At 45.1% G+C, this 72089-nt stretch overlaps 1 protein-coding gene across 1 annotated transcript; it reads right to left on the bottom strand.

The window, feature by feature from the left end:
• Nucleotides 1–23676: 23676 nt before the first annotated feature.
• Nucleotides 23677–61324, bottom strand: LOC126267672 (disintegrin and metalloproteinase domain-containing protein 10-like). Its single transcript, XM_049972972.1, has 5 exons — nucleotides 61173–61324; nucleotides 48690–48886; nucleotides 37829–38224; nucleotides 28691–28884; nucleotides 23677–23949 (listed from the first exon to the last, which is right to left on the bottom strand). The coding sequence occupies exons 1-5, from the start codon at nucleotides 61322–61324 to the stop codon at nucleotides 23677–23679; spliced, it is 1212 nt and encodes a 403-aa protein (XP_049828929.1).
• Nucleotides 61325–72089: the final 10765 nt, after the last annotated feature.

The raw sequence follows: 72089 nt of genomic DNA, 5'->3' as shown, positions 1-72089 counted from the left end.
GGAGAAGAAATAAAAACTTTCAGGTTCGCCGCCGACATTGTAATTCTGTCAGAGCCAGCAAAGGACTTGGAAGAGCAGTAGAACCGAATGGACAGTGTCTTGAAAGGAGGATGTAAGATGAACATCAAAAAAAGCAAAGCGATGATAATGGAATGTAGTCGAATTAAACTGGGTGATGCTGAGGGAATTAGATAAGGAAGTGAGACACTTAAAGTAGTAAAGGAGTTTTGCTATTTGAGGAGCAAAATAACTGATGATGGCCGAAGTAGAGAGGATATAAAATGTGGACTGGTAATGGCAAGGAAAGCGTTTCTGAAGAAGAGAAATTTGTTAACATCGAGTACAGGTTTAAGTGTCAGGAAGTCTTTTCTGAAAGTATTTGTATGGAGTGTAGCCATGTATGGAAGTGAAACATGGACGATAAATATTTTAGACAAGAAGAGAACAGAAGCTTTCGAAATGTGGTGCTACAGAAGAATGCTGGAGATTACATGGGTATATCACATAACTAATGAGGAGGTATTGAACAGAATTGGAGAGAAGAGAAATTTGTGGCACAACTTGACTGGAAGAAGGGATCGGCTGGTAGGGCATATTCTCGGGCATCAAGGGATCACCAATTTAGTATTGGAGGGCAGCGTAGAGGGTAAAAATCGCAGAGGGAGACCAAGAGATGAATACACTAAGCAGATTCAGAAGGATGTAGGTTGCAGTAGGTACTGGGAGATGAAGAAACTTGCACAGGATAGAGTAGCACGGAGAGCTGCATCAAACCAGTCTCTGGACTGAAGATCACAACGACAACAACAACAACATGAGTTGATGGCAGGGTTCAAGTGTGGCGCAGCCCCATGAAGCCATGGACCCAAGTTGTCACAAGGCACTGCACAAGCTGCTGGTGGCTCCATAATGTTGTTGTCTGTGTTACGTGGACTGGACTGGGTTCTCTGGTCCAACTGAACCGATCACTCACTGGAAATTGCTATGTTTGGCTGCTTGGAGACCACTTGCAGCCATGCAGGGACACCATGTTCCCAAACAACGATGGAATTTTTATGGATGCTATGCGCCATGTCACCGGTCCACAATTATTCATAAATGGTTTTAAGGACATTCCGGACAGTTTGAGCCAATAATTTGGGCACCCACATCGCCTTCAGTGAATCCCATCGAACATTTACGGGACATAATGAAGAGGTCACTTCGTGCACAAAATGCTGCACCGTCAATACTTCCACAATTATGGGCGGCTATAGACGCAGTATGGATTAATATTTTTACAGAGGACTTCCAACGACTTGTTGAGTCCATGCCACATCGAGTTGCTGCACTACACTGGGCAAAAAGAGGTCCGACACGATATTAGAAGGAATACCGTAACTTTCGGCACCTCACTATAGTTGGCACCTGCGTATTGACATCGCAGTGAACAGATTCCCAAAGCAGAATGCTGTCGTTATGCGTTCCTGTACAGCTGCGCCTTCAACGAATTGCATGAACGTGCTCTTTCACCCGTACTGCCGTTTGCTCGATCACAAACATAGCCAGTGCTGAACGCCTGTGAGTTAAAAACTTGGAGACATGCTTATCCAGTGATGCGTGTGTATATTTTCTGTATGTCTTGTAGTTTTCACGCAGTCATCCTCTGAAACCCTGGAAGTACCTATGAACAACCCTGTACAACAGCGGGTTCATACACCAATTCAAAATCGACGATGCATTTAAAAATCAGTGCAAACTTCACATCAAACAAACATAATTTTCCAGAGTGAATCTTATACTATGCAGTGGAGTGTGTGCTGATATCCAACTTTCTGCTCCATGAAATACGAGCACGAGACCGGGATTCAAATCTGGAACTCATCCTTTCCTAGTTCAGCACTATGTATTAATCACTCATGTCTGAAACACAATAACACTACAAAATACAACTACTATTGGAATAAACTGGACTCAAGTAAGACTATATAATATATACAGCATCATCTGTACATAAGACATGATCATGTCTACATGCAGTTCTTGTGCCGGATTGCCATTTTTCTACGTTTCTTTGAAATAAACGAGTCAAAAACCATTTCAATGAAATTAAATATGATGTAACACAAGCATGGGAAACCTTTGGTGACCTGCTGGCCGGAATCACGTACACCTCATCACGTGACTTAATGGCAGCGTTGCTAGCGCGTAAAGTCAAACTATAACGCCCGTGATGTTAATATTTACGGCCCGATATGAATGGCACCGTTTCCCAGACACGCCACATCAACAAATTATGCCTCAAAACACGCGTTTTTGAGAGAATATTAATTTTATGTTCACTTCATCGCCAAATGTTTACTTTTCTTTATGTCTCGTGAATGTAGTTTCTTTAGTTACGACATTTTTCAGTAGTCGCTTTAAAACCTTCAGCTGTAAAATTTCTCATTGCCTTAAGTGAAGAAACTATGTTCACGACATGTAAATAAATGTAAACATTTGAAGAAGCGTTGCCATGCATCGTTAAATGTCATCATGAAAAAGTAATCATCTATAATAGCAACCGGTTCCAGCTAACTCATTGTAAATTACCTTTAGTTTTGGCAGTTGCACTATTTTAATACGTCCACAATGGATAAGAATTATTTACTAATATTAATACGAGAAGGAATAGAATAGCAAAATAAGTCAATGAGGGTGGCCTGAGTGGCCGAGCGGTTCTAGGCGTACAGTCTGCAATCGCGCGACCTCTACGGCCGCGGTTCGATTCCTGCCTCGGGCATGGATGTGTGTGATGTCCTTAGGTTAGTTAGGTTTAAGTAGTTCAAAGTTCAATGGACTGATGACCTCAGAAGTTAAGTCCCGTAGTGTTCAGAGCCATTTGAACCCTTTGAGCCAAGGCAATGAAATAGCCAAGCCCAGTCGACAAGCAATTAAGAATAATTTTGCGCCTTTTGACCACAGGCAGGTCATAAGAATGAAATTTACGCTGTTGATATTGACAAACACTACTAGAAGGCATTTTTTAAAAAAAATTATGCAAAAATACCTTTGATGACTGATCGCATAGGCTTGCGCTGTTTCAGTAACACAAAAGAAACCAGCGGAAAAATGCTCCTATCGGGGCACAAAAATGCGAATTTGTTCCTGGATATTTAAAAGAACCTCCTATCCGCATCCTCAGCTGAGGATGACGTGGCAATCGGATGGTCCCGATGGGCCACTTGTGGCCTGAAGACGGAGTGCTTATTATTTAAAAGAATCTGGCGAAAAAGTGAGGTAGCAGCTGTCTACATTCCTCAGCATGTTTAAAAATTTCCCTTAAATTTTGGCATGCGAACATATTCGTGCTTTTTTTAACATGCTACTCACGTCAAAGTCCCATAAGTTCCTTTAACTGTAGCTTACTCACACATGCTAGTACATCACTGCAAGTCGCTCATGCCCATCCACTCCCAGTTGCCTTTTCTCACTCAATCACTGTCGTTATCTCTCTGTTGTGTCCGTCTGTTATCGTTTCCTGTGTCACAGGCACAGTTCTCTTCATTCTGTCCTACTATTACAGTCTCCTCTCAGTGTCAATGTCTCCCTCTTGCTCTCTCTTATTGCTAATACTTTGAACCAGAATTGTAGGTAAGATGATCCTTCTGTTTGGTATCTGCTTATATCTCATACCTTCCTTCCTGCTGTTCCACCTCATTGTCATTGTCATGTAGTCTGTCTCTCATTATCACTGGCTCTCACCCGCTTCCACATTCTGTTTCTCTGTATTCCTCCCTCCTCCACCCCCCCTCCCCCCCTTGGCATTGGCTTCTTCATTCTCTTCCTAGCACTGTTCTGTCACTGTCAACTATGTTCCACTGTATCCCTTTCTTTCTCTCACATTGCCATTGTCTCCTATGCTCTTTCTAGAAAATAACTACAATGTACTATCTTCCAGCATTTATTATTTTTCCGTCTCGTTGCCACTGCTACTGTCTTCTTGTCTCTCAGAATAAAAATGGGCGATTATATTTGTATGCAAAAATATTTGGTAGCATTTTTAAAGGTGCTGAGGAAGGTAGAATGAGGTAGGTGTACCCCATTTTTCAGTCAGAGTCAAAAACAGGAGCACATTCGCCTTCATTGTGATCCCAAGGGAGCATTCTTCTGCTGGTTCCATTCTTTTTCCTGTTAAAGCAGGACATATTACGAATATGAAAAGAACTTTTTGGGTTAGCAACTTGAGACTGCTTTTTTTTTTTTTTTGCTCGTTACATTCCCTGTTTGAGGGCATGCTGGCGTCCCTTTTCAGCCATTGGGTTATTTTTATTTGATACAATTTATTTTTCCTGCATGTGCATTGTTATAATTGGTTGACAATTTTGTTACTGCAGGTTTTTAGCAAGGTGAAAACAAGTATATTAACATAATAAAATTTAAGTTTACAAAGATGAAAAATGAAAATAACATAAACAATTATATTAACATAATAAAATTTAAGTCTACAAAAAATGGAAATAACATAAACGGGTATATTAATATCATAAAATTAAAGTTTACAAGAGTATGAAGTGCACAATGTATATAGCAATGAAAGAGAAGAGATATAGAGAATACAAAATAATTGGGGTATAAAAAGACATATAGAATACACATTTATGTTAACATTATAGGAATTTATTGGATGATTGAGTTAAATATATGTTTACGTGTGGTTGATAATGTGGTGTGAGAAGTTGATATTATTTTGTTGTGTATTACAGATTCCGAGCGTAGCTGGCTCTTCAATTTTATTTTTTGTTTTTTTTGTTAATTGTCTAATTTGAACTATATATAATAAATAGGTATATGTAATACATTGTTTATCCTGTTTTTTCCTGAGAGGGGGGTGATCGGTGTTTGGTGTTGTTTAGATTGTTTGTGTTTCCTGTGGTGGTTTGTTGTGTGTGTGTGTGTGTGTGTGTGTGTGTGTGTGAATGTGCTTGTGGTTATCTGTTAATCCTTCGTCAAGGTGAGTTGGTGTTGTTGTGTCTGCAGTTAAGGGTAGTAGGATTGGGATGAGGTCAGGGAATGTTTTGGCTGTGTTTTGGGCTATTGTGCGTGATGAGAGGAATGTATTTGTACTTCGGTTTTCTGTTTTCTCTTGCATTAATAGTGAGAATGTCCTCCATGTCCGGTCTGTTGTGGAGAATGTGATTTCCATGTCTCGCCCTGAGTTTGGCCATTCTGGTCTGGAGTGGTTCTATGCCAGAACTTGTATATAATTCATCGCTGGGGGTTGTAGGCGGTAGCTTGGTGATGCTGCATATTAGCCTCGAGATGAGATGGCTGGGTTTGCTCCCATGTTAGTTTTGGAGAGCCAGCGTTCTTTCAACGCTCTGTCTCACGAAATGATCCTATGGGTTCGAATATGGCTTGTGTGCAGTAATGGCTTGGGGATTTTCCCCCCGGGTGGATGGTGTTAGTGATGATTATGTTGATAGAGGTGGAGATGAGTATCCTGTTTCATGAGGATGAGAAGATGGTTACCGCCTGTAGTGGCGATGGAGTGTGTTGATTGGAGCTCTGAGTTGAGGGTGAGGGTTCCGTCCCAGTGTATTGATGAGCTGGTACGGTGATGAATGAGATGATTCGTAGAATGTTTGTGATTTTTGCTTGATTATGTGATAGAAAGAGGGTTGCCCTAGCATTGCCCTCATTTACTCATTGCTGGTCAGTCTTGGTACATCTGCAATAATTCTTAGGGTTTTATTTTGGACGACCTCCAATTGGGCTAGATTAGTGTCTGCTGCCATGCTCCACACTTCAGAGCCGTAGAGGATGACAGGCAGGACTATTGTTTTCCAGATTCTGAGCTTTGCTGATATGGACAATCCCATTCCCTTTAATAATGGGTATAGTTGGTAGAGCCGGGCGGAGCCTTTGTTCCTAGCCTCTCTTATGTGATGCTTGAATGTAAGGTTTTTGTCCAATCTTGGTCCTAAGTATGTGATTTCATTTTTCCATGGAAGTATTTGTTCATTGTAAGTGATGTTTATTATGGGTTTCTTGATTTTATGAGAAAATAGGATTGTTTGACATTTGTCGGCATTTATTTTTATTTTCCAGATGTTGCACCAGTTTGTAACTTTGTTGAGATGTCGTTGTAGGTTGTAGGCTAGGTAATTAATGTTTCTGCCACTGAGATAGAGTGCTGTATCATCAGCGTATAAGGCTATATTGCCACCCGGCTCTTTCGGGATGTCATTTGTATACAGAAGATATAGGAGGGGGCCAAGCACAGATCCCTGTGGGACACCTGCTTCTATATGTTTCATGCCACTTTTTGCCTTTTCTATGTATGAGTAAAATTTCCGGTCAGAGAGGAAAGACTGAATGTTTTCAGCAGGTGGAGAGGGCAGTTGAGTTTGGAAATCTTATATAGCAAGCCGTCATGCCAAACACGATCAAAAGCCTTTTCAATATCCAAGAAAATAGCTGCAGTGCTGTTACCCTGGCTCTTCTCCGTGCAGACGTGCTCCACCAGGCGAATGGCTTGCTGTACAGTACTATGTCCAGCACGAAAACCAAATTGTTCAGGGATGATGATGTTGTTTATGGATAGAAATTGGAGTAGGGAGTTTTGTATAAGAATTTCGAGAAGTTTGGAGAGATGACATAATAGGGAGATAGGGCGGTGGTTTTGTGGAAATAACTGATCTTTATTGGGCTTTGGAATGGAAATAACTTTTGCAACCTTCCAGGCTGAAGGGAAATATTGTGTGGAGAGGCAACTGTTTAGGATGGCTGTAAGGTGAGAGATAGCAGGTTGAGGAAGGTTTCTAAGAAAGGGGGGGTTGATGTTATCGGGACCAGGGGCTTTTGCATTGCCGATTCGCCTGATGAGAACAGAGACTGCACGTTCAGTGGTCGGCACAAAGTTGGTGACAGGTCTGGCACGAAGTGTTCGATGTAGGTGACGCTCAACTCTGCGCTCCAGGGTTTCAGCTTCTTCCTCGTCTTCATCGATTATATTCTCTTGGAACTGCAGCTCGAGCGTGTTTGCCATGGCGGTTGCTTTATCATGTGGGGTATAAACTAAACCGTTTTGCCCATGAAGTGGTCTGCTGGCTTTTTGGGGTTGCCGTCTGGATGTGATGATTCCCCAGAATTTTTCGGGATTTTGCTCTGCTGTTTGCAGGCTTTGCTCCCACCTAGCACTTCGTAGCAGTTTAAGTCTGGTCTGGATTTCCCTGGCCATCCTAAACATGCGTCTCCTGTCTTGGGGGTCACGAAAAGTTGGCCATCTCTTGCGCGTTCTGTTCTTGTCCGCAATTAGTTGCGCAAGGTCTGGGGGCAGGTTGCTCCGTCCGCTGTTGTGCGTTATTTTGATGGTTGATGCTTCCCCGCATGCCGTGATGATTTGGGTTAACTCTGTTATAGCCTGGTCGATTTCTTCTGGGGTGTGCATGTCAGGAGCCTGGTCAGGTATGTGTAGAGTGACCAGTTCCTTGTACCTCGCCCAATTTGTGTTGTAAGCTGTAATTATTCTGTTACTTGGAATGTCTTGGTCACCCTGAAATCTTAGAATAACAGGGCTATGGTCTGAATTTAGGCTGTTGATTACCTCTGCCGTTGTGTTGAGGTTAACGTTTTTTAAGAGGAATATGTCCAATTTGTCAGGCAGGCACCTGGAGTCATAGGGAAAATGAGTAGGCTCATCAGTTGAGACAACCCTTACTGCTGGATGGTTATCAAGGTATCTTAGTAGCTTGTTGCCACTTGTGTTTGTAGTACGGCATCCCCATGCCCTGTGCTTGGCATTCAGGTCCCCTCCTATTATGGTTCTGTGGTTTATGTCCAAGAGATCGTCCAGGTCACTGGGAAACAGTCTGGCTTGGGGTGGGTGGTATGCCGCCACCAGAAGTGTGGGGTGGTGTGGACCTGGTCCAGTATTTATGTCTGCGGCATTCCCTCTCCACCGGCGGATGCAGGCGTTCCCTCTGCAGTCCGTGCCTGCTCGCTGTGACCTGCTGGGGATCGTTTTCTATATCCATGCCTTCAGGTTCATGGAGTGCTACAGCTGTCCCCATTGCTCCTTTAACAATTCCAGAGCAGGATCCCAGGCTCTGCTTGGCCAGTACCCCATGTCCAGCTTCATGAAATTAGCAGTTACTTTTATCTCTATCGATTCCCTTATAGCACTGTCCTAAAATCTGGGTATCTGTGCTAGAATCTAGGTTTCATCAAAATTCATGGCCTGATCTAGTTCTAGACAATGTTCATCAGTGGCTGATTTCATCACCTGTCTTAATCGGGTATGCCTTTGATGTTCACTGCACCTGATATACACTGTTCTTGTCGTCTGGCCAATGTAGGACATGACACATTGACAAGGTATATTGTAAATGCCTGGTTTCCGTAGCCCCAGATCGTCTCTAACATTTCCCACCACTTCCTCCATCTTGCTGGATGGGCAGAACACACACTTGATGTTGTGTTTACGGAGGATCCTACTGATTCTGGCAGAAATAGAACCAGCACAGGGCAGGTACACCACCTCCTTTGCTTCATCTTGCTCTTTTTCTGAAACCTGTGATGTAGTGACTGGTTGGAGTGCCATCTCAATTTGTTTGATAGTATATCCATTTTTGCAGAACACTTATTTAAGATGCTCTATTCCCATTGGTAGGCGCTCTTGGTCTGACAGGAAACGTGCTCTATGGACCAATACCTTAAGATCCCCATTCTTCTGTACAGGGTGGTGACAGTTGCTGGCCTTCAGATATAAATAAGTGTGTGTGGGTTTCCGATAGAATTGATCCATCTCCTTTCCTTTTAACTAGTAAATCCAAAAACGGCAGCTAGGCATTCTTCTCTAGTTCTATAGTGGACTTGATATTTGGGTGGCAGGAGGTAAGATTTTCAAGGATCTCACTGAGCCAGTCCCTCCCATAAGGCCAGATCACGAAGGTGTTGTCCACATACCTGAAGAATCATGTGGGTTTATATCTGGCTGTCTCTAATACGCCCTTCTGAGATCTCTCCATAAACATGTTGGCAACCACAGGAGACAGTAGGCTGCCCGTAGCTACAATTTCAGTTTGCTCGTAATATTGGTTCCCATACAGGAAATGTGTGGGTGTCAGTGTATGCCTGAACAGATCCAACAGAACACCGTCAAATTTTTCTGCAATCAATTCTAGTGAGTCTTTCAGTGGGACCCTAGTGAACAGTGATACCACATCAAAACTAACGATGATTCCGAATCTGTCATGTGTAGTTGTTGAATTCTGAGTTAGAAACTGTAAAAAATGAGTCTTACTGTGATTTAACATCAAATTATTTTCCACAAGCCATGGCTTAATTCATGAACTACATTGTTTGATATGTTTCAATATTACACACAAGATCCTTCACTACCAAGTTGGTGTCATCAGCAAACAGAAATATTTTTGAATCACCTGTAATACTAGAAGGCATATCATTTATATAAATAAGAAACAGCGGTGGCCCCAGCACCGACCCTTGGGGAATGCCCCACTTAACAGTGCCCCATTGGGACTGAACATCACTACCACTCTCAATATTGCGGAGAATTGCCTTCTGCTTTCTGTTCTTAAAGTAAGAGGCGAACCAATTGTAAGCTACTCCACTTACTCCATAATGGTCCAACTTCTGCAGTAATATTTTGTGGTGAACACAGTCAAAAGCCTTCATTAAATGAAAGAAAACACCTAGCGTTCACAACATTTTATTTAATCCGTCCAAAACCTCACAGAGAAAAGAGAATATAGCATTTTCAGTTGTTAAACCATTTCTAAAACCAAACTGAACATTTGACAGCAAATTATGTGAATTTAAATGCTCCAGAAACCTTGTATATACAACCTTCTCAATAACTTTAGCAAACACCAATGGCATAGAAATAGGTCTATAATTGTCAATATTATCCCTATCTCCCTTTTTATAAAGTGGCTTCATTACTGAGAACTTTAATCGGTCAGGAAACTGACCACTCCTAAAGGAAAAGTTACAGATATGACTAAGTACTGGGCTAACATACATAGAACAATACTTCAGTATTCTACTAGATACCCTGTCATATCCATGAGAGTTCTTGGTCTTTAGTGATTTAATTATTAACTCAATCTCCCTCTTGTCAGTATCATGGAGGAGCGTTTCAGGTAACAGTCTCGGAACACTTTTTTCTAACAGCGCTATATGATTCCCTGTTGGGACTAGGTTTCTATTTAGTTCACCTGCTATATTCAGAAAGTGATTATTAAATACTGTACATATATGCAACTTATCAGTAACACAGACATTCTCACTACACACTGATTCTATACCCTTGACCTGTCTCTGCAGACCAGCCACTTCCTTTACAACTGACCATATGGTTTTAATTTTATCCTGAGTCTTGGCTATTCTATCTGCATACCCCATACTTTTTGCCTTCCTAATAACATTTTTAAGCACCTTACAATACTGTTTGTAATGGGCTGCTGCATTTAGATTCTGACTGTTTCTTACATATTGATATAATTGCCACTTTGTTCTACAAGATATTCTTATCCCTCTAGTCAGCCACCCAGGCTGTCTGTTTGTGCTACTACCCTGTTGTTCTAACGGAAAGCAACTTTCAAAGAGCACGAGAAAAGTCTTGAGAAAAGCATTATATTTATCGTCTGCTCTATCAGCGCTATAAACATCTTGCCACTCTTGTTCCTTGATAAGGTTTACAAAGGTCTCTACAGCAACTGGATCAGCTTTCCTAAACAGCTGATGACTATATTTAACACGTGTTGCAGCACAAAAATCTTTTAGAGTTAAAATTTGTGCATCATGATCTGAAAGGCCATTCACCTTTTTGTTAACAGAATGCCCTTCTAGTAATGAGGAATGAACAAAAATGTTGTCTATGGTTGTTCTACTGTTCCCATATATAACTAACTTTTTGTATTTCCTATAAAGTGAACCAAGAACCTCCTCTAGCTTTAGGAAAAATGTTGTGAAATCACAGTCTGGGGATCTATAAATAACAACAGTTAGAAGTTTAGCTCCATTAAATTTAACCACACCTGCACAACATTCAAACACCTTTTCAGTGCAGTACTTTGAAACATCAATTGACTCAAATGGGATTCCGTTTTTCACATACATGGCTACTCCCCCACACCGCAAAGAGCTCCTCGAAAAGCTGCCAGCCAACCTGTATCCTGGTAAAGGAAGCCTCTGAATTATCTTCTTATTTAAGAATTGTTCAGATACACCAATAATTTCAGAGTCAACATCTATAAGCAATTCACTAACTTTATCTCTAATACCTTGTATATTTTGATGAAATATACTAATTCCCTCATTACTCGGATACCTAAGCTTTGTCAAAAGTGGTTCCTTTGTTAGAGAGACTTCCCTTAAGCAGGAATACCTATCAACTGACTTCAATCAAAAAAGGTGCCGCTCTAACACCCGCTACTGCATGAATTTTCCCATGAGTGATCCCACCAACCCCACCTATGCTGTCACCTATAAGCTTTGCTGACCTTCCCTTCCCATACCTGTTGAGGTGCAGGTCATGTCTAGTGAAACCCATACTGCTGGTAGACTCCACCGACACCACTGAAATGTGACCCATGCTTTCTCTCATCAGAGCACCCCCAAGTCTCATGTTATTACGCCTGACGGCTGTATTAAGATGAGGCCGATCGTGACGCTGAAACAGCTCCACAAAATGCACATTCGTGTTGCCAGTGTAAGTGGCTATCTTTTCCAAGTCACCACCTATGTCCCCATCCCTATCAATACTATTACCAGCCCCACCCACAGTCACTACCTGATCCTCTTTAGTAAAATCCCTACATAACCTCCCTATGTTAACAATCACCTGAGCCAATTCTGCATTAGGCTTCACAATGCTGGTGACCTGGTACTCACTCCCCAGCACTTCCTGCAACTGCTGTCCTACACCTCTGCCATGAGAACTACCTAACAACAGAACCTTCTTCTTCCTCTTCGACTTTGCAACTGTTCTAGCCACCGTAGCTACTGAGGTCTGCTGCATACTTCCTGCATCTACAGCTACTAGAGATTCCTCTCTACTAGACTCTGACAGTTGGTCATATCTATTGCAAACACCAATAGTAAAACTATCTGAAAATCTTCTTCTCCTAACAGATCTCTTGCCAACAGTGAGCTCCCATTCCCCAAACCCCTTCTCCCTCCTCATCCTATCTAGCTCCTCCTGTGCGTTTTCCAACTTCACCTGAAGGGCACAGATCTTACACTCCTGCTCCTCTATCATCTTACTCTTGCTACATAACCTGCAGTTCCAGGAGAGGGACTGATGACCATCGATGTTAAGTCCCATAGTGCTCAGAGCCATTTTGAATCCAGGAGAGGACTATCTTTTCCAGGTCACCATCTATGTCATACTCCCCATCCCTATCAATACTATTACCAGCCCCACCCACAATCACTACCTGATCCCTTTAGTAAAGTCCCTACAATAATGTAACATACATGTATGTAGTCAAAGCCGTGGGGAAAAGGCTAGTATATTATAAATGATGCTGGGGTTTCACAATCATGCAACCATTTCATTTTCATAACTTGTGATATTTTTTATCTTACTATGTGTGTAATGTCTCTGTACTTCTTAGATCGAAGCTGTTTGACCATAACCTGTGGTTTCCAGTCTGCTTTATCAACTTCTTTCGTGAGGGCCACACATGTGGAATGATATACCTGGGGGAAGGTAGAGATAAATAGAACAGGAGATGGAATAAGAGAGGGGCAGTTGGGAATCGATTGGGAGGGAGGGTGCAGCAGGAGATGGGTAGGGTGAGTGTCAGAAGGAGGGGATGAACGGAAAGGAAGATTAGATTAGATTAGATTAGATTAATACTTGTTCCATAGATCATGAATACGACACTTCGTAATGATGTGGAACGTGTCAGGTTAATAAAAGATGTCTGTACAAGAAATTACATTACACAAAATATTGCATGACACTAATGATTAAGTTTTTTTTTTTTTTTTTTTTTACTTTATATCTAAAAATTCAGCCAATGAGTAGAAGGAGTTGTCATCTAGAAATTCTTTTAATTTATTTTTAAATGTTAGTTGGCTATCTGTCAGGCTTTTGATGCTGTTTGGTAGGTGCCCAAAGACTTTTGTGGCAGCATAATTTACCCCTTTCTGTGCCAAAGTCAGATTTAACCCTGCATAGTGAAGATCATCCTTTCTCCTGGTGTTATAGGTATGCACACTGCTATTACTTTTGAATTGGGTTGGATTATTATCAACAAATTTCATAAGGGAATATATATACTGTGAGGTTACTGTGAGGATCCCTAGATCCTTAAATAGATGTCTGCAGGATGACCGTGGGTGGGCTCCAGCAATTATTCTGATTACACGTTTTTGTGCAATGAATACTTTTCTACTCAACGATGAATTACCCCAGAATATGATGCCATACGAAAGCAGTGAATGAAAGTAGGCATAGTAAGCTAATTTACTGAGATTCTTATCACCAAAATTTGCAATAACCCTAATAGCATACGTAGCTGAACTCAGACGTTTCAGCAGACCATCAATGTGTTGCTTCCAGTTTAACCTCTCATCAATGGACACACCTAAAAATTTTGAAAATTCTACCTTAGCTACAGACTTCTGTTCAAATTCTATATTTATTACTGGAGTTTTGCCATTTACTGTACGGAACTGTATATACTGTGTTTTATCAAAATTTAAAGAGAGTCCGTTTGCTGAGAACCACTTAATAATTTTGTGAAAAACATCATTTACAATTACATCACTTAGTTCTTGGTTTTTGGATGTTATTACTATACTTGTATCATCAGCAAAAAGAACTAACTTTGCATCTGTGGAGCAGATGGACACAGAGAGAAGGAGTGCAAGAGATGGACAGAGGGAGGATAAGACAAGATGGAGAGGCAGGGGGAGCATGAGATGTTCAGAAAGAGGGGAGGGAAGAGGAAATGGGCTGAGGTATTGGAGAAAGATATGGACAGATATGGAGGCGAGGAGGTGATAGGCAGAGATGGTGGAGGAGGTGATGGACCAAGTGATGTGCACATTACATGTAACATACATGTATGTAGTCAAAGCCATGGGGAAAAGGCTAGTATATTATAAATGATGCTGGGGTTTCACAATCATGCAACCATTTCATTTTCATAACTTGTGATATTTTTTATCTTACTATGTGTGTAATGTCTCTGTACTTCTTAGATCGAAGCTGTTTGACCATAACCTGTGGTTTCCAGTCTGCTTTATCAACTTCTTTCGTGAGGGCCACACATGTGGAATGATATACCTGGGGGAAGGTAGAGATAAATAGAACAGGAGATGGAATAAGAGAGGGGCAGTTGGGAATCGATTGGGAGGGAGGGTGCAGCAGGAGATGGGTAGGGTGAGTGTCAGAAAGAGGGGATGAACGGAAAGGAAGAGAGTGGAGCAGATGGACACAGAGAGAAGGAGTGCAAGAGATGGACAGAGGGAGGATAAGACAAGATGGAGAGGCAGGGGGAGCATGAGATGTTCAGAAAGAGGGGAGGGAAGAGGAAATGGGCTGAGGTATTGGAGAAAGATATGGACAGATATGGAGGCGAGGAGGTGATAGGCAGAGATGGTGGAGGAGGTGATGGACCAAGTGATGTGCACATTACATGTAACATACATGTATGTAGTCAAAGCCGTGGGGAAAAGGCTAGTATATTATAAATGATGATGGGGTTTCACAATCATGTACCCATTTCATTTTCATAACTTGTGATATTTTTTATCTTATTATGTGTGTAATGTCTCTGTACTTCTTAGATCTAAGCTCTTTGATCATAACCTGTGGTTTCCAATGTAAACACGTTGGATGTTTTAAGTGCATGTGCTTCTGAAGTTGTTGATGTTGTTGTGGTCTTCAGTCCAGAGACTGGTTCGATGCAGCTCTCCATGCTACTCTATCCTGTGCAAGCTTCTTCATCTCCCAGTACCTACTGCAACCTACATCCTTCTGAATCTGCTTAGTGTATTAATTTCTTGGTCTCCATCTACGATTTTTACCCTCCACGTGGCCCTCCAATACAAAATTGGCGATCCCTCGATGTCTCAGAACATGTCCTACCAACCGATCCCTTCTTCTAGTCAAGTTGTGCCACAAACTCCTGTTCTCCCCAATTCTAGTCAATACCTCCTCATTAGTTATGTGATCTACCCATCTAATCTTCAGCATTCTTCTGTAGCACCACATTTCGAAAGCTTCTATTCTCTTCTTGTTTAAACTATTTATCATCCACGTTTCACTTCCATACATGGCTACACTCCATACAAATACTTTCAGAAACGACTTCCTGACATTTAAATCTATACTCGATGTTAACAAATTTTTCTTCTTCAGAAACGCTTTCCTTGCCATTGCCAGTCTACATTTTATATCCTCTCTACTTCGACCATCATCAGTTATTTTGTTCCCCAAATAGAAAAACTCCTTTACTACTTTAAGTGTCTCATTTCCTAATCTAATTCCCTCAGCATCACACGACTTAATTCGACTACAATCCATTATCCTCGTTTTGCTTTTGTTGATATTTATCTTATACTCTCCTTTCAAGACACTGTCCATTCTGTTCAACTTCTCTTCCAAGTCCTTTGCTGTCTCTGACAGAATTACAATGTCATCGGCGAACCTCAAAGTTTTTATTTCTTCTCCATGGATTTTAATACCTACTGCGAACTTTTGCTTTGTTTCCTTTATTGCTTGATCAATATACAGATTGAATAACATCGAGGATAGGCTACAACCCTGTCTCATTCCCTTCCCAACCACTGCTTCCCTTTCATACCCCTCGACTCTTATACTGTTGAATGTTTTTGGTGGTCATGACATGATTTGTTTTTTATTTAAACGTTTAACTCCAGAATTGAGTATGGAAATTAGGAAATGAATGCAAACCACATGAAGATGGGCAAAAGCCTGAAACTGGTCATGTGCTACAAAAAATTATCTTCTACTGTGACTGGTAACTGTTATTATTCTGTACCCTATAACTGACCTGTCAGGTGGTTCAGCTGCATCCATTATGGATAATATTGAAGAACAAATTTTCAAAGTAGTTAATGTATTAGTAAGCAATTACTTTGTGTTATGGGGTACTTGCCAATAAGGGAACAGTCTATCACTTGGGATATGATAGATTAGACAGAAGACACTCAACGTGTCATAATACAATGGATAATATGTAGAAAAAAGGAATAAGATATGTGAGATCTTGTAGAGGTTTGATGTTACAACAATCTAATATGCTACTCGACTAGGATGTGTTAGACTCCTGACACCTAAGACACAAATGCAGTGAGATATACGTAAGACTCTGATGTGTGTTCAGAGGTCACACATGTGTCAAATGCTTGAGGGCTCATTATTACTGAAATTGCAACTGAATATGGTAAATGTTATGGATGCAAGAAAATGAAGGGATAGCTGGTCTGTTAAGATGGAATCAAGGAGGATATTACTTTCTGGTGTCTGCTTAACCTTAGGTTACTCCTAGACTAAGCTATGAAAGGATATCAGGGAACAGACTTGGATGTGTTTATTATTAAGGCGTCAGTACACTGTGCTGTTTCAAAAACTGGCTGTGTGTAACTGCTGATTCTCTTTGTTTTAACTGTGGCCTATAGACTTTTCTTTCTTGGGAAAAAAGTACAGGGTGGCGCACGAAATGTGTTACCAATTGTTTCTTTCACAATTTACGACGCACATTAGATATCCCGCTGGGATCTCTACAGCAGTACCAGCAGAGCTTGGAAAAACAAATGAGTTACGAAATGACGTGTAATTCACTATACTGCCACTAGGAGACTAGTAAGCAGCAATGGCTACAATGGAAGACTGACGACACAGCAACGATCGGCAATTGTGTTACTTTCTCGTGAAACGAAAAGCCTTGTTGTGACTCAGAGGTGTTTTCGACGACAGTTTAACACACGATGGATCCCTTGCAGGAAGATCGTCCACAGGTTGTACGATAAATTTGTACAGGAAGGAACAGTATTGGAAGCGAAGCGACCTCGGCCTAAGCCTGTTTGTGCACACGGAGAATATTGAAGTGGTACGAGTTGCTGTACAGAGAAGTCCCGGAAAATGGTGTAGAAAGGCAGCAATGCAACTGGGAATATCAAAACGCTCCGTTAATCGCATTCTTAAAAGTGACTTCCATATGTACCTATACAAGATGACCTGTGCACAGAAGCTCACTGAAGAACACAAGCAGCAGAGACTTCTGTTTGCTCAGTGGACGGAGGATAGGGATTACGGGCAGCATGGGGTTCACGCCTGAGCCTCAGGATGTGCGCTAGCAGCCCATGTCGGGTGTTTCGAGCGTCAACTTCGCGTCTCAATATCTCGGAATGTAATGGGAATATTGCGATGCAATCAATACCATTGCGTATATGCTTTGTCATGCTATGGATTGCTCAAGAAAAAATATGGGAGGTCCATTTAAAAAAAACATAAGTTTGTGTTAAAAAACACATATGCTTTCGTTTTAGAATGTTTCCAAATATGTACATTCATGGGCCCCAGCCCTACATTGATACCGGTGAAAGTCGTTTTCCAATAGCTGTTATTGTTCCAGAGATATTTTGGGTGGACAAGATAGCTGGGAGACCCTGTACATATATATACACAGGGTGTTACAAAAAGGTACAGCCAAACTTTCATGAAACATTCTTCATACACAAAAAAAAAAAGATGTTATGCGGACATGTGTCCGGAAACGCGTAATTTCATTGTTAGAGCTCATTTTAGTTTCGTCAGTATGTTCTTCCACCTAAGCTCAATGGAGCACGTTACCATGATTTCATACAGGATACTCTACCTGTGCTGCTAGAACATGTGCCTTTACAATAAGACACAATATGTGGTTTATGCACGATGGAGCTCCCGCACATTTCAGTCGAAGTGTTCATACGCTTCTCAACAACAGATTCGGTGACCGATAGACTGGTAGAGGCGGACCAATTCCATGCCCTCCACGCTGTCCTGACCTAAACCCTCTTGACTTTCATTTATGGCGACATTTGAAAGCTCTTTTCTACGCAACCCCGGTACCAAATGTAGAGACTCTTCGTGCTCGTATTGTGGACTGCTGTGATACAATACGCCATTCTCCAGGGCTGCATCAGCACAACAGGGATTCCATGCGACGGAGGGTGGATGCACGTATCCTCGCTAACGGAAGACATTTTTGCACATATCTCATCCTCCACACTCTCTCTGCCTTTCATCTTCTCCTCCCCCTCTCTCGTCCATTTCTTCCACCTCTCTTTCTACCTCTTCCCTCTCCCTTCTCTCTGCCTACCTACTCCTCCCCCTTCCTCTGGCCATTCCCTCCTCTCCTCTCTCTGTGCATTGTATCCTCCCCCTCTGTCCATTCCTTCTTCAATCCTTTTCCACCTTTCCACTACTGCTCTCCATCTTCCAAATGCCTCCTACACCTTCCAATCCTCCTCACCACTACACTCCATCCATCTCCTCCCCCTCCTCTCTCTGATCATCTCTCCTCCCCTTCTCTTTATCTCCTTTTCCCCTCCCGCTGTACATCTCATGCCCCCCTCTATCTCTGCCCATCCCCTCTCCCCCTCTCTATCCATTTCATTCTCTCCCCTATATCTGTGCATCTCCTCTGCCCCTCTTTCACTGCACACTCCATCCTACTCCTCTGTATGTCCATCACCTCCTTCCCCTCTGCCTGCCCAGTTGCATAGCGCTTTAGAAAAGATTGCTGTATGGTGTGGCAGGTGGCAGTTGACGCTAAATAACGAAAAGTGTGAGGTGATCCACATGAGGTCCAAAAGAAATCCGTTGGAATTCGATAGTACAATTCTCAAGGCTGTCAATTCAACTAAGTACCTGGGTGTTAAAATTACGAACAACTTCAGTTGGAAGGACCACATAGATAATATTGCTGGGAAGGCGAGAAAAAGGTTGCGTTTCATTGGCAGGACACTTAGAAGATGCAACAAGTCCACTAAAGAGACAGCTTACACTACACTCGTTCGTCCTCTGTTCGAATATTGCTGCGCGGTGTGGGATCCTTACCAGGTGGGATTGACGGAGGACATCGAAAGGGTGCAAAAATGGCAGCTCGTTTTGTATTATCACGTAATAGGTGAGAGAGTGTGGCAGATATGATACGCGATTTGGGATGGAAGTCATTACAGCAAAGACGTTTTTCGCCACGGCGAGATCTTTTTACGAAATTTCAGTCACCAACTTTCTCTTCTGAATGCGAAAATATTTTGTTGAGCCCAACCTACACAGGTAGGAATGATCATCAAAATAAAATAAGAGAAATCAGAGCTCGAACAGAAAGGTTTAGGTGTTCGTTTTCCCCGCGCGCTGTTAGGGAGTGGAATGGTAGAGAGATAGTATGATTGTGGTTCGATGAACCCTCTGCCAAGCACTTAAATGTGAATTGCAGAGTAGTCATGTAGATGTAGATGTAGATATCCTCCCCTCCCTACCTCAGTCAATCTCCTCCTTTCCCTCTCTATCCGTTGTCTCGCCTCCTCCTCTCTCTGCTCATTTCCTCCTCACCATATATATGTCCACCTCATCCTACCCCCTTTTCTGTCCATTTATTCCTCCCTCACTCTGTCCTTCTCTTCCTGCTCTGTCTCTGTCTCCTCCTCCCTTATCTGTCCGTCACCTCCTCCCCTTCCTCTGTCTATCAGCTCCTCCGTCCACTCTCTCTCTCTCTCTCTCTCTCTCTCTCTCTCTCTCTCTCTCTCTCTCTCTCTCTCTCTGTCCCTCCCCACTTTCCTCCCTCTCCATCTCTCCATCCCCTCCTGCCCCCCTTCAACACACACCTGTAGTCCTGGGCAACCTAGAAAACTGTTTCTTACTCTTGATGCATTGGCTCCTACGCAAAGCAGGACGAAAAACAGGTGAGTGCACTTCCCACACAATACACATATCCTGCAGAACAACCTGCATAGCAGGACTTAAGGAACATTGTATGTCTCTCCCTTTGTAAATATTAGATCTATATCTTACAAGCCCCCCCCCCCCCCCCTCTAATATTGGTCATCTCAGGGCAACAAGATTGTGTGCTAAATTTGGTCCATTTTGGTCCAGAGGCCTGGGAGAATTTCCCAGACATACATGCATATTCTCCGCTTTATATAAATGTATGAACATATATGTTTATGGGAATAGCTATTTAACCTGAAATAATTTGCCAGGGATGTGTGTGGTTGTTGTTATCATTCTTACCAAAATTCCTGAAAAGCTCTTCAGCAATTTACTTCAGTTTTTTATACAATACTCTAATAAATGATCAGACAGATAGAGGTTATACGTTTTTTCAAATATATATATATATATATATATATATATATATATATATATATATATATATATAAAGGGAATATTGTTAGCAAAACTCTCAAAACGTTCTTGATTGAGTTACTTCAGATTTTAGACAGTATTCTAATGAATATTTGCATGGACACAGGCTATATATTTTTAATATGTTTGCTGAATAAACACATGTATAAAATATAAAAGGGAAACATTCTTAGCAAAAATCTTGAAAAGTCCTTGACCAGTTTGCTTCAAATTTTTATACCATACTCTAATAAACATTTGAGTGGACACAAGCAGTGCGTTTTTAATCTACTCATATAAATATACATCCATAAATTATAAATGTGTGTGTGTGTGTGTGTGTGTGTGTGTGTGTGTGTGTGTGTGTTTCACATCTCTTCCTAAATTACTGGACCGATTTCAAACAATCCTGGTACACATATCCATTAATGTCAGGCAACAATTGTTGTGAAGGTAAGAACCCCTACCCATCATGGTTTAGGAGATATGACCTGGTAAACAAAGATATGTGTGAAAAACTGCCATGCCATGCATGACATTTAAATGTATTTCTTCTGTGTTACTAACTGTACACATAATAAATTTCGCTGACAGTATCCACGTATCTCGCCAAATGTGTCTACACAAATACATCAGTGTACAACAAAAAGTTCAAGAGATATAAAGTTATAAACACTGAGATACATGAAAAAATGCTGTATCATACATGAAGTTTTAATACATTTGTTCTTTTCTATTAAGACACTCTTACAGTCACCCTAAAAGTTAAGGAACTTCCTGACACATTGCAGCGCTATCGACGTCTTTCAAATGCGAAGCACAAATGCCTGTAGGTAGGAACGATAGCCGTTTGTGGAGCTATGAAGAGGTGTTGCTATAGAGACTTTTACGAAAATAAGCGGCCCGCCAGAGATCGTATCGCCAAAAGTATTCTTTCAGTTTCCTAAAACTGAACAAGAAAGCGATATAAAAATTGAACATGAGATGGTAGTAAGAATCGAACCAAAGCCAAAGGCTAAGCAGTCTCTTGTGCTAAAATCAATGCTGTGAGAAACAACTGACACTAATTTTATCTGGTGGGCCTTTTGAATTTGCGCACGCAGCGGACTAATTGGCTATCTTCAATGATAATTAACTCAGAAATGGCGCAACGTATCGAATTTTGTTCTTAACAATCATTTCTCGGTACAACCTGCCCTCCAGTTCCCTTACAAGCTTTTCAGACTATTTCTCACCATTCTTTATAGACATTTATTCCCATTGATACTGAACTACTAAACATTTCTGAAGTATCTATATTTATGTTTTCTCCCTCGTCCTTTTGCTCTCTGTATTGTGCGATTGCAATAGCTAAATGTTACCGCAACATTCCCGGGGAAACTTCTTAAAGAGGATTTTGCTTCCTTGTTTGCTGTGTACAGTCAAATAAGGCTGACTGCGAAGAACTTTCCCTACACCTATATCATTTGTTAAGAAGTATCCTGACACACCTATGTAATGCGGAAATGACCACTAGATGACACAAGAGTCAGACCTGCCAGTATAAAAGGAGGCGGGAATTCTGAGTTCTCATTAAGTAGGTGTCAGCCCGCCCCTCCCCAGGGGGGGAATCGAAAATCAATCAAGGAAGAAAAAAAATTGAGTTCTCAGTAGATAAGCAGCAACAGCGGAATGCGCCAGTCAGCAGAACGAGATGACTCCGAATGTGGATTAGTCATTGGATGTCACCTGAGTAACAAATACATCAGGCACTTTTCACTTTTTCTAAAGCCATCAGGGCAGTATGTTTGTGATGTAACTGTGAAGTGGAAATGCGAAGGCCAATCCACAACTAAACCAATACCAGGTAGGCCTCATTTGCTGACAGATAGGAACCGCCTAGTATTGCGGAGGATGGTTGTAAAAATGTGCATGAAGCAAAAGGAAACTCACGTGAGATCCGAAATGCTAACAGCAGTTCATCCAGCGCAGTGACAGCGCATAGGAAGTTAAGGAGGATGGGGTGTAGTGGTCGAGCAACTCCTCGTAGCCACACATCTCTGTAGTCAGCGCTAAGCTACACTTGGGGTGGTGTAAAGAACGAAACTACTGGACAGTGGATGTCTGGAAACGGCTGATCTGGGTGATGAATCGCACTATACTCAGTGGTAACGCGATGGAAGGGTTTGGTTTGGTGGAATGCAGGAAATTGTTACAGGCTATTATGTAAAGTGTCAACAGTGAAATAGGAGGTATAGTTACGGTATGAAGGTGTTTTACATGTTTACATCGTGGTCCACTCGGTGCTCTCAAGAAAACACTGAGTGCAGAAGTAAATGAACACATTTTACAGTACTGTGTACTGTATACAGTAGAAGAACAGCTTGGAGAAAATGATTCTATCATGACAGTGATCCCAGTTAAAAAAGATTGTGAGGTGATGGTTTATGGACCACGTGGCAGTAACATTTCGAAATGGACTCAGGTGACATCCAATGACTAATCCACATTCGGAGTCATCTCGTTCTGCTGACTGGCGCATTCCGCTGTTGCTGCTTATCTACTGAGAACTCAATTTTTTTTTTCCTTGATTGATTTTCGATTCCCCCCCTCCCCACTTGGGGAGGGGCGGGCTGACACCTACTTAATGAGAACTCAGAATTCCCGCCTCCTTTTATACTGGCGGGTCTGACTCTTGTGACTGCAGTAATCCCCGACCTGAACCCAATGGAATATCTTTGCAATGAATTAGAAGCTCGACTTCGCTCCACAAATGTTCAAATGTGTGTGAATTCCTAAGGGACCAAACTGCTGAGGTCATCAGTCCCTAGACTTACACACTACTTAAACTAACTTATGCTAAGAACAACACATACACACACCCATGCCCCAGGGAGGACTCGAATCTCCGGCGGGAGGGGCCGCCCAATCCTTTACATGGCGCCCCTGACCGCGCGTCCACTTTTTGCGGCTTCGCTCCACAATCCAATGTTCAACAGCGCTGCCTTTTCTGGTTTCACCTATTGGGTAATGACACCTCGCTGATAGAATCACCACCAGAGCTCAAACCATCAAAAGGCGATGGGTGGACGCAACCCCTGTTTATGTCCAGTAATAGGTGTCCGGTTACTTTTGATCGGATACTGTAAGGTGCGGGAAGAATGCGGTATAGTACGCTGATGCATAAGCGATTGCAACGAGAGTGCTCGCAGTGTACGGGTCGGCTGAGGACCATCAGCTCAAACAGGCGCCTCATCGGAACAGAGCAATGGAAACGCCCAGCACTCTAGACGAGGATGCGTCTCTACACCGATGCCATGTATTTTGCGTGAGCTTCGCTATGGAAAATTCACCTGCAGTGTGAAGGCGCCTTGCTGCGCAAGACGCACAGCGGCGTCTGCAGCTGTGAGGCAGTCGCCGGCAGACAGCTGGCAGCAGGTGCGGCAGCTGCCGTTGTGTGGGGTGCATTCGCACTCTCGCAGCTGCAGCACCGCGCATTCGACGGCGTGACAGCTGTTGCCCACACACCGGCCCAGCACGCCACAGGTGCAGTCGTGCTTCGAAGCGCAAGGGCACTTCGCATCCACCAGCCTCGTCGCCGAGAGGCAATCCTGCCAGAATGCCGAAATCCCAATGGTCAGAGAACTCCAGTCGGCCATGATCTACGCTTACATTCGTAAAAATTGTGACTCCCAAAAGAATGAATAGATCGTGACAATAAAAATTTGTTCGAGGCTGGGGCTCGAATCTGGATTTCCTACTCTGGCAAACAGTAGCATTACTGTTAGTTCCAAAGGATACTAGAATACACAGTTAAGTGTAGGTGGACTGTGAGCTGTGGCGTCACTGTGAACCCTCTCACCATTCCACACAGCGCTGCAGATTCCGGGCGCGCAGCGAACGCATGTTTAACTCATACACAGGTATGTGTGAAATCCAGATTTTCTGTGTCTTAGTGTATTTTTATTATTGTTAAGCTTCATATTAGAATATTCTTTTCTATGGTGGCAGAAATGTTAGTGTAAGTCCTCCAAAGGCCATCATCCTCTTTCACAATGTCAGAGGTACCTGCTTTTTTTTCTGCGGAAGAATGTCATATAGACTTATACCACAGGCCTTTAATGCTGAGGAACGCCTCTCATGCATTTCAGACTCTTTAAATATATTAACAAGTTTCGTTTTTCTATTCTGGAAAGTTTATTGCAACTTTTTTTTTTACTTCTTTTCAGGTTTTGTCTTTGTTCAGTCTCAGTTCGCTTTGCATTTCTTTCCTGATAGCTTTCATTCTGATGAAAGTGTGTGGCCTTATGAAACACATTACAGCAAATTCCTCCATTCCTAGATGCTTCTCAGTTATAATATACTTTACATTAAAATACTTTTGGATTACGATCAAAGAAATTAGCGTGGAATTGTAGAAATTCTCTTCCCATTCTCAGAGTGAATTCCATAAATCTTTCAGTTGGCTTCATTAAAAATCCTCTTGAAATTGCCTGAAACATTTACGTAATCAGTTAGTTTACCACACAAATGTGCTGATTCGGTGTTCTTGCGTTTAACTCTATGAGTAACATATCCAGCAATCATCCCTAGCAGCTCAACATTTTCCTTCAAATCTAGAACATTTTCCTCTTCATATTCAGAACAATTCTCAAAAATCTCTCCCACCTCTGAAACAATCTCTTCAACTTCCTTGTTGTCGCATTCACACTCCTGTAGACAATAAGTGTCTTGCTTGTCAGAAGATGGCGACCGGTTCTACAGTCGTATCTCGAGTTTCCACCAATACATCAAATTCTTTTTCATTCTTGCTCGCGTTACGGTTGACAGTCAGAAAAAGAGCCCAGAATCGTTTTTTGAAAATATTTTAATTTCAGTAACTCAGCGCTATATAGAGAGAGGCGATCCTGTAAACCTACATTCTTTTACCTAAGGTCTTTTATTTCTATTTCCATAATTTCGAATTGTTAGTGTAAGCACGAACTGTCACATTCACAGCAGGGTTTCTAATTGTTAGTGTAAGCACGAACTGTCACATTGACAACAGGGTTTGTTTTCGCGGTTAACGGTTTTTGTAGTAGTAATTTCTTCATTAGTTGGGAATATGTTTACCTCTGAAATATCTTCTGCTTCTTTACCGTAGTATCGTTTTTGGGCCCAAGTATTTCACTCATTATTAGGCTCGTTACTACACCCTAGTCACCACCGGAGGATGGTACATTTAAAGTTGGAAGAGCATCAGTCTTTAGCCTACGTTTCGAAGGCATATTCAACAGTTCACTTTCCAAATCCCTTTCACAATCCGAATCAGTTAACTGTATTGATCAGACACAATCATTTTCAGCTGTAAACGAATCTGTACGATTACAAGCATTTATCCAATTTTTCGTATCATTCTTTTTAGGGCGCGCAGCAAATCATTACAGTTCACTTGGAAACTTACCCAAAAAAATCCCTTAATACCCGATAACTGCGGCGTAACTCTTTACTCAGTCGGCAGTCACTGATAAAAATCCACTCTGCCGTAAACAACATTGTTTCCGCTCGTAAACGCAATAACAACACAATGTGTTACGACAACTGCACGCTAATTGTGTTCCCCCTGACGTCAGCGGTGCGACTTGCTACTGCGCGTACACCTCGTCATCCCTACCGTGTATTCTAGTATCCGGGGTAGTGCCTAATGGCAATGTGTAAACCTCAGTCGCCCACCTCCTCCATTCCCCAGTGGTGCTATTGCCACTTACCCAAGGCGAACCCCTGATAACAGCGTTCAGAAATCACAGGTGGAATTAGCAGTGAGAACGAAAGTAGGAGCCGGGCCTAGCACCATGTTCAGGTATAGGCAGCGGGGGGACAAATTATTGGTATTGGCAGTTCACACCGCCAAGTGGCAATATTGCCTGTTGTGGTATAGGGTAAACCAGTCTCTATGACTAGCCTACCCAATAATAAATAAATAAATAAATAAAATAAAAAATAAGGCAATAACATGTATGTCATATCTGCATGAATGTTTTTTTTACAACTGCTAGTAATAATAATAATAATAATAATAATAATAATAATAATAATAATTTCGTACAGCTCAACAGCATAGTGCAAGTCATTCAACTCTACGGCACTCCAAGGACTTACATTTGTTGAGTCGGGAACATCCGGTGTCTTCCTGTGGTCATTTATCCAAGAACTGCTTAAATCCGGTGATTAGCGAGGAACGGTGTATCCAAAGTGGCAATGCCATTGCCCAGTTACTAGTTATAGCCCTGGCACACTATGAAGGTATACTGTACCCCCACTCATTACTACCTTGAAAGGTATGTGCTGAGATTCGAACAGGATAGAGCCTGTGAAAAATGTCGATAGTTCCCAACCGCAAGGTTGGACGAGTAGTACATCTTCGAGTAGTAAGATCTTTGACAGCTAACAGAGCTAGGTGCACGAAATAAAAGTTTGAGTAGTGGTGAGGAGATGTGCAGAGACAGCAGACGTGTTTTGAGTCAGAGCTAGATGCCTGCAGGAGACAGCCGGGTCGTGACAGCATCAAAGTAAGAATTGGCGCTATGCACGTAATACGCTATATATTGAGCGAAACTCGGCACATACCTGGGGAAACTAGAAAGAATAATTAATAAAATAGGTTTTCTTTGGTTAAATAATGTCTAAGAGCTAGACAGAAATTCCATTGTTGATGCAATAAGCGTTTTGTGAAACTTTCTCGTAAATCCATGCTATAGAAGTTTTTTTTTAGTTTTTTACATGTGCCTTAAAACTTTGAACAATAAATATTTTATAGATAAAATTAGAGTTTCATCTCACACCTTATGTCGTTCTCCGCATCCTGTGCTTGCATTGAATCAAAAGGTACATTAAAGTAAAGTTCCCATGAGTAAAGCTAATAATTTCATTTATCAGAGTAAAATAACTGCACACTATTTTTTTTTAAATCCATATTTTATTCCACATGCTTGATAGTTTTACAGTGTGTAGATACATCCTTTAGGAACGATATTTTCATTTCTCCACATAAGTTCCATCCCTCTCAACTACCTTACGCCATCTTGGAACCAGCACCTGTATACCCGCACGGTAAAATTCTGGACCAACCAGTTGGAGCCACTGTTTGGCAGCGTGCACAAAGGAGTCATCATCTTCAAACCTCGTTCCACAAAGAGAGTCTTTCAGTTTCCCAAAGAGATAAAAGTCACATGGAGCCACTGTCAATATCCTGGGAACTCACCTGGCACAAATCTTTCTTAGCGCCAACACTTTCAACCACTGTGAGGCAGGCGTTTCAGTGTTGTCCATCTGAGTTTTGTGATCGCTTCCATGGATTTTTGACTGACATGTGGCCGTGCATTGTCGTGCAACAGCAAAACATCCTGCTTTTGATGATGTGGTCGAACACGACCCAGTCAAGCTTGAAGTTTCTTCAGTGTCGTCACATATGCATCAGAATTTATGGTGGTTCCACTTGGCACGACGTCCACAAGGAATAGTCCTTTAGAGTCGAAAAACACCGTAGCCGTAACTTTTCCAGCAGAAGGTGCGGTTTTTAATTTTTTTCCTTGGGTGAATTTGCTTGATGCCACTCCACTGATTGCCCCTTCATCTCTAGTGAAAAATCATGGAGCCATATTTCATCACCTGTCACAATTCTTCCAAGAAGTTCATCTCCACCATTCTCGTACTGTTCCAAAAGTTCGCTGCATACCGTTTTTCTTGTTTCTTTGTGAGCCACTGTCAACATCCTGGGAACCCACCCGGCACAAACCTTTTTTAAAAACAACACTTTGAATATTCTGCAAACACTTGCTTCCTCTATCCCAACGTAGTGTGACAATTCGTTCACTGTGATGCATCTGTCAGCAGTCACCAATTCGTTAACTCTCTGCACATCGTCTGGAGTATGTGCAGTACGAGGCCTGCTGCTGCGAGGACAATCCTCAATATTGCCGTGCCCGTCTTCTTCACGTAACCACCGACTATCTGTACTGCAATCGACAGCAGCATCCCCATACACCTTTTTCAACCTCTTGTGGATGTTTCTCACTGTCTCGTTTTCACAGCACAGGAATTCTACGACACCATGTTGCTTCTGATGAACATCAAGTGTAGCAGCCATCTTGAAGACATGCTATGATGGCGCCACTCACGGGAACAGGTTGCACTAAGTTTGAAAACAAGTTGGAAGGATGTACCTACACACTGTAAAACTTTCACACATGCCGAATGAAAACTGTATGTTTACAATAATAGTATGCATTTCTTTTGGAGTGACCCTCGTACCTCGTAAAAGTGTTGACACACTGAAGCGACAGGTCGGTCACAAGGTGAGAATTTGAGACTTACGATGCCGAGGTGCGAGAGGTCGGCGAACTGGCAGGAGCAGAGGCAGCAGGGCCCAAGCGAGGGGTGGCAGGCGTGACCGGCTCGTCGGTTGACGCGGCAGGCGGCGGCACGGCCGCGCGGCACGCAGCAGCGGTCCACCTCGCGGCACTCCACATCCATCCCGCAGTCGCACTCCTCCGCGCCCTCCACCAGCCCTGTGGACACCGCGGCACTCGCGTCCACGACCTCTGGGCTGGCTCTTTCAATATATCATCTTACATGGTGAGTTTTCCGTGAGCAGGGATAATCAAACACTGTACAGTGGAACGGAATCTGAAAGTCTACAGGGTGCGTAAAAAAAAATGTATACACACTTTGAAGCGTCACAGAAAATTTATTTCCCGTTCTACAATGTTACATTTCTGGAAATGGAAAGCTTAAAGTCCAACTGGAAAAATAAATGTACTTTGCAAATGTGATTAATGTTCAAACTGGTGGCCTTCAGCATCAATACATTTCTGAGTACGAGTCATCACTGATTCCATACATCGTACCAAAGTGTCCATTGAGATTTCTGTGCACACCGCCTGAATCTCATTCCAAAGTGTGTCCAGGTAACGTGGTTTACGTTTCTACAACACATCTTTTACTGTGCCCTATAAGAAGAAAACTCGATTGGTCCCATGCGTCCTATCCACTGGCCTGGCACATTGTGATCCAGATATGCTCGTACATCCCTATGATAGTTCGGCGGGGCGCCATATTGTTGGAAATAAAATCATCCTTACCGTATAATGCACGAATGGCAGGGAATATGGAGTCAGCAAGCATTGTTAGGCACGTTTCTCCAGTAACAGTACCTTCAAAGCGGAAAGGCCCAATGCGTCTACTTGCAGACAAACCACACCATGCATTTACACCAGGCAAATTCACAGCCTTTTCAACTGTAATGTGAGGATTATCTTCAGCCCAGTACACACAATTGTGCCTATTGACACTTCCATCGAGTTTGAATTGGGCTTCATCCGACCAAATTATGCTACCCATCAATCCCGATTCACGTCTCACCATCTCCTGAACCCATTCACAAAATGCTAACCTTCGATCTGGATCATCGTCACTTAGTTGTTGCACCAACCTTGGAATGTACACATGAAAAAGCAGATGCCAGACTGAGATTCATTGGAAGAATCCTAAGGAAATGCAATCCGAAAAGAAAGGAAGTAGGTTACAGTACGCTTGTTCGCCCACTGCTTGAATACTGCTCAGCAGTGTGGGATCCGTACCAGATAGGGTTGATAGAAGAGATAGAGAAGATCCAATGCAGAGCAGCGCGCTTCGTTACAGGATCATTTAGTAATCGCGAAAGCGTTACGGAGATGATAGATAAACTCCAATGGAAGACTCTGCAGGAGAGACGCTCAGTAGCTCGGTACGGGCTTTTGTTAAAGTTTCGAGAACATACCTTCACCGAAGAGTCAAGCAGTATATTACTCCCTGCTACGTATATCTCGTGAAGAGACCATGAGGACAAAATCAGAGAAATTAGAGCCCACACAGAAGCATTCCGACAACCCTTCTTTCCACGAACAATAGGAGACTGGAATATAAGGGAAAACCGATAGAGGTACTCAAGGTACCCTCCGCCACACACCGTCAGGTGGCTTGCGAGGTATGGATGTAGATGTAGATGTAGAAAATTGCCTTTCTTCAGAATGTGTAGCACACTACTAGCACTTACATTACTCTCACATGCTGCTTGCCTTGAAGATTTTTTAGGTGAATGCTGAAACAGTTCCAAGACCGCAGTTGTGGAATCACCACTTGTAGCTGTACAAGGTCGCCCTGCTCAACCTTTATGTACATCATACACTGTTCCAAGAAATTCGAATTTGTCTCGTAGACGTGTAATTATTAACCTTGAAGGTGGTTCTGTACCATACTTACTTCTCCATTGTCTTCGAACTGCAGCCACATTATCAAACTTCCAGTGCCACTTAATTATCTGCTTCCGTGCTTCAAACCTCAAAAGCATGTCCACCATTTTGCATTTACTTCCTTGCCACTGCTGCCACCTCTTGAAGAAACATAAAATTACTTTCTCACAGATATTTAACCTTGTAGAATGGGAAATAAATTATCTATGGCAATTCAAAGTGTGTATACATTTTTTGACCCACCCTGTATATCGTACAAACTACAGGTCTGAAGACAAAACAACGACTCTAACCAGGGAAGGCATCGAACTGAGCGGAGCTACGACGGTCCATGTTGGTTCAACTCTATGCCAGTGTTCATCAATATAATAAATTCTTTCTATGGTTCCGATTCATCTTGATTTACATTATCTCTCTTTCTACCGTAAGCTCTGTACCTTCACTATGTCACCTTCATTCACTGATTGATATTTACTTTATGGTGCATACAAGGACTTTTGATCATCCAAAAAGATATATTCTGAAGTAACAACGTGACTTAGAAAGGAATACTGAAATGTTTTAGCGAATGGAGCTGCACAGACACAAAAATCAATGCTTCATACATTTTGGCCACGACATTCGTCCAGACGGATCATTTTGCACTCCTGTATGATTCTGCAACCAAGCTGCTACAGTGGTGTGTAATCTGCTGATAAGCACCACCCTCTCCTTATTTTTGATCTCCAAATACTGACAACGAAAATTCCTGTTTGAACAAGTATTCAGGTCATCTGCCAACAGGCTGGGTGTTTTAGGGTGTTTTAGCAAGTTAATATGATAGTATAAGCTGTCACAGATAAAATGTATGAAGCTCGTCTTAATGCAGAAGAGGATACCGAGACAAACAATTTGATAAAAGACACTTTATACTGAACAGTTCTGTAAATAGCGAAGTGTCCAAGAGAGACGATATTTCTAAATTTTTTTTAGATTTTCACCCATAATACATCTGTTGAAGCATCTGTTCAACTGTTCAACAGCGTGAATTCCTAAGGGACCAAACTGCTGAGGTCATCGGTCCCTAGACTTACACACTACTTAAACTAACTTAACGCTGTGGACAACATTCACACCCATGCCCAAGGGAGGACTCGAACCTCCGGCGGGAGGGGCCGCAGTGTTAGTGAAATGGCGCCTCTAACCGCGCAGCCCCTCCATGCGGCCGTTGAAGCATCTATCAAGGTAAATAAACAAGAGGTTCCTAAAGTGTTACTCCAGTTGCACAGTAGATAAAAAGAGCACTCTGTCTTCAGGCCAAGAGTGGCCTACCGAGACCATCCGACCGCCGTGTCATCCTCAGTGGAGGATGCGGATAGCAGGGGCGTGGGGTCAGCACACCGCTCTCCCGGTCGTTATGATGGTAGTCTTGACCGGAGCAGCCACTATTCGGTCGAGTAGCTCCTCAACCGGCATCACGAGGCTGAGTGCACCCCGAAAAATGGCAACAGCGCATGGCGGCTTGGGTGGTCACCCATCCAAGTGCCGACCACGCCCAAAAGCGCTTAACTTCAGTAACCTCACGGGAACCGTGTATCCAGTGTGGCAGGCCGTTACCCCTTCACGGTAGATAAGATACCATTATTGTTAGTCAAAACGAGTTGAGAAGGTTATCCACCTAACGAAAGATCGAAGATTTTCATTTATGAAATTTCTCAGGCTATCAGTTGCATCGTGGCGTTGTGTTGTCACAGCGTCACGGGTAATTTCCTATTCGTCATCTTCAGTCAAAGTACCACATTCATGTCCCATTCCTATTTTTATGGCACCTGGACTACAGACTTCCCAGCTGAGGGCTCAACAGAAAGCCAGTCACATGCCTCCGGTAGAGATATCACAGTCGGTAGTGCTGGTGGGAGGGGGGGGGGGGGGAGGGTTGAGGAAGACCTGGGCGTTGAGTTCCGGTACAGCTCAGTTGAAAACCACAGTCCTGTTGCAGTTTCCATCAGTTTCCATCTGATATGAAAGCGGCGGAGGCAATGTGCAGAACAGACTGGTGTCACAAGGATTTCATGCAATGAGCCCCTTCCACACATGGCGGCGGAGGCAATGTGCAGAACAGACTGGTGTCACGGCGGAGGCAATGTGCAGAACAGACTGGTGTCACAAGGATTTCATGGAATGAGCCCCTTCCACACATGGCAAGTCCCCACCTTCCCACCACCACCACAATCCACGCGACTTCCCTCCCGGTGGCACCCCACTGGGCAACGTGGCTGTGAAGGAACAAACTGGACAGGAACCTACCGCTTTGCCTGAAGTTGTTGACTAGGAAACTCGTCGAAATCTTACGACACCACGACTCGGCAGACAACCTAATAAACATTCGAAAAAAGATGCCCAGTGTACACAAATCTCGAAACGTGCCAGCAGCTCAGATATTGTCAAACTATGTTCTGCTCGCACATGACGGTCTCAGGAGCAGCAAGATGTTGCTTATTTTTGTAATCAGCATCACTGAAATCCTACAAACACCTATGTGAAGCACATATATATACAAAAAGCGAACATTATTCTCCCTTCCCCACTTCATATTTCAGTTTATCTACAGTCTGCGAACACACACAAACCCAAAACTCATGGAACTAGTGTCGCGAAGGTTGGAACACGCAGAAACTGTTTAGCTTCTCCGACGAGTTGTGCAGACGCGCGGCGCGCACGCGCAGTGGCCGGTAGCGCAGTTGCCTGCAACCTAGTGTCGTCGTGTAAACTAGGCTTTAGTATGCGAGCGGTGTCGCAAACCTGCCTCGCAGACTCGTTTGCGAAAAATCAACATTGCCCGCTCCTGTCATTCAATGACCAGTCGGTCCCTTAACTACGTCCTTCCAGCCATAGCTGCGCGAAATTTACAAGAATTTCACGAATCCACGCCAGTACTTATTCGTGGTACAGCAGTTAGTGAAGACATTTCGTCATTCACTAAAATCAGCCGCGTTAATGTGAGCACCTGTCACAAGCCTGAATAAGCCACCTTCTGCAGTGCACACCGCTGTGAGGGTTGCAGGAAGAGAGTCAATAAGGCTCTGGAAGGTACCTATAGTGATGAGTGATGTGGCACCATACCGACTTCAGTGACATTACCAGCTGCACTAAGTTTCTCGAGTGAGGATCCAAGGCGCAAACACACCAGTCGAGGTGGTGCTACAGATTCTGGTGGCCAGGGAAGTACAGTAAACCATCCTGGTGCTCTTTTGAACCACACACGTTCACTGCAATCTGTGTGACATGTTGCACTGTCCTGCTGGTAGATGCCATAGTGACAAGGAAAAACATACTGCATGTAGATGTTGACATGATCCCTAAGGAGAGACACATTCCTGTGTTATTCCATTTTGCCACCAGAATGAGGTGATCACCCAGTGAATGCCCTCCAGCCCGGACGCTTCCGATTGTTACAGGTTTCAGGGTGTTTACTTTCAGACTTTTCACTCCGTACTTGCCGACAGCCATCTGACCAATGGAGCACAAAACGTGGTTCACCTGAAGAGGATACCCCACGCCACTCAGCTGACATCCAGTTGTGGCACTAGCATGCAAATTCCAGCCTCTGTCGCTGATGAACAGCAGTCAGCTCGGATGCATTGAACCAGATGCCTGCTACTGGGGTGTATACACAGCAACATTTGCTGAATGGTCATTGAGGAGACACTGTTGGTAACCTCTTGGTTCATCTGGGCGGTGAGTTGTTCAATAGTTGCACGTCTATTCGCCTGTACACGTCTCTGTGGCTGTATTTCACCCCTCTCGTCATAGCCTATGTTGCACTAAAGTTACGTCGGCTCCAGTTTTGGATAGCACCATTTTGCCATGCACAATTCATTTTAACCACAGCAGCACATGAAAAGTTTATGAATGTAGCCGTTCCGGAAATGCTTCCACCTTTGACCCGAATGGACGTCAGTTAAACTCCTCCATTTCTGCAGAACGACAATGACTCGACTGCTGTGCACTGCTAGTGCTGCCTGCCAGCTACTGACTGTGAGAGGTTATTGCACACTGAAGTCACACATAGGCGGTGGTCTCATTAATGTGCCTTGACTCTATATATCTGTGCATAAAGACGCCTGCAGCTGACCAGAGCATACTCAAAACGGGTAACTTTGTATTAAGGTGAACATAAATATAAATGTGAGTGGTGGTGGTTTGAAATAAATAATCAGCACTTGTCTGATGGAGCTGTTACACTACTGGCCATTAAAATTGATACACCAAGAAGAAATGCAGATGATGAACGGGTATTCATTGGACAAATATATTATACTAGAACTGACACGTGATTACATTTTCACGAAATTTGGGTGCATACATCCTCAGAAATCAGTACCCAGAACAATCACCTCTCGCCATAAAAACGGCCTTGATACGCCTGGGCATTGAGTCAAACAAAGCTTGATTGGCGTGCACAGGTACAGCTGCCCATGCAGCTTCAACACGATACCACGGTTCATGAAGGGTAGTGAGCGGCGTATTGTGACGAGCCAGAAGCTTGGCCACCATTGACCACGCGTTTTCAATTGGTGAGAGATCTGCAGAATGTGCTGGCCAGGGCACAGGCGAAAATTTTCTGTATCCAGAAAGGCTCGTACAGGACCTGCAATATGTGGTCGTGCATTATCCTGCTGAAATGTAGGGTTTTGCAGGGATCGAATGAAGTGTAGAGCCACGGGTCGTAACACATCTGAAATGTAACGTCCACTGTTCAAAGTGCCGTCAATGCAAATAAAGGGTGACCAAGACGTGTAACCAATGGCATCCCATACCATCAAGAGGGGTGATAGTATGGCGTTGACGAATACACGATTCCAGTGTGCGTTCACTGCGATGTCGCCAAACACGGATGCGACCATCGTGATGCTGTAAACAGAACCTGGATTCGCCCGAAAAAATGACGTTTTGCCATTCGTGCACCTAGGTTGAGTACACCAACGCAGGCACTCCTGTCTGTGCTCCAGCGTCGAGGGTCACTGCAGCCATGGTCTCCGAGCTGATAGTCCATGTTGCTGCAAACGTCGTCGAACTGTTCGTGCAGATGGTTGTGGTCTTGCAAACGTCCCTTTTGACTCAGGGATCGAGATGTGGCTGCACGATCCGTTACAGTCATACGGATAAGATGCCTGTCATCTCGACTGCTAGTGATACGAGGCCGTTGGGATCCAGCACGGCATTCCGTATTACCCTCCTGAACCCTCCGATTCCATATTCTACTAACAGTCATTGGATCTCGACCAACGCGAGCAGTATTGTCGCGATACGATAAGCCGCAATCGCGATTGGCTACAATCCGACTTTTATCAAAGTCGGAAACGTGATGGTACGACTTTTTTCCTCGTTAGACGAGGCATCGCAACAACGTTTCACCAGGCAATGCCGGTCAACTGCTGTTTGTCTATGAGAAATCGGTTGGCAACTTTCCTCATGTCAGCACGTTGTAGGTGTCGCCACCGGCGCCATCCTTGTGTGAATGCTCTGAAAAGCTTATCATTTGCATATCGCAGGATCTTCTTCCTGTTAGTTAAATTTGGCGTCTGTAGCACGTCATCGTCGTGGTGTAGCAATTTTAAGGGCCAGTAGTGTATATCCTCCACTGATTAATGTGACTGTACCGTATATGTCTGTGCATAAGATGCCTGCAGCTGAGCAGAGCACACTCAAAACGAGTAACTTTGTATTAAGGCGAACAGAAATACACTCCTGGAAATTGAAATACGAACACCGTGAATTCATTGTCCCAGGAAGGGGAAACTTTATTGACACATTCCTGGGGTCAGATACATCACATGATCACACTGACAGAACCACAGGCACATAGACACAGGCAACAGAGCATGCACAATGTCGGCACTAGTACAGTGTATATCCATCTTTCGCAGCAATGCAGGCTGCTATTCTCCCATGGAGACGATCGTAGAGATGCTGGATATAGTCCTGTGGAACGGCTTGCCATGCCATTTACACCTGGCGCCTCAGTTGGACCAGCGTTCGTGCTGGACGTGCACACCGCGTGAGACGACGCTTCATCCAGTCCCAAACATGCTCAATGGGGGACAGATCCGGAGATCTTGCTGGCCAGGGTAGTTGACTTACACCTTCTAGAGCACGTTGGGTGGCACGGGATACATGCGGACGTGCATTGTCCTGTTGGAACAGCAAGTTCCATTGCCGGTCTAGGAATGGTAGAACGATGGGTTCGATGACGGTTTGGATGTACCGTGCACTATTCAGTGTCCCCTCGACGATCACCAGAGGTGTACGGCCAGTGTAGGAGATCGCTCCCCACACCATGATGCCGGGTGTTGGCCCTGTGTGCCTCGGTCGTATGCACTCCTGATTGTGGCGCTCACCTGCACGGCGCCAAACACGCATACGACCATCATTGGCACCAAGGCAGAAGCGGCTCTCATCGCTGAAGACGACACGTCTCCATTCGTCCCTCCATTCACGCCTGTCGCGACACCACTGGAGGCGGGCTGCACGATGTTGGGGCGTGAGCGGAAGACGGCCTAACGGTGTGCGGGACCGTAGCCCAGCTTCATGGAGACGGTTGCGAATGGTCCTCGCCGATACCCTAGGAGCAACAGTGTCCCTAATTTGCTGGGAAGTGGCGGTGCGGTCCTCTACGGCACTGCGTAGGATCCTACGGTCTTGGCGTGCATCCGTGCGTCGCTGCGGTCCGGTCCCAGGTCGACGGGCACGTGCACCTTCCGCCGACCACTGGCGACAACATCGATGTACTGTGGAGACCTCACGCCCCACGTGTTGAGCAATTCGGCGGTACGTCCACCCGGCCTCCCGCATGCCCACTATGCGCCCTCGCTCAAAGTCCGTCAACTGCATATACGGTTCACGTCCACGCTGTCGCGGCATGCTACCAGTGTTAAAGACTGCGATGGAGCTCCGTATGCCACTGCAAACTGGCTGACACTGACGGCGGCGGTTCACAAATGCTGCGCAGCTAGCGCCATTGGACGGCCAACACCGCGGTTCCTGGTGTGTCCGCTGTGCCGTGCGTGTGATCATTGCTTGTACAGCCCTCTCGCAGTGTCCGGAGCAAGTATGGTGGGTCTGACACACCGGTGTCAATGTGTTCTTTTTTCCATTTCCAGGAGTGTATAAATGTGTGAGTGGTGGTAGTTCAGCACTCGTCTGATGGAGCTGTTATTTAGACAGAGTGCGCCCCTCTCACCGTTTCCACAGAAGGGCCGCGTGGCGGGCTCGAGGCAGCGCCACTTGTGCCTGCGGGCGGCGCGGCGCACGGCCCTGCGCGAGCAGTCGGAGAAGCGGTAGTGGTCGCGGAGCGATCCGTTGACGCTGAGCGGCGACATGAGGAAGCGGCCGGCCGGGCAGGCGTCGGTCCCGAAGGCGGCGTCGCCGTCATGCGGCGCGCCCAGGCTGTGGCCGATCTCGTGCGCCAGCGCCAGCGCCTGCATGCGCAGCGGCACCGCGCCCGTCGACGACCGCGACGTCACCGCCAGCGAGTTCAGCGCCACGCCGGGCGACCGCCACATCGAGCTGCCCTGGCACGCGCCTGCCGCATCGTCCACACTCAAGAAACTTTCAACACCGACGAGGATACGACTAGCTGCAATCAATTTTGTCTGTATATACACTACTGGCCATTAAAATTGCTACACCACGAAGATGACGTGCTACAGACGCCAAATTTAACCAACTGGAAGAGGATGCTGTGATATGCAAACGATTAGCTTTTCAGAGCATTCACACAAGGTTAGCTGAATATGGAATCGGTGGGTTCAGGAGGGAAATATGGAACGCCGTGCTGGATCCCAACGGCCCCGTATAACTAGCAGTCGAGATGACAGGCATCTTATATGCATGGCTGTAATGGATTGTGCAGCCACATCTCGATCCGTGAGTCAACAGATGGGGACGTTTACAAGACAACAACCATCTGCACGAACAGTTCGACGACGTTTACAGAAGCATGGACTATCAGCTCGGAGACCATGGCTGCGGTTACCCTCGACGCTGCATCACACACAGGAGTGCCTGTGATGGTGTACTCAACGACGAACCTGGTTGCACGAATGGCAAAACGTCATTTTTTCGGATGAAACTGGGTTCTGTTTACAGCATCATGATGGTCGGATCCGTGTTTGGCGTCATCGCGGTAAACACACATTGGAAGTGTGTATTCGTCATCACCATACTGGCGTATCACCCCGTGTGATAGTATCGGGTGCCATTGGTTACACGTCTCGGTCACCTCTTGTTCACGTTGACAGCACTTTTGAACAGTGGACGTTACATTTCAGATGTGTTACGACCCGTGGCTCTACCCTCATTCGATCCTTGCGAAACCCTACATTTCGGCAGGATAATGCACGACCGCATGTTGCAGGTCCTGTATGGGTCTTTCTGGATACAGAAAATGTTCGACTGCTGCCCTGCACACAGTTTTAATCTCCCAGGAAGTTTCATATCAGAGCACACTCCGCTGCAGAGTGAAAATCTCATTCTGTAAACAACCCCCAGGCTGTGGCTAAGCCATGTCTCCGCAGTATCCTTTCTTTCAGGAGTGCTAGTTCTGCAAGGTTCGCAGAAGAGCTTCTGTAAAGTTTAGAAGGTAGGAGACGGATACTGGCAGAAGTAAAGCTGTGAGTACCGGGCGAGAGTCGTGCTTCGGTAGCTCAGTTGGTAGAGCACTTGCCCGCAAAAGGCAAAGGTCCCGAGTTCGAGTCTCTGTCGGGCACACAGTTTTAATCTGCCAGGAAGTTTCATAATCAATTCTGTTTGCCAAGATTTTTCAGTGTACTGAACTATGCATGATACAAATCAAAATATTTAGAGGACTGACGTCACAGTTTGCGATTCCTGCTGAATTTTTATTTATATTGTGTTGTCAGTCGTGTGTATTAAGTGAAGAATTTTCCTTCATTTTGTGTGCATGGTGTAAGAAAAACGTTGTTTTAAGCATTCCTGTACAGGTTATCATTATTGTATCGATTTTGTATCATGATAAAGAGTTACTTATGGCTTTCAATTAATATAAACACATATTGGCTATATTGAAAATACTCCGACAGCATATGTGTACAGCTGATTTTCCAAAAACGGTATTACAAAAACCAGTTTTATTACACATATATGGATGTGGGTTGAAGGCTGCTTGAATTTATTTCATAAGAAAAAATTTCATTTTTCAAGATAAATTAATGATGGTGGGGTATTTTGAAAATTTTCAAATTATTACAAAAGTTGATTACAGTTTCCAATAACGTTAATTACATTCCAACTTTTATATGAAATGCTTTTCTTATGTAACATGGTATCGAAGTTATTCCCTTTAAACCTAATGGGTCAAATTGCCTTCCTGGGGGAGGTGGGGATGAGTTACAACATTAAAGTGAAACTGGGAAAAAACTAAAACATACGTATTGAATTATTTTGACCCCTCTACATACCTGTCAAATTTCATAAACACAGTTTATTAATATCTACGCACGTTCCTTCGTAAGTAACCTATGGCTGTGAAAAAAAATCTGAAGTGTAGTATCCAGAATCATTCATGTAATATGGAAAATAATTTCTGAAGCGAAATGTAGTGCAAAAATTAATTCATTAAAGTCATATACGTAACGTACCAGTGTTTGTGTAACATAAAGAAATTGTATTCAGGTTTCCCTCCTTCCCACCTGCAAATACACTCCTGGAAATGGAAAAAAGAACACATTGACACCGGTGTGTCAGACCCACCATACTTGCTCCGGACACTGCGAGAGGGCTGTCCAAGCAATGATCACACGCACGGCACAGCGGACACACCAGGAACCGCGGTTTGGCCGTCGAATGGCGCTAGCTGCGCAGCATTTGTGCACCGCCGCCGTCATTGTCAGCCAGTTTGCCGTGGCATACGGAGCTCCATCGCAGTCTTTAATACTGGTAGCATGCCGCGACAGCGTGGACGTGAACCGTATGTGCAGTTGACGGACTTTGAGCGAGGGCGTATAGTGGACATGCGGGAGGCCGGGTGGACGTACCGCCGAATTGCTCAACACGTGGGGCGTGAGGTCTCCACAGTACATCGATGTTGTCGCCAGTGGTCGGCGGAAGGTGCACGTGCCCGTCGACCTGGGACCGGACCGCAGCGACGCACGGATGCACGCCAAGACCGTAGGATCCTACGCAGTGCCGTAGGGGACCGCACCGCCACTTCCCAGCAAATTAGGGACACTGTTGCTCCTGGGGTATCGGCGAGGACTATTCGCAACCGTCTCCATGAAGCCGGGCTACGGTCCCGCACACCGTTAGGCCGTCTTCCGCTCACGCCCCAACATCGTGCAGCCCGCCTCCAGTGGTGTTGCGACAGGCGTGAATGGAGGGACGAATGGAGACGTGTCGTCTTCAGCGATGAGAGTCGCTTCTGCCTTGGTGCCAATGATGGTCGTATGCGTGTTTGGCGCCGTGCAGGTGAGCGCCACAATCAGGACTGCATACGACCGAGGCACACAGGGCCAACACCACGCATCATGATGTGGGGAGCGATCTCCTACACTGGCCGTACACCTCTGGTGATCGTCGAGGGGACACTGAATAGTGCACGGTACATCCAAACCGTCATCGAACCCATCGTTCTACCATTCCTAGACCGGCAAGGGAACTTACTGTTCCAACAGGACAATGCACGTCCGCATGTATCCCGTGCCACCCAACGTGCTCTAGAAGGTGTAAGTCAACTACACTGGTCAGCAAGATTTCCGGATCTGTCCCCCATTAAGCATGTTTGGGACTGGATGAAGCGTCGTCTCACGTGGTGTGCACGTCCAGCACGAACGCTGGTCCAACTGAGGCGCCAGGTGGAAATGGCATGGCAAGCCGTTCCACAGGACTACATCCAGCGTCTCTACGATCGTCTCCATGGGAGAATAACAGCCTGCACTGCTGCAAAAGGTGGATATACTGTAATTATGTAATAGGCGTATTTAAACTGTTTTAGCATGTAATTATCTGAACTGTTTCTTATTTAAATTGTTTTGTTAATTAAATTGCATTGTGTATTATTGAGAAAGAGCGGGAAACCGCGCATAGATACATTTTGAGAAAGAGCGGGAAACAGCGCGCAGTAATACATCTGTAATGGTAGCAGGGATTGTCTGCACCAAAAACCATTGTTGGCGGCGAGACCGCACTTTTGTAGCATTGAGCGTTGGAAGCGAGCAGTTGCGAGTAAGATGTGAGACGAGGCAGTCGTAGCTAGCGAGACATGAGAGGAGGTCGCTGTAAGCGAGGTATGAATTAACACTTTGAAAGAAGCGGTGTGCTCGCCAGCCACTCGCTATATGTAGCGCAATGCTAGTTTTTAAGAATTTTTGTAAAGAACTATGCCCCTTGTAATTGTTTGTCAAGATCGTTCTCAGAATATAGTTATGTAATTTTGATGGAAAATTAGGTATGTAGCGCAACGCTACTTTTTAAGAATTTTTGTAAAGAACTATACCCCTTGTAATTGTTTGTCAAGATCGTTCTCAGAATATAGTTAACTTCTACCAGATTAAATGCATTAAGAATTTTCTATCCCAAAATCATTCACGTAAATGCTTTACGGAATTTATTGTTATCTTAAAAGAAAAGTCTAAACTGAGCTTCAGCTTTTATCAAATCTAAATTAACTTCAACTTAAAGAATTCCAGTCACAAAGTATTATGAAACTCCACCAGCAGCTTATAATTATGTTAAAGAGAAGTAAGTATATTCATTCCACAGTTTGCTGTAGCAGTCAGATGGCGATCCAGTATAAATAATTAAAGGTAAGAATCAGTCTTAATAATTTCAGGTAACGACTGAGGGCCACGGCGACAACACATTTTATGTTTCGTCGTAATAATCAGCAGGTAGTCTTGACAGAGCAGCAGTTAAAAGATTTTAAGAGACGCAGCGTTCAGTCAGCAAGCAAACGTTCATCCAATATTAGACGGGAAGGTTTCAATACACTGTACTAGTGCCGACATTGTGCATGCTCTGTTGCCTGTATCTATGTGCGTGTGGTTCTGTCGGTGTGATCATGTCATGTATCTGACCCCAGGAATGTGTCAATAAAGTTTCCCCTTCATGGGACAATGAATTCACGGTGTTCTTATTTCAATTTCCAGGAGTGTATTACTTATCGTCAATCACACTTTTACTATGCCACAGTTGCCTACAACTTTAATACTAATAACAACAAAATTTTTAAAATGTTTTAATTTAATAATAATAATCATCTTATGTTTATATCAGTACTTTGTACAATGTTTTAACATAGCATCCACGAAATTCCAGTTCAGAGAAAAACGATATTTGGAGAGAATTTGTCCAAAACTTGAGAAGAACATGCCATGAAATTAATTTAAGAGCTATGATACTAACAGAACAAAGCAGTATTACTACAACTACAACGACTTTATTTCAGAAATACACTTGTAGACTGAATTGTTAACTCTCACATTTCCAATGGACATTCACAGATGTTCGATGTGGGCTCCATTTCAGATATTCCATACAGTATTGCGTTTCCTACCACACCCTTTCAAACACGGCGCAATCAATGGAGTTAACCGCACAGACTACCCATTGCCTTAGCTACTCTACAGCTAGCAGAAATGGGTGCATGTAAACCATCTCCTTCACACATCTCCAGAAGAAAAAATCCATTGGTGTAAGGTTAGGCGACTTGGGCGAGCTATGAACGGCACATCAGTAGTAGGACTAGGAGAGTGTCACCCCACGCTCCACTGGTACCAGATGTATGCAAGATTGTGGTGATGAGTCATCCAAGATGGCGACCTGTACACATGACATCATCTGAGATGGCGCCCATGACGTCATCCAAGATGGCGGATTTTGACGGGAAGATAGGTCAACTTGGCTATCTCCACTAACCTAACGCCACTCACCTCCCCCATAAAATGGCGGGAAGTTCAAATACCATCAGTGCATTGCAGCACACCACAGCTACCTTTACTAACCTAAGAAAATGATGGGAAGATAGGTCAATTGGGCTACCTCCACCAACCTGAGTCATCCGACCACCACCTCTTCCTAGAGATTGGAGGGAGATCTGAATTTTGGCATAAAGAAAGGCCACTTGGGCTATCTCTACTAACCCAAACAAACTGCGGGAAAATAGGTCACTTGGGCTATCTCCACTAACGTAAGTCATCCTACTGCCACCTCCTCCTAGGAACTGGCGGGAAGAGGAATCAGCCTGTGCTGGACATAAGTCTTTATTTTGCATTCAGTCTTTATTTAAACAATTTGAGACAGTACAGCAATCCAGTGTGTTCACCATGACGTCAAGAGTCCAACTGACCTAGTACACAGTACTGCCACCAGAGGGCACTGTCATCCATTCCGTGATGTAATCCAAGATGAGGGTCTGGGGTGGGGAAAACGGCGGCAAACAGTGTGTTCGGCATGAGGTCTGGAGTCCAACTGGCCTAGTACATAGTACTGCCACCAGAGGACGCTGTCATTCCTACTGTGTCCTAGTGGGGGAAAATGGTGGGAAAAGGACTCAGCCAGTGCTGGATATAAGTCTTTATTTTGTAGCCAGTGGTTATTTAAACAATTTGAGGCAGTACAGCCATCCAGTGTGTCTACCACAAGGTCTGGAGCCCAACTGACCTAGTACACAATACTGCCACCAGAGGACACTGTCGTCCCTCATGTGACGTAATCCAAGATGGTGGTCTGTAGAGGGAAATGGTATGAAAATGACTCAGCCTGTACTGGACTGCTGGAGAGAGGAAGAAGTGGTACTTTATCTATTTATTTTGGAACAATTTATTTAGGGATGGATTTCAGATAGAATATTTAAAACACTGATTCAAACACTCGCCCTGACGTGCTTGAGGTCACAATGCGCAGCCTGCAGACCTGCAAATTACTCGTAAATAATGCTGTACACTAATGTACAGACACGCAAATTAATGAAATAATGCACTACACACATGCAAACTACTCCTAAATAATGCAATACACTGAAGTGCAGACATGAAAACAACTCCTAAATTATCAAAATAATGCAGGTAAAACGATCAGCAGACACGTTCACTACTTGTAAACTCTCCAAATGACGCATAGCACAGCCGACACTCCTGCTCACAAAATAATGCAACAGACACGCAAACAACATGCGCATGCACTGCCCGCCACCCCTGTCCACTAGACCGCACAGGACGCTACTGCACATGCTCCCAGAAGTCAGAATGCACTGACAGACCCCATGAAGTTACAACACGACAGGCACCTGCCAAACCAAGCCATGTAGAAGTGCCCGTTAGAGACCTGCAAGCGCGATGTGGCAACATCCCTTTCATACTTGAGACCTGAGAAATTCCTGTCGTAAATACTTGTTCACCTAGACACCATTGCTGATGTGATGACACATAGCTGTGGTGAGGGTCCAGCGCAGAGAGAGAGAGAGAGATGTTTGCATAGCAGCTAAAAGGTTCACAATGTTATACAGATGTCACAGAACACCAAAGCGCGCTCACACCGGTCCCATATGTGAAACACCTCTGGGCATGAGTGTTTACCATTGCTGAGGTCACAGATCACGCTATGTAGAAATCCATTCGACCGTATATTCTCTGTCGCGATGCTAGCGGGACATGCGAGACACATCTAGCTGTGCATGCATGCCTGACGCCTCCCTCAAAACGTCCACATGGCTTTTCGCCATCTAAAAGGTTCTCAGTGTTATACTGACATCACATGGCAACGTAAAATAAGAGCAAAGTTGACCTCTTGGAAATTGTATAGTGTCCTAGAAATAGTTAACGGTTGCTATTGAAGGTGCTTTTATAATGTCTTAGCTTGTCTGCATGGAAATTATTGTCCTAACAGAACCTGTTTACGAAAGTAGCGCAGAATAACGCCGAATGCATTCCTCCTAATGGGACACCCCATCCATCAAGTGTTCAAAAAATGGTTCAGATGGCTCTGATCACTATGGGACTTAACTTCTGAGGTCATCAGTCCCCTAGAACTTAGAACTACTTAACCTGACTAACCCAAGGACATCACACACATCCATGCCTGAGGCAGGATTAGAACCTGCGACCGTAGCGGTCGCACGGTTCCAGACTGTAGTGCCTAGAACCGCTCGGCCACGACAGCCAGCCATCAAGTGTTACCCTTCTTGGAAATCATTAAATCTTGCTTTCAACAAACATCTCCGAAATGCAAACGTTCTCACCGTTAAGTAGAGGCTCCTGCGTCCTGGCACAAAGGATGTCTTGTGAAATGAATGGAACATTATAACTGGTTCTTATTGAATTTACCCGCCAAATTACTGATGCCGCCGGTATGGAAGCACCGTCTGCCTTTCTTTTTTTCTTTCTGCGCATGAGACTTTCAGCGCAAAAAGTTATCATGGACAGATCACCATATTTTACTGACAATTAAACATTGCAAAGTGGCCTACATTTCGTCTAATATGGAAAGACTCTTACTCAGTTACACTGCTCTGCCACTAAGGACAGGAGCTTCAATATTAAAGCGCGAAACCGATCTCAAATCCAGCGATATATCACCAAGTACTGTGTCGATGTAGTAAACATACAATTCACATCCTGCACCATACAAAATCGTCCCTTCTACATCATTTGTACAGCTACCGACCACTAGACACTTGTACATACACCGCAAAGACAGATAGCAACATATATACTCCTTGCAGCACTACATATTTTCCCACAGCCGATGGTCACCAGTCATCCACTTCTGGCACATGACCAGAGCGCCCTCAGCAGACCGAAGTCACTCACAGAAAAAAAAAAAAAAAAAGTGTGTGAAATCTTATGGGACTTAAATTCTAAGGTCATCAGTCCCTAAGCTTACACATTACTTAACCTAAATTATCCTAAGGACAAACACACACACACACACACCCATGCCCGAGGGAGGACTCGAACCTCGCCCGCATCTCGTGCTCGTGCGGTAGCGTTCTCGCTTCCCACGCCCGGGTTCCCGGGTTCGATTCCCGGCGGGGTCAGGGATTATCTCTGCCTCGTGATGGCTGGGTGTTGTGTGATGTCCTTAGGTTAGTTAGCTTTAAGTAGTTCTAAGTTCTAGGGGACTGATGACCGTAGATGTTCAGTCCCATAGTGCTCAGAGCCATTTGAACCATTTTTTTTGACTCGAACCTCCACCGGGACCAGGCGCACAGTCCATGAGTGCAGTGCCTGAGACCGCTCAGCTAATCCCGCACGTCCACTCTCAGAACTGTTCTACAATTTCAGGCTCGTTTCCCCTCCACACAAACGCGTTACTGTTTCTCGTCCGAACCTGCTTGCTTGCTTGCTTTTCTACACCCATCTCCAGACTCTGAGATTACAAGAACACATGTATTTTCGCTTGGTTTGCATAATATTATACAATTTTCCGCAGTACTTCTCGATATTAAGCACACAGCAGTATCATAGCGATCGCTCGCGCAACATAATTCCGAAGATATAGACAGGAAATTACTTCTCTACAAATCCGAAACTTTAGCGAGGTGGAGCATGCTGTAAGCCACTGAGTAACTAGAAACTTACACCGTGTGCGAAGACCATTGTGTGAGAACTCGAGAAAAATAGAGGAAACTGATATTTCCACTCCCGAACATCAATGTCATCTTTTCCACCCCATCCGCCCACTGGTATGCTGTTGGTTACCACACAATGATTAACTGCATCGCTTGTTTGAGTTGAAGAAAGAGTTTTGGTGAAGGTACAACACCTTCAGGAAATGGCTAGCACCAAAACAGCGATCGCCTAGATGACTGCAATATGAGGAACAGTCGAAATGGAACGCACAGCCATCAGCTATTCCATCACTGTGACAGATGAGTTTAAATGTAGAGCCCGTGAATTACCTTGGAATTGTGGTTTGTAAACTCTCCACAACGCCGCCAAACGCTTCCAGTTTCCTTAAGTTGTAACTGACTTTTATTTAAAATCACCCAGGGTATGTGGCGTTTTATGATAGCAACAGTAACAACATGATTTACGCCATGCAACATCTAGTTTTCTGCGAGAGGCAATTGATCAGAACGTGTTAATGTCAGTTTCGAATCTGACACAGACCTCGAAGTGGTGTCAGAAAAGCAAAATGTATGGCAGTGTACAAAGCTTGTTACAGCAGAAAAAGCAATGTTTCAAACAACGATACAAGGTCACAGAGAGCGTCTCTTGCGACTTACAGTACAGTCTGTGGGATACGGTCATCCTCTTACAGTACAGGTGATGAAACTTTAAACTGGTCTATGCAGTGGATCAGTACCTATATATTTAATAGGATCGTCACATGTGCTCGATGCCGGCCTGCATGCGGTATTTGTTTTCGATATGTGGGAGGAGAGAGAGGCGGTAAAAATCTTATCGAATTCTCTATCAGCTGAAGTTAGTGGAGCTTTTATAGTTCGTAATTTTTCTCTGCTCGATGGAACAGAATAACATTGATGGAATGTTGGGGTGATAGATGTGAATGGGCCCTGAGGGATGTGGATCTGTAGTACCTGCTTGTAATTTGGAAAAGTGCCACAATGCAGTAGCAAAACCCACGTCCTACCCTCAGTTTCCGTTATGTCTTTTATACTACCTCATGTTACTGAGCGAAGTAGCGCAGTGGTTAGCACACTCGCATTCGGGAGGACGAGGGTTCAATCCCGTCTCCTGCCATCCTGATTTAGGTTTTCCGTGATTTCCCTAAATCGTTTCAGGCAAATGTCGGGATGGTTCCTTACAAAGGGCACGGCCGATTTCCTTCCCAGTCCTTCCCTAACCCGAGCTTGCGATCCGTCTCTAATGACCTCGTTGTCGACGGGACGTTAAACACTAACCACCACTATCTCATGTTGCAGGCTTCGTTTCCATTGAATGGTCAAAACACAGTTCTGTCACAGTAACTCAGCTTTGCCTGTTTCTACACGGGTTGCAGAAGGTGGTAGATATAGCTTTCTCCAGCTTCTACTCAGTTCCGACTTACATTGGAACAATCTGAGGGCTAGTTGCAAGATGCATAGGGACTACCTAAAAGAGATGGAGCATTTCGCAACTGACCTCCTGGCGGCGAGGTGAAGCTGACTCCCAGAACGTGCCCGGTGAATGCGAAATGCGTGAAGGCGGCACCGAGACAGACGCGTGCCAGCAGCGGCTCAGTGGCGGCGAACGCGATGAGATAGTGCCGGCTGTCCAGCGGCAGCAGCGACGCCTTCCGCAGCAGGCGCCGGTCGCCCGATACCTGTGTCACCAGGTACCTGCGTGCCCGTCACACGCCTCCCAATGGAGAGCAGTCCATCAATTTCATTTTTTTATTGCTATTTCATCTCCCTCGCCAGATAAGAGCAGGAGGTGGATTGTCAGCAGTCCATTACTCCGCTCTTCAACCGAGAGTTTAAAAAATACACTCTAAGATAAAAAGACACACCACGAAGGAAGTATCCGAATGGGACGGAAATTCGGTGAATGTGATGTACATGTGCCGGCCCAAGTGGCCGAGCGGTTCTATGCGCTTCAGTCTGGAACCGCGCGACCGCTACGTTTGCAGGTTCGAATCCTGCTTTGGGCATGGATGTGCGTGATGTCCTTAGGTTAGTTAGGTTTAAGTAGTTGTAAGTTATAGGGGGCCTATGACCTCAGATGTTGACTCCCATAGTGTTCAGAGCCAATTGAATCATTTATTATGTACATGTACAGATGAACAAATAACTAAAAATTCACAAAAATTGGATGATTTATTCAAGAGAATGAGCTTCATAAACAGAGCAACTCAGTAATGTGTTGGGAGGATAACGATTCAATCCCGCGTTCGGCCATCCTGATTTAGGTTTTCCATGATTTCCCTAAATCGCTCCAGGCAAATGCCGGGATGGTTCCTTTCAAAGGGCACGGCCGACTTCCTTTCCCGCCCTTCCCTAATCCGATGAGACCAATGACCTCGCTGTCTGGTCTCCTTCCCCAAACAACCCAACCCTAATGTGTTGGTCCACCTCTGGCCTTTACGCAAGCAATTATTCGGCTTGGCATTGGTTGACAGCGTTGTAGGATGTCCTCCTGAGGGACATAATGCCAAATTCTGTCCAGCTGGGGCATTAGATCTTCAAAATCCCGAGATGGTCGGAAGGCCCTGCCAATAACACTCCAAACGTTCTCAGTTGGGGAGAGACCCGGCGACCTCCGGCGACCTTGCTGGCCCAGGAGTGTTTGGCAAGTATGAACAGAAGCAGTAGAAACTCTCGCCTTGTGCTGGAGGGGGGGAGGAGGTGGGGGGAATTAGCTAGCTGAAATGCAAGCTCAGGATGACTTGCCATCAGGTATAACAAAACTGAGCGTAGAATATCGTGCTGCAATGCCGCCGCAGATGACAACCGAAGGGGTCCTCCTATGAAATGAAATGGCATCCCAGACCATCACTCGTAGTCGTCAGGCTGTATCGCGAGCGATAGTCAGGCAGGTACCCATTGCTGTCTGAGAAGTGGGGAGTATCCAGACAAGCGTTAGCTGGTCATGGGGCTTAGTTCGAAGTGGGGCTCATTACTGCAGACAATTCTACTACAGTTAGTGAAATCTCAAGCCGGAGACGTGCCTGGAGACGCCCAGACAATAGTGAGATACCAACCTCTCTATTGCCTGCCATACAGCCCGACAACTATTTCATTTCATAGCAGCACTCCTTTGGCTATCATCCGCAGCATCCTTACAGAACAGCGGTATGTCGATGATATTCTACTCTACTGGCCATTAAAATTGCTACACCAAGAAGAAATGCAGATGATAAACGGGTATTCATTGGACAAATATATTATAGTATAACTGAAATGTGATTACATTTTCACGCAAATTTGGGTGCATAGATCCTGAGAAATCAGTGCCCAGAACAACCACATCTGGCCGTAATAACGGTCTTGATTCGCCTGGGCATTGAGTCAAACAGAGCTTGGATGGCATGTACAAATACAGCTGCCCGTACAGCTTCAACACGATACCACAGTTCATCACTGCTATGAAATGAAATAGTTGTCAGGCTGTATGGCAGGCAGTAGTGAGATTGGTATCTCACTATTGTCTGGGCGTCTCCAGACACGTCTCCGGCTTGAGATTTCACTAACTTAAGTATTATGACGAGCCAGTTGCTCGGCCACCATTGACCAAACGTTTTTAGTTGGTCAGAGATCTGGAGAATGTGCTGGCCAGGGCAGCAGTCGAACATTTTCTGTATCCAGAAAGGCCCGTACAGGACCTGCAACATGCGGTCGTGCATTATCCTGGCGAAATGTAGGGTTTCGCAGAGATCGAATGAAGGGTAGAGCCACGGGTCATAACACATTTGAAATGTAACGTCCACTGTTCAAAGTTCCGACAATGCGAACAAGAGGTGACCGAGACGTGTAACTAACGACACCCTGTACCATCACGCCGGGAGATACGCCAGTACGGCGATGACGAATACACGCTTTCAATGTACGTTCACCGCGATGAGGCCAAACACGGATGCGAACATCATGATGATATAAACAGAACCTGAATTCATCCGCAAAACTGACGTTTTGCCATTCGTGCACCCAGTGTCGTCGTAGAGTACACCATCTCAGACGCTCCAGTCTGTGATGCAGCGTCGAGGGTATCCGCTGCCATGGTCACCGAGCTGATAGTCCATGCTGCTGGAAACGTTGCAGAACTGTTCGTGCAAACGGTTGTTGTCTTGCAGACGTCCCCATCTGTTGACTCAGGGATCGAGACGTGGCTGCACGATCCGTTACAGCCATGCGGATAAGATGCCTGTCCTCTCGGCTGCTAGTGATACGAGGCCATTGGGATCCAGCACGGCGTTCCGTATTACCCTCCTGAACCCACCGATTCCATATTCTGCTAACAGTCATTGGATCTCGACCAACGCCAGCGCCAATGTCGCGATACGGTAAACCGCAATCGCGATAGGCTACAATACGACATTTATCAAAGTCGGAAACGTGATGGTATGCATTTCTCCTCCTTACACGAGGCATCACAACAACGTTTCACCAGGCAACGCCCGTCAACTGCTGTTTGTGTATGAGAAATCAGTTGGAAACTTTCCTCATGTCAGCACGTTGTAGATGTCGCCACCGGCGCCAACCTTGTGTGAATGCTCTGGAAAGCTAATCGTTTGCATATCACAGCATCTTCTTCCTGTCGGTTAAATTTTGCGTGTGTAGCACGTCATCTTCGTGGTGTAGCAATTTTAATGGGCAGTAGTGTATGCCCAGTTTTGTTGCCCATCGTGGCAAGCAATCATGCGTTCACCCTTCAGTAAGATAATGCCCGCCCATCCGCGATGTCAATTTCTGCTGCTTGTCTTAGTGCTGGCCAAACGCCACCTTGGCCTGCAATGTCATTGTATGTCTCCCCAACTGAGAAATGTCTGAAGCATTATGGGCAGGGCTCTCCAACCATCTCGTTATTCTGACGATCTAACGCGCCGATTGAACATAATTTGGCACGGTATTCCTCAGCAGGACACCCAACAACTCTATCAATCAATATCTAGCCGAATAACTGCTTGCATAAGGGCCAAAAGTCAACCAATGTGTTATGAACATGCTCAATTTGCGAAGCTCGCTCCCTTGAATAAATCATCCGTTTTTTCTGAAAGTGCAGTCATTTGTTTCTACACGTGCATCACATCTACCGATTTCCGAACCATTCGATAATTCTTTCTTGAGCTGCCTTTTTTTGTCTTGGAGGGTATATACAAAGGTGAAAAAATATGATTACCTGGGGAATAATTTACAGATGTAGTTTCTAAAATTTATAAACGAATGAATCATGTAAGCGTTTACATAAAACATAAAATTATTGATTGTCTTTGTTGTTTAAATTAAAATCGGAGGAATAAAACATAAAAAATATATATTGTAAACAGGTGGCGAAATGGTGATGTTCTTTTAAGAACAGCACTGCATTTCATTAAAAAGTCATGGACCTGTACTGGGAGAAAGGATTTGGGAAGGGTAAATGTGTTCTATAATTTTGAAGGGTGGGCTAAAAAACATAGGAATCCATTGTATAGTAACTACGGGAATGAAAATAGGTGTTTGGCTGGACAGCGGGAAGAAAGAAGATGAGGAAGAGTCTAGTGGGTGGGCAGAGCCTCCATAACGAGCCGAGAAGGGGTGGGGAGACATAGAGAAGGAAGAGGACAAGGGCAGCCCTGATGTGAAGTGGGAGGAATTAGAGCTTGCGGGATGATTAAATATCGGGTCGGATTTTATAGTCTGGGAGAGGGCGTCAATTGAATGATATGGAGTGTGTATAAGTGTGGGGACGGTGATGTGTGTTGGTAAAGACGCCTAATTACACCTGGATTGGTGAGCAGAGGAAAATCAACGGGGTTATTGGAATCTAATTTGCGTCTATTGTAGGGTAGATGGAGTTGTTAATGTCGGTGGGGAGCATAGAGAATTTGATGAGATGGTAGAGGATCAACGTGGGGCAAGGTAAAAGGATGTGAAAAGCAAAGCAGAGTACAAGATATTCAAGGATTCGGAGACTGATAGAACTTAGTTGAAGCAGATATTGAAGTAATATTTGCTTAACAGTGGATGGGTTGGATCGAGGTTATGTAGGTGTGGAGGACTCTGGAGGGGTGTAATCCCCAGATTCGTCCAATTAGCAGGTTCAGTAGTTTTTATGTATGGCTAATAGGTAAATTTTCCATATTAGTTGCCAGCCGAGTAGTAGTCCAAGAAAGTTTAGTATGTTAGTTAACTGGAGACGACGTTTTTGAATAGTGAGCCACCGTTAAAAGCTGTGAAGGTAAGAGCAATGAGTGATTCTTCCTACAATTATTTCCTAGGTATTGGAGGGATTAATCTTGAGATACAACTGGTTGCATTAGGAGGAAAACTGATTGAACTGGATTTGGAACAATTGTTGCGGTTTAAGGCGTGCAAGGTAAAGAGATAGGAAAATGGTATCATCAGCATGCTGAATGAGGTGGACTGGTCCATGGTGGTGGAGGTGGTTTGGACATATCGGCAGTGTAGAGGAGATAGAAGATAAGAGAGAGGACAGCCATGAGGCACACTCGCAATGAGATGAAAGGTATTAGAACTGGCATTGTTAATAGTGACAAAGAATGAGCGATTAGGTAGGAAGGATGCAATAAGGCAGACTTAGTTGACCAGAAGTGCGTAAGTCTGGTGTTTGAAGAGGAGACTGGAATACCGTACGTGGTCGTAAGTCTTATCAAGGTCAGGGTACACAAAAAGCGCGGATTTTTAGTTGTTGAGCTGGTGGAAGTGGAGACCAGTGAGGTAAAGGATATGATCATCAGAGGAGACGTTGGGGTGGAAGTCACACTGGTTAAGAGGAAATAGGTCATTTTGATTCAATTAGGCATCATCAGTATGTCTGTGTTTAATTAAACCCATGCCATTCAGGTTGCAGTGTAATTCACGAATCAGTCATACTGATTTTTTTCAGTACAAACAAAAAACATTATAGTATTAACGGTACATCCCAATTCACAATATACAAACAGTTTTCGCTATTTCTCTGTCAGTTTTTAATATACGAAGGTTGGAACTTTAGTAGTGGCAACTTTTTATTTAGAGCTCCTACAAAGTAGGTACGTGTTTCAAAGTTATACTGACTTTCAGAGTAGTCGCTAGCATTGTGTATAACCCGTTGCCACTGATGTGGAAGTCGCAGGATACTGTTACCAGTGCCAGTTGTGTTGACAGTTCGAGCGGCGCGGCTTGAGCATTGCCCTGCAAAATGATGGTCAGGTCCTGCAAAAAGTGTCATCACTTCTATCTCTAAGCTGGTCGTAGGTTGTGTTCCAAAAATGAGCAGTATGGAGACAGAAGTGATGACACTTTCTGCAGGACCTGACCACCATTTTGCAGGACAATGCTCAAGCAGGTACAGCAACCCGTTACTGGTTTGTTTGACTGATGGGACAGCTAAGTGCTATATCATCTGCTGCACTCCCACGACTTAAGCCCTCGTGAGTTCAACTCGACTTCTAAACTGAAGGAAACACTTCATGGCATTCGCTTTAGAACTGCTACAAACTCGTAGGGCAATAGACCGCGCCGCTCGAACTGTCTACATCTACATCCATACTCCGCAAGCCACCTGACGGTGTGTGGCAGAGGGTACCCTGAGTACCTCTATCGGTTCTCCCTTCTATTCCAGTCTCGTATTGTTCGCAGAAAGAAGGATTGTCGGTATGCTTCTGTGTGGGCTCTAAACTCTCTGATTTTATCCTCATGGCCTCTCCGCGAGATATACGTAGGAGGGAGCAATATACTGCTTGACTCTTCGGTGAAGGTATGTTCTCGAAACGTTAACAAAAGTCCGTACCGAGCTACTGAGCACCTCTCCTGCAGAGTCTTCCACTGGAGTTTATCTGTCATCTCCGTAACGCTTTCGCGATTACTAAATGATCCTGCAACGAAGCGCGCTGCTCTCCGTTGGATCTTCTCTATCTCTTCTATCAACCCTATCTGGTACGGATCCCACACTGCTGAGCAGTATTCAAGCAGTGGGCGTACAAGCGTACTGTAATCTACTTCCTTTGTTTTCGGATTGCATTTCCTCAGGATTTCTCCAACGAATCTCAGTCTGGCACCTGCTTTACCGACGACCAACTTTATATGATCATTCCATTTTAAATCACTCCTAATGCGTACTCCCAGATAATTTATGGAATTAAGTGCTTCCAGTTGCTGAACTGCTATTTTGTAGCTAAATGATAAGGGATCTATCTTTCTATGTATTTTCAGCACTTTACAGTTGTCTACATTGAGATTCAATTGCCATTCCCTGCACCATGCGTCAATTCGCTGCAGATCCTCCTGCATTTCATTTCAGTACAATTTTCCATTGTTACAACCTCTCGATACACCACAGCATCATCTGCAAAAAGCCTCAGTGAACTTCCGATTTCATCCACCAGGTCATTTATGTATACTGTGAATTACAACGGTCCTATGACACTCCCCTGCGGCACACCTGAAATCACTCTTACTTCGGAAGACTTCTCTCCATTGAGAATGACAAGCTGCGTTCTGTTATCTAGGAACTCTTCAATCCAATCACACACTTGGTCTGAGAGTCCATATGCTCTTACTTTGTTCATTAAACGACTGTGGGGAACTGTATCGAACGCTTTGCGGAAGTCAAGAAACGCGGCATCTACCTGTGAACCCGTATCTATGGCCCTCTGAGTGTCGTGGACGAATAGCACGAGCTGGGTTTCACACGACCGTCTTTTTCCAAACGCATGCTGATTCCTACAGAGTAGATTTCTAGTCCCCAGAAAAGTCATTATATTCGCACATAATACGTGTTCCAAAATTCTACAACTGATCGACGTTAGAGATATAGGTCTATAGTTCTGCACATCTGTTCGACATCCCTTCTTGAAAACGGGGATGACCTGTGCCCTTTTCCAATCCTTTGGAATGCTTCGCTCTTCTAGAGGTCTACAGTACACCGCTGCAAGAAGGCAGGCAAGTTCCTTCGCATACTCTGTGTAAAATGGAACTGGTATTCCATCAGGTCCAGCGGCCTTTCCTCTTTTGAGTGATTTTAATTGTTTCTCTATCCCTCTGGCGTCTATTTCAATATCTACCATTTTGTCATCTGTGCGACAATCTAGAGAAGGAACTACAGTGCAGTCTTCCTCTGTGAAACAGCTTTGGAAAAAGACATTTAGTATTTCGGCCTTTAGTCTGTCATCCTCTGTTTCAGTACCATTTTGGTCACAGAGTGTCTGGACATTTTGTTTTGATCCACCTTCCGCTTTGACATAAGACCAAAATTTCTTAGGATTTTCTGCCAAGTCAGTACATAGAACTTTACTTTCGAATTCATTGAACGCCTTTCGCATAGCCCTCCTCACACTACATTTCGCTCCGCCTAATTTTTGTTTGTCTGCAAGGCTTTGGCTGTGTTTATGTTTGCTGTGAAGTTCCCTTTGCTTCCGCAGCAGTTTTCTAACTCGGTTGTTGTACCACGGTGGCTCTTTTCCATCTCTTACGATCTTCTTTGGTACATACTCATCTAACGCATATTGTACGATAGTTTTGAACTTTGTCCACTGATCCTCAACACTATCTGTAATTGAGACAAAACTTTTGTGTTGAGCCGTCAGGTACTCTGTAATCTGCTTTTTGTCACTTTTGCTAAACAGAAAAATCTTCCTACCTTTTTAAATATTGCTATTTAGTCTGACATCATCGATGCCGTAACCGCTTTATGATCGCTGATGCGATCTGCGTTAACTGTTTCTAATAGTTCGGGTCTGTGACTTCTGAAATTTTCCCGGCGTATTTGTTCTTCTAATAATTTCCGGGTATGCAGCCGGATCCTTTCGACATTCTGCCACGATATTTCGGCCCAGAGATGTCCGGCCATCATCAGGTGAGTACACAACTACTGAAGGTCCGCAGCTCGTGGTCGTGCGGTAGCGTTCTCGCTTCCCACGCCCGGGTTCGATTCCCAGCGGGGTCAGGGATTTTATCTGTCTCATGATGACTGGGTGTTGTGTGATGTCCTTAGGTTAGTTAGGTTTAAGTAGTTCTAAGTTGGATCCGTTAAAGACGATTTACAACTGAAGAAAGCAGGCGTCTACAAAATTCTCTGTGAATGTGGCTCTGCATATATTGGCCAGACGACAAGAACTGTCCATGAACGATGTACAGAACATGAAAGATACACCCGTCTGCGGCAACCGTCAAAATCGGCAGTAGCAGAGCACTGTATTTCACTGGGACATTCAATGGAATACTATGGAACAAAAATTTTAGCTCCGGTTTCCGGATTTGGGGATTCCGTAATCAATGAATCAGTGGAAATACGTCTTGCCGATAATCTTATAAATCGTGACAACGGCTTTCAACTGGATAAAAATTGGAATCCTGTTATTAAAATTATACAGTCACAGCGGAATAGACAGCGTCATTCGATACTCAATGACTAGATGATATTTTACTTTTACCACCGAGGGCAGCACGTACAACTCGGCTATGCCGCGCATGTCAACACGTGACGCATGCGCTGTAGGATGCCAGTACATTTCGCATGCGCGAGATTCGGCTTAAATACCGCGACTGCACCTGGGCTCTTCAGTAGTTGTGTACTTACCTGGTGATGGCCGGACGTCTTTGGGCCGAAATATCGTGGCAGAATGTCGACGGGATCCGGCTGCATACCCGGAAATTATTAGTTCGGGTCTGTTTGTCACCAAAGGTCTAATATGTTATCGCCACGAGTCGGTTCTCTGTTTAGTTTTCAGATAAAGCACTTAAAAAATTTCACTGGATTCTTTGTCCCTGCCACCCGTTATGAACGTTTGAGTCTTCCAGTCTATATCCGGCAAATTAAAATCTCCACCCAGAACTATAATATGGTGGGGAAATCTACTCGAAATGTTTTCCAAATTATCCTTCAGGTGCTCAGCCACAACAGCTGCTGAGCCAGGGGACTATAGACACATCCAACTACCATGTCTGAGCCTGCTTTAATCGTGACCTTCACCCAAATCATTTCACATTTCAGATCTCCGTCAATTTCCTTCGATACTATTGCACTTCTTATCGCTATAAACACGCCTCCCCCTTTACTGTCCAGCCTGTCTCTGCAGTATACTTTCCAATCTGAGTTTAGGATTTCATTACTGTTTACGTCTGGTTTCAGCCAACTTTCTGTCCCTAGTACTATACGGGCGTTGTGACCGTTTGTTAATGAGAGCAATTCTGGGACCTTTCTATAGATGCTCCTGCAGTTTACTATTAGCACATTAATATTGTTATTCCCTGTTGCATTTAGCCTATTCCTACCTTGCCACGTCTCAGGAGGCGTCTTGTCGGGCCTAGGGAGGGAATTCTCTAACCTAAAAAACCCCCATGTGCACTCCACACGTACTCCGTTACCCTTGTAGCCGCTTCCGGCGTGTAGTGCACGCCTGATCTATTCAGGGGGACCCTACATTTCTCCACCCGATAGCGGAGGTCGAGAAATTTGCACCCCAGATCTCCACAGAATCGTCTGAGCCTCTGGTTTAAGCCTTCAAATGGTTAAAATAGGCCTGAGCGCTATGGGACTTAACATCTATGGTCATCAGTAATCTAGAGCTTAGAACTACTTAAACATAACTAACCTAAGGACATCACACAACACCCACTCATCACGAGACAGAGAAATTTAAGCCATCCACTCGGCTCCAAACCAGAGGACCACGATCGGTTCTGGGAACGATACTAAAAATAGTTAGCTCTGATTCCACCCCGCGAGCGAGGCTTTCCGCCTTCACCAATTCCGCCAACCGCCTGTACGAAATGAGGATGACCTCTGAACGCAGACGGCAGGAGTTATTGGTGCCGACATGAGCAACAATTTGCAGTCGGGTGCACCCAATGCTCTCTATTGCCGCCGGTAGGGCTTCCTCCACATGTCGGATGAGACCCCCCGGCAAGCAGACTGAGTGAACACTGGCCTTCTTCCCCGACCTTTCCGCTATTTCCCTATGGGGCTCCATCACCCGCCTATCGTTGGAGCTCCCAATAACTAATATACCCCTCCCCCTGTGTGCCTGCTCGGACCTTGCTGAAGGAGCAGCCACATGTCCAGTCACAGGCAGAGCGGGCGATGCCACACGGCCAGCCTCCACATTGACCTTCCGCCTCGTGCGTTGCGAACGCCGCTGAACCCGCCACTCCCCTTGCGGAGAGGGTGGCCCGACCGCGCCCGGTACCCGCGAAGATGTCTCGACAGCAGGGACAGTGGGTGAAGCATGTAACACCTGGGGTGCACCTTGCGACGCACCAGACTCCCCACTGCCGCTACACTCCGAGGCACCAGCCTGAAGACGGCTGACCGCGGCCATCAACACGTTCAGCTGTTCGCGAACAGTGGCCAGCTCCTCATGTGTCCGTACATAGCAGTCACACATCTTATCCATCCTAAGGAATCAATTTACTGAAGAGAGTTAATAAACTTTTAACTAGACTGCTAATTCACTAAAGGCGGCTGATAGTTGACTAAACTGTGATAGCTAACCACTTCTTGTAGAAAACAATGAAAATAGCACGACCTGTCTCTGGACTGTATTGAAAACAAACACTAGCACTACTGGCAGTATGGTTGGCTAAAGGGATTCTCTCTGACTGTATTCAAAACAAACACGAAATCTATGGAACACTGTTAATAGCACTCGACAATTAAAGCTTCCTAAAAGCAAAAACACACGGAAGAAGAAGTGACAAGTAAGAAAAATACAGTTAATACTTAAATTAAGGTGGCTCGCTGCACAGCAGACGTGAAGCGGTTAGGACGACACTGTCAACACAACTGGCACTGCTAAGAGTATCCTACGACTCCCACATCGCTGGCAACGGGCTATACACAATGATGGTGACTACTTTGAAGGTCAGCAAAACTATGAAACACGTACCTATTTTGTACGAGCTGTAAATAAAAAGTTGCCACTATTAAAGTTCTCCGCAGCTCGCCTTGCCTAGTACAGCGGTGCGGGTCTCCCACATCGTCCCCTGCGCTCCTAGGACTATGGGACCTCATCATCGTCACTATTAAAGTTCTAACCCTCGTATAAGGCTGGGTAAGTATGACCCTGACTGTGAAGCAAAAAATTCATTCTCACGCCATCTGTTAGCGGCTGGAGCAACTTGGTTGTCTCAAGCTGCTTACAATTACTTCCACAGCATCTGTTGATAGGCAGAATAATAACTTTCGCACTTTTTTCGAGATTTATTTCAAATAATTTTTGGGTTAGATAACGTAAGGATTTTATAATAAACTTTTACAATTCTGTATGAGAGATTCCCGTTGATAATTACTTTGCTGTTGATACAATTGCAGTGGTAGTAAGCATATTGTAGAGCCGAGTAGAAAGAGTAACTCTTGATTTTGTATTGTGAAAGTACGTTGTGTTAATAATTGATCTGAAGGATGGAAGAATTCGATGTATGGACTGACATTACGCTATAAAAGTATGCAAATGATGTACGAAAAGATTATGTAGCGAGAGCAGAACAGAACAGAACAGATGTAGGCTCTTCAGGGTTTGGTAGTGAATGTATTCGTATGTTTTTGGCTCAAGTGAAGGATCAACACACTTGAAATACAGACCAGCACTGCTCAGTAAAAGTATGAAGATATTGTGCACAGTGAATGTTTGCAAGCAGCTATAAACAGAAAGAGAAATGTACTGATACACATGGATGGAGAATGGATTGCTGTGTTTAGAGGAAATACTTCTGTTTTCTGCTGAAAAGTTTATACTTTACTCAGTTCAGTTTCATCTGAACTACAGGGTTTATACAGAGATCAAGAGGCTTACACTTGAAGGACTAGCATAGGGTTCTGCATCAAACCAGTCTTCATACTGAAGAGAACAGCAGGGAATCAAATGTAATAAGAGAAATTTTAAGGAATTTCGTGAACCAAACTGCATTTATTACGTTGGTAAGCCCCGTTACTCTGTAGTTCTTCCGTGGAGCTACCGTGCATTACTCGTGTGGACAGCTGCTCTACCTGAGAGAGATGCCAACATTGTCTGGCAGGCCGTCTCCGTCCCAGTCGGCGTTGCGCAGCACTGCGTCCGCATCCGACGCGATCTTGATGATCCTGACGGCTGCCTGTTCTTGGCCCCCACTCTCCGCCACGAACAATGGGTCCGCCGCCATCAGCATGGGACACAGCCGCCTAGACAGGTACACGTCTCAGGCACGGCCACTGATATCATTATAGAACAATTGTGTCGACATTATTCCCAGTAAGCACATCCGGCAAAAGATAAGTCACCCTCTGGGGAGCATCACGCTTCCAGTCTCGATGATGGACACAGCTCACCAGGGAAGAGCATCCATTAAGTTTCTAAGAGTACGCTATATCCGACTGTAGCCACTCACTGACGATTCTTTCCTGTAGAGCTACCAAACTGTGGGGATGCCGATTGCTACATTCCACCAGCTGTTCCAAGTATTCCCAGACTTTTTCTAAGGCATTTAGCTCGGGTGATTTAGCAGGTTAGTCAGTTGCGATAGGGCGCCTGAGTGTTCAGCCAATCAGAATGAGTGCGTGAAGTCCTGTGAAATAGGGTATCGTCATCTAGGAAGACAATACTATTCACAGTATAATCATCACATACCACATGCTAATCTTAATGAGTTGGTAAGTGTCATGGTACGAAAAACCTGCCCCCCCCCCCCCCCCGAAAAAAAAAAAAAAACACGCAGAACCGCTTCCACTCTGAATGACCGCTTGTTTGTATACATTGTTTCATTAAACGACTCATTGGGCTGTCAGTGAGCACTATACACGCCTCCAGTCAGCTGATGTCCAGTTGTGTTTTTTGTTACACTGAAGACAAGCAGCTTCACGTGCCACTGTCAGAAACTGCCTTTTGCATTGTATGCACTTCCATTTTTAATACAGGGCATTTCGAAATGAATGATGCGGTTTTAAAAATTAATAATAAATCGACCTTTCGCTTTATATGGGGAAACCTTATAGCATAAGCAGCAGCTGCTGCCCAAGTTTCTCGTGAACTACCTGCTATTCGCTTGACATGCTTACTGAGTCTGTTTCCAAGATGGCGTCGCAGCAGGAAAGGCTTTCTGTGCGCTCCATTTTGAGGTATCCAGATCTGTGGTTACAGTGCAGTGTGAGTTTCGTGCGAAAGACACCAGTAATACAGGTAGGTAGTACCAACAGTTTGTGGAGGCTGGATGCCTTTGTAAAGGGGGGAGAGTCGTGGTCGCGCTCGTGTGTCTGATGCAAACGCCAAAAGTCTGCACAAGACGCTTCATCGAAGACCTCGTACGTCACTTAGTGGAGCAAGCAGGCAAAATTTCATGTGAAAGGTTACGGTATGAAAGGTGTTACGTAAGCGGCTATGTTTTAAATGATACAAAATGGCTTTGGTGCAGTCCTCACACTACCCTACAAAGAGGAAAGGTGTGAATTCTGTGAAGAACTTAAGTAAAAGTCGAGGACGGTGGTTTTATATAAACTGTAAGTAGCAATGTGAACACACACGATGTCCGTATTTGGCGAAGCGAGAAACCACGTATGCTGTTGGAGGGTCAGCGCAACTCTCCAGAAGTGAACGTTTTCTGTACAGTGTCGCACGAGAAAGTGCTGGGGCCCTTTTTCTTCGAAACAACAATCCGTGATGTGCAGCTCATTTCGAGGCATGCTGGAAACGTGGTTGTTACCCCAGCTGAACACCAGTTATGATTATTTCATTTTGCAACTGGATGGCGCTCGATCTCATTTTCACAGGAATGTACGAGAGCCTCTTAATCGTGCTCATTAGTAACGCTGGACTGGACGTCCTGCAACATGAGACAAGAAGCTTCTCCTCTGGCGACTTCGTTCGCTGGATTTAACAACCTGCGATTTCTTTCTTTGGGAGTGGGCGAAACACTGAGTTATGTACCGCCAATGTCCATGCCCCTTGAGCAAGTGTGTGATCGGATAAAGCATGCACTACATGCCATGACGCAGTACATACTACAGCGAGTACGGGAAGAATTTGATTATTGTGTAGATATGTGTCGTGTGACCAGGGTTGTACATATTGAAAGATTGTGGTTAGCGCATCAAAAACTTGCACAGTTGCTGCTGCTTATGCTGTAAGGTTTGCCTATGTAAAGTAATAAATGAATTTATTATTAATCTTTAAAACCGTACCATTCATTTCTAGACACGCTGTATTTCCTAGGACACTGGCTGGGATGGATGTGCATTCACTGAAAACAGCAGTTTCTGTCAAGTTCGGAACTGATAGCCATTTACAATGCGAGAGACTTATCTCCAGTCGGTTATTACACTGATGGAAAAAAAAATCGCAACATCAAGAAGGACTTGAGCGACGTAAACGAAAGTTGGTAGGCGTGATTCTACATCTGAACGAAGATGTCTATTCCAGTTTAGTCCCAGTCGCATAACAGTGACATTAGTAGCGTCAGTGTGAGGATGCAAATCAAATTTGCTTTAAATACAGGCTTTCACGGCAGCGAACGTTAAATATATTTGAGACTGGACGTGGCAAGCTGATGTTAGTCAAGAATGCTTTAAAGACGCCATTACCAACATCTCACAGAGTTTGAACGAAGTCGTGTATCAGGGCTACAAGAAGGTGGATGTTCCTTCTGCATGCTGCAAAAAGACAAGGTATGAATGGAGCCACTGTACATGATTGATGGTAGCGGTGGTCAAAAGAATGTGTAATCGCAAGAAGATAGGGTTTCGGACGGCCACGTGGCACTACCGAGAGAAAAAATCATTGTGTTCGGCGAATGACATCCTGAGACCGGAGCAATTCGGCTTCAGGAATCACCACTCCACAACACAACAACTCTTACGGGTCGTTGAACATACACTCCTGGAAATTGAAATAAGAACACCTTGAATTCATTGTTCCAGGAAGGGGACACTTTATTGACACATTCCTGGGGTCAGATACATTACATGATCACACTGACAGAACCACAGGCACATAGACACAGGCAACAGAGCATGCACAATGTCGGCACTAGTACAGTATATATCCACCTTTCGCAGCAATGCAGGCTGCTATTCTCCCATGGAGACGATCGTAGAGATGCTGGATGTAGTCCTGTGGAACGGCTTGCCATGCCATTTCCACCTGGCGCCTCAGTTGGACCAGCGTTCGTGCTGGACGTGCAGACCGCGTGAGACGACGCTTCATCCAGTCCCAAACATGCTCAATGGGGGACAGATCCGGAAATCTTGCTGGCCAGGGTAGTTGACTTACACCTTCTAGAGCACGTTGGGTGGCACGGGATACATGCGGACGTGCATTGTCCTGTTGGAACAGCAAGTTCCCTTGCCGGTCTAGGAATGGTAGAACGATGGGTTCGATGACGGTTTGGATGTACCGTGCACTATTCAGTGTCCCCTCGACGATCACCAGAGGTGTACGGCCAGTGTAGGAGATCGCTCCCGACACCATGATGCCGGGTGTTGGCCCTGTGTGCCTCGGTCGTATGCAGTCCTGATTGTGGAGCTCACCTGCACGGCGCCAAGCACGCATACGACCATCATTGGCACCAAGGCAGAAGCTACTCTCATCGCTGAAGACGACACGTCTCCATTCGTCCCTCCATTCACGCCTGTCGCGACACCACTGGAGGCGGGCTGCACGATGTTTGGGCGTGAGCGGAAGACGGCCTAACGGTGTGCGGGACCGTAGCCCAGCTTCATGGAGACGGTTGCGAATGGTCCTCGCCGATACCCCAGGAGCAACAGTGTCCCTAATTTGCTGGGAAGTGGCGGTGCGGTCCCCTACGGCACTGCGTAGGATCCTACGGTCTTGGCGTGCATCCGTGCGTCGCTGCGGTCCGGTCCCAGGTCGACGGGCACGTGCACCTTCCGCCGACCACTGGCGACAACATCGATGTACTGTGGAGACCTCACGCCCCACGTGTTGAGCAATTCGGCGGTACGTCCACCCGGCCTCCCGCATGCCCACTAAACGCCCTCGCTCAAAGTCCGTCAACTGCACATACGGTTCACGTCCACGCTGTCGCGGCATGCTACCAGTGTTAAAGACTGCGATGGAGCTCCGTATGCCACGGCAAACTGGCTGACACGGACGGCGGCGGTGCACAAATGCTGCGCAGCTAGCGCCATTCGACGGCCAACACCGCGGTTCCTGGTGTGTCCGCTGTGCCGTGCGTGTGATCATTGCTTGTACAGCCCTCTCGCAGTGTCCGGAGCAAGTATGGTGGGTCTGACACACCGGTGTCAATGTGTTCTTTTTTCCATTTCCAGGAGTGTATAACACATGGCTTCAACATAAACAAAGCTACAGGGGCGGTGTTCCTGGACATCGAAAAGGCTTTCGACCGTCTATGGCACAACGGCCTCATTCGCAAACTTAGCGAGGTGGGATTCCCCGACGGGCTGGTGCGTCTAATACACTCATACCTCACAGACAGGAGTTTCAACACTGACGTGCAGGGAAAACAATCAACATGAGGCGGTATACATGCGAGAGTACCCCAGGGAAGCATCTTAGGGCCCCTACTGTTTAACCTCTACATAAACGATCTCCCAGCCACACACAACACAACGATGGCAATCTACACGGATGACACAGCCATCTTCGCGCAAGATTGGAAACCATCAAACATTACGTCACGCCTACAGACTGCACTCAGAGTGGCTGAGCCTTGGTTGGAGAAATGGCGTGTTAGAGTAAACGTTGACAAGTGCGAAGCCGTTCTGTTCACTAGAAGACCGAAGCAACTACGCAAATACCGATACTGCAGACCAATAACTCTACATGCACGCCCAATACGTTTCAGTGAGAAAGTCAAATACACTCCTGGAAATGGAAAAAAGAACACATTGACACCGGTGTGTCAGACCCACCATACTTGCTCCGGACACTGCGAGAGGGCTGTACAAGCAATGATCACACGCACGGCACAGCGGACACACCAGGAACCGCGGTGTTGGCCGTCGAACGGCGCTAGCTGCGCAGCATTTCTGCACCGCCGGCGTCAGTGTCAGCCAGTTTGCCGTGGCATACGGAGCTTCATCGCAGTCTTTAACACTGGTAGCATGCCGCGACAGCGTGGACGTGAAACGTATGTGCAGTTGACGGACTTTGAGCGAGGGCGTATAGTGGGCATGCGGGAGGCCGGGTGGACGTACCGCCGAATTGCTCAACACGTGGGGCGTGAGGTCTCCACATTACATCGATGTTGTCGCCAGTGGTCGGCGGAAGGTGCACGTGCCCGTCGACCTGGGACCGGACCGCAGCGACGCACGGATGCACGCCAAGACCGTAGGATCCTACGCAGTGCCGTAAGGGACCGCACCGCCACTTCCCAGCAAATTAGGGACACTGTTGCTTCTGGGGTATCGGCGAGGACCATTCGCAACCGTCTCCATGAAGCTGGGCTACGGTCCCGCACACCGTTAGGCCGTCTTCCGCTCACGCCCAAACATCGTGCAGCCCGCCTCCAGTGGTGTCGCGACAGGCGTGAATGGAGGGATGACTGGAGACGTGTCGTCTTCAGCGATGAGAGTCGCTTCTGCCTTGGTGCCAATGATGGTCGTATGCGTGTTTGGCGCCGTGCAGTTGAGCGCCACAATCAGGACTGCATACGACCGAGGCACACAGGGCCAACACCCGGCATCATGGTGTGGGGAGCCATCTCCTACACTGGCCGTACACCTCTGGTGATCGTCGAGGGGACACTGAATAGTGCACGGTACATCCAAACCGTCATCGAACCCATCGTTCTACCATTCCTAGACCGGCAAGGGAACTTGCTGTTCCAACAGGACAATGCACGTCCGCGTGTATCCCGTGCCACCCAACGTGCGCTAGAAGGTGTAAGTCAACTACCCTGGCCAGCATGATCTCCGGATCTGTCCCCCGTTGAGCATGTTTGGGACTGGATGAAGCGTCGTCTCACGCGGTCTGCACGTCCAGCACGAACGCTGGTCCAACTGAGGCGCCAGGTGGAAATGGCATGGCAAGCCGTTCCACAGGACTACATCCAGCATCTCTACGATCGTCTCCATGGGAGAATAGCAGCCTGCATTGCTGCGAAAGGTGGATATACACTGTACTAGTGCCGACATTGTGCATGCTCTGTTGCCTGTGTCTATGTGCCTGTGGTTCTGTCAGTGTGATCATGTGATGTATCTGACCCTAGGAATGTGTCAATAAAGTTTCCCCTTGCTGGGACAATGAATTCACGGTGTTCTTATTTCAGTTTCCAGGAGTTTACCTCGGTGTCTGGCTGGACCGGAAATTACTCTGGGGGGACCTTATACAACACAGGACCAACCGAGCTAGCGCGAGGCTCAAACAACTCTATCCTATGCTCAACAGGCGTAGCACACTGAACAGAAGGGTGTCGAGGTCCATGTATATGACACTTATCCGACCCCTGATGACGTACGCAGCTCCTGTCTGGGGATACGCTGCGCCTGCACGCCTGCGTCGTCTGCAGCTCCTACAAAACAAAGTACTCAAAATCATAAGCAATGTTCCACGATACACACGCATCGCGGACCTTCACCGGGAATACCGACATGAGACACTCACGGAGGTAATCCACAAACTCACCACAAGACTATACAGAAACTCCAGAAATTCGCAGGACCCGTTTATTCTGAATTTGGGGAACTACGACCACAACCATAGATGGAAACATAAAAGACCAAAAGACATACTTGTAAGTACCTAACGTTTATGGCCAAGCATACGCAAACATAACGGTACAGGTGAGCCCCTGTTAATCAGACGCCATTACTGGATATTCATCTGGGATACACTGCCGAATAACTGGCACCACGCAGGGAAGCCGTGCTGTACACTGCATGCAGACAAGCTCCACACATACCCCACAAAGTGAGATGATCTATGGCCGATCTCCCACTACTGTATAACGATCTTGATTGTTCCAGGAATGTAGCGGCTGCAGCAACTGGGATACATCGCCATCTCTTGCCACGGTAATGATGCATGATAGCCATACTAACAAACCCAACCTTGCATGAACTATTGCAGCCAGTAAGCCACTACTGCTCTTACTACCAACCCCACTGTCGCAGAGGTTTTTTCCCACGGCACGAGCCTTGGCACTTTTTTCCCTCTGCTCTTCAAATCGCTACCCTCACTCGCGTTTCGCCCACTATCTATCACCTGATGGACCGTGTTAATGCTTAGTCTTACCCAGACGCACGGATAACATCACATCCCAGCATCCTGTGATCCACTTACTAGATAACTAACATGTTTACAGTAGAACTTTTGGTTTGGTCACCACGTTGGTGCGGGCGTGGAGAGGCCTCATCCCTATTTATTTTATTTCTGGTGCATCGTACTGCATCTGCAGCAGGAATTTGAGCAGCAGTTGGCACCACAGTGACACAATGAACTGTCAGAAATCGGTTAATCCGAGGACAGCTCCGAGCCACACCCCTTGTAGCGTGCATTCCACTAATCCCAAGCCAAAGCCGTTAGTGACTTCAGTGGTGTCAAGCGAGAGCTCACTGGAGGGCAGTGTGGAGCTTTGTTGTGTTTTCTGATGAAATCTGGTTCTGCATCAATGCCAGTGATGGCCGTGTATTGGTTAGAAGAAGGCCAGTAGAGGGCCTGCAACCATCAACCTAGACATGCTGGACCTACACCTGGAATTATGGCCTGGGGAGCGATTTAGTATGACAGCAGCAGCTCTCTCGTGGTTATCCCACGCCCCATGACTGAAAATTTGTTACGTTAATTTGGTAATTCGACCGTTGTGCTGCAACTCATGAACAGCATTCCAGGGGGCGTTTTCCAAAATATCGCTGTTGTAACCCAACATGCTCTACAGAATGTTGAAACGTTGCTTTGGCCTGCTCGATTATCAGATCGGTCATTAATCGAGCACATATCATCATTGGATGACAACTCCAGCTTCATCCAAAAACAGCATTAACTACAGGGTGACATACAGGAGACGGATGGTTTTGAACTGCGTAGTACTGAGGGCGCGGTGGTGGGAGGAGGTCGTGGTGGGGATAGTTCTGATCCACACAAGACGCCATTTCATTTACTCAGTCACTATGGAGCAGTGGGACTTGCAACCTCGAGTGTTTGTGAGAGTTTCGTGAAAAATGGTGAGTCTATTATTGCTATGCAGCGATCGTTTCGTGCGCGGTTTAATGTCGGTCGACATGGGGCTGTTCAGAGCCGTAACACAATTCTCAGATGGGTAGAAAACTTCAGATCAACTGGAAACATACTGGATAAGAAGTATCCTGGCCTGAGACGCAGAGTAACGACACTAGAAAATGTAGAAAGGGTAAGGCAAGCGGCAGCCAGAAGCCCAGGACGGTCAGCTAGGCGTCAAGCTAGTGAGTTACGAATCAATCGTGAATCGGTTAGACGAATTTTGCATAAAGAATTAAAATTCCATCCCTACAAAATGCTCACCGTCCAACAACTTAAGGAAACTGGTTTTGCTGTACGAGAAGACTTCGCTTACAGAATGCAAGTGATTTTTGGATCGAATGAAAATGAAATTTTATTGATGAGCGATGAAGCTCATTTTCATTTAAACGGGACCGTGAATAAGCAAAACCTACCTTACTGGACTCCAGAGCATCCACACCTTATCCACCAGCGACCTCTACACTCAGAAAAAGCAACAGTCTGGTGTGCTCTTGGCTCTGTTGGCATTATTGGACCTTATTTTTTTGAAGAGAACGGGGCCACAGTTACTGTTAATTCGGTTCGTTACATTCGTATGCTTGCAACATTCTTGAAACCAGAACTATGAAGACGACGAATCCCTCTAAAACGCGTTTTTGTTCCAGCAGGATGGGGCAACATCGCATACCGCAAACACTTCAATGACAGTTCTTAGACGCATGTTTCCTGGCCGGATTATCTTACGTTTTGGCAATGTCTCTTGGCCTCCCAGGTCTCCCGACTTGTCAGTATGTGACTTTTTTGTGTGGGATTACCTTAAGAACTGTGTCTATAATCACAAACCACGAAATTTGGACGAGTTGAAAAATGCAATCATTCAAGAAATTGCTCCCATACCTGCAGAGATTTTAGTCAGTGTGATGGAGGATTTTGAGAAGAGACTTGAGTCCTGCATTCGAAATCATGGACATCACCTTGACGACATTATTTTTCACAAATAAATTTTTTAACTAAAATAGCAAATGATGAGCTTTGGTTTTGTGTAAATAAACATGCATTAATGTTAAAGTTGGCTGAGTATTATTTCATTAAAAACCGTCTGTCTCCTCTGTGTCAACTTGTATATTGACGGACCAAGGACAGCAGGCATAGAAATCTGTTCCACAAATTGACATCCGACATCTACACAACACAGTGCATGCATATTTCCACTCTTGCGTCCAACATACTGCCGATTCGCCCATTACTAATGTACCAACATTTCACATTTACAATGGCTTATCTCGCGCTTACATTAATCTGTGATCCTACAATGTTGTATTGTATTGAATTGGGGACCTCAACCCCACAACAGGCTACAGCAGTTCACTCAACCCACCGCCGCCCCTCACCGAGCCCTGGGTTATTGTGCGGTTCGGCCCCCATTGGACCCTCCCTGCTCCCCCCCCCCCCCCCCCTCCACACACACCTGGAACGTCTCATACCAGACGAGTGAAACCCCAAATGTTTGCGTGGTAGAGTAATTATGGTGTACGCATACGTGGAGACAGTGTTTGTGCAGCACATAGTGTAACTAAGGCGGAATAAGGGGAACCAGCCCACATTCGCCAGGGCAGATGGAAGACCGCCTTAAAACCCATCCACAGACTGGCCGGCACACCAGACCTCGACACTAATCCGCTGTGCGGATTCGTGCCAAGAACTGGCACGCCTTCCTGCCCGGAAAGCAGTGCATTAGACTGCACGTCTAACCGGGCAAGCTCTGACAATGTTAATCACTTAAATATGTTAGCCAGGCAAATGTATTCCCAAAATTTCATTACTTTACATTAATTATTTTTGGTGCTGCGATTTTTTTTCGTCAGTGTCTTTTTGGCGACTACTTTTCTTATGCTGTGCTACAGGGCTATGAGTGGTACATTTGTAGTAGACACACTGGGCAGACCAGGCTGGTACAGCAACACAATGGGCAGCTTTATTCATGGTGTGGTCGTGGCATGAACACATCTCACACACAACAGCTCCTTCCTTCCGTTCTGTCACATCCCCACTCAACCCATCTCACCGTGCTGATTCCATACAACCAAGTGGCACATACACATCACTTCACTGCCATCACTTACGTCACCTGTGAATGGTCACACGACCGCCTGGTACGGGTCGTACACCAACTACAGCGCTCCAAAGGATCCAATGGGCTATTTTAAGGGGATGACTTATATTTCGCCTGATGAGCTTACGTTTGTAATGTTTGCACCTACCCAGTGACGTTGTGCTCTCTATGCGGAACACTGGGGCTCACTTCCAGGCTGCTGCTGTCGATGCCCCACGAGGACACCAGCGTCGGGGAATACTTGTACAGGACTGTCATATTTTCAGCGTCTTCAATGTTCAAGTTTAGTTCTTTCTGAAACCTAACATAGTTGGATCACTTACCGTTTCCTTCTGTAGCGTGCAGATCTCAGATGTGTTATCTTAAGCTAATATAATATCGTTTTAAAAAATTTCAGTACAGTGGAACCTCATTTATCCCGATTAGGTGGGACTGAATATCACAGTGACTACCAGAAACGCAGGTGATCAGGAAATTTGGAAAGAAATTGGAGTGAAATGTGTTAAACGCTATAAACACACACATTATGTTTCTTTTCGCAGCATTGTTTACATCTGTCTTCAAGAGTCTGCCAATTCAGTTTTTTGAGCATCTCCAGGACGCATATTATACATTAATTTTTCTAAATTTGGCCAGACCTTGAAAA

Source organism: Schistocerca gregaria, chromosome 4 (assembly GCF_023897955.1).
Source record: "Schistocerca gregaria isolate iqSchGreg1 chromosome 4, iqSchGreg1.2, whole genome shotgun sequence".
Classification (NCBI taxonomy): domain Eukaryota; kingdom Metazoa; phylum Arthropoda; class Insecta; order Orthoptera; family Acrididae; genus Schistocerca; species Schistocerca gregaria.
The sequence above is the reverse complement of the archived record's forward strand: the minus strand, read 5'-3'. Positions and strand labels throughout refer to the sequence as shown.

Coding starts and splice junctions, on each gene's coding strand:
- LOC126267672 (XM_049972972.1), bottom strand. CDS start 61,324: ATGGCGGCGGACCCATTGTTCGTGGCGGAGAGTGGGGGCCAAGAACAG. Junction 48,887..61,172: donor AATGTTGGCATCTCTCTCAG/GTAGAGCAGCTG, acceptor ACGGGCACGCAG/GTACCTGGTGACACAGGTAT. Junction 38,225..48,689: donor CTTCACCTCGCCGCCAGGAG/GTCAGTTGCGAA, acceptor AATTGATTGCAG/CTAGTCGTATCCTCGTCGGT.